General features: G+C 39.8%; 2 non-coding genes and 1 pseudogene across 2 annotated transcripts; 1 reads left to right on the plus strand and 2 right to left on the minus strand.

Moving 5' to 3' along the window:
• Positions 1–14,326: 14,326 nt before the first annotated feature.
• LOC123567838 (U4 spliceosomal RNA) lies at positions 14,327–14,467 on the plus strand. Its single transcript, XR_006690930.1, has one exon. It is a non-coding gene; the product is annotated as a U4 spliceosomal RNA (small nuclear RNA).
• Positions 14,468–16,355: 1,888 nt separating this feature from the next.
• LOC123567839 (U4 spliceosomal RNA) lies at positions 16,356–16,496 on the minus strand. Its single transcript, XR_006690931.2, has one exon. It is a non-coding gene; the product is annotated as a U4 spliceosomal RNA (small nuclear RNA).
• A 26,548-nt stretch (positions 16,497–43,044) lies between these two features.
• LOC102115484 (protein FAM133B pseudogene) lies at positions 43,045–47,378 on the minus strand (annotated as a pseudogene).
• Positions 47,379–72,089: the final 24,711 nt, after the last annotated feature.

Raw genomic sequence — 72,089 nt, forward strand, 5'->3', positions numbered from 1 at the left:
ATCTTTAAAAGGAATTAGTTGTGGCTCCTAAAGAGCTTGCCGAGGAAAGCGTAGGGCGCCAGGGGACAGGGGCCCAGGACACTGAGGCCAAGAGTTCCCAAGTCACACCAGTGCTCGTCCCTTTGCCTAAAATCCTGCAACGCCTCGCTGGGGCAGCACCCAGTGCCAGAGCCTGCGGCCCAGCGAAGCTGCTCCCTGGAAACGCAAAAAAAAAAAAAAAAAAAAAAAAAAAAGGGGAGGGTAGGGAAGAGGGAAACGTTTAGGTTTAGCAGAGGAAGCCAGTCAGCCAGCTCTGCAGATGCAACCGTTGCAATTTGGGTCTCTTCTGTCTTCTGACGTAATGCCAGTTTCCTGCTTTCGCGCCGCAGTGTGCAGTTCGCTGGCTGGGAAGTCAGAAGATCAATCGATTGAACGCCAAGATCATCACTGCCACTATCTTGCGATTTATTTTCCACGAATACACTTTAATTGGCCCAAGAGCCCCGCCCCCAAATTCCACGACTTTTGGCTTTTCAGGAGGCATTGTTCTCCCCTCCCCCCAGGAAGGCCGCCTCTACGCACAGCCAGTATCAGGAAACAGCGCCGCTCCGGGCTCCGATGGAGGGCCGGGGTGGGGTCGGCTCAAACCTTCTGCCCCCAGCTCTTGAGATTCCTGATCCCTGGCTGTGTCTTAAGCAAAAGTACTGTAGAAGGTGCAGCGTTTCCTCCCCCTTTCCAGAAACCGGGCGAGGACGCGGGGAAAAAGCCACGCTGGAACGTGTAAGGACGCTCCCCCACGCCCAACATGCTACAGGGCCGGTATGCGCGGCGGCCGTCCCGCCACCTCACGCGCGCCGCGCTAACTGCAGCCCCACGGCCACCGCTGTCGCCGCCGCCCAGCCGAGCCCGGGGAGACTCCCAAGGGCTCTTTAAATACGAGCTATAAATACTACGGGCGCTCGGCGCGTGCGTCACGACACATCCGGCTCCCGATTGGGTGGCGTAACCTCGCTTATTTGCATAGGCCGATTGCACAACCGGGCGGCGACCTCAGCCCGGTGCTCGCGCCCCGCCTTCTCCACCTCTGCGGGCACGCGGGGCCGCGGGCGGGGACACCGGGGTGGCGGTTGCGGCGTCGAGTCCCCTTGAACTCGGGAACCTTTCAAGTCCTGAGTCAGGCGGCGGTCCTCCGGGACGCCAGTGCCTCTCAGAAGGCTCAGTTTTCGCCAGCCAAGGGCTCACCGTTTAAACTGGGCCTTTTTTATTTCTACAGAAAAGGACAGTTTTCAGAGTGACACCCCAGCAAACGCTCTGGGTGGCTCGCAGCGGCTGAGTTTAAACCACGTGAGACCTGGCTGCGGCGAGAGGCCTGTCCAATGACTTGTGACTTGGGGGTGTTCAAAAAGGGCTTTTTGCATGATCTCTAGTAAGACCTCGTTATCTTGAAAACGAAACAGGGAGGGTTCGAAAATGTAAGATGTGTGATGCCTTCTGGTTTAAACCTAGATTTTTAAAAATGCACCAGTGAGCCAATATGAAAGCAACATGGAGACTTTCCCCCACTGCGGTTCTGGAGGTAGAGAATCTCTTGTAGCAATGGAAAATGTTCAGCTCCTTGACCCAGACCCGAGTGGATTCTCTCCAGGGAGCGAGTGGGATGGCGAACGTGAGAGGGGAAAAAAGACCACGCTTTGGAATTAGGGAAGCACCCCAGTGTTGTGGGGTGTAGAGGCACCGAGGATTCTGTTGCAGGGGGTGCCAGTGATTGCGCTGTAGAAATATGCAGATACGGTTATATATTAATATTAGGTTGTTAACAAAATCGTCTGTGTCTTCGAATGCAAACCGAGAATAGTAGCTGTTTCTGCTATTTGCTCCAAACACCGCTATACTACTATACTATCGTGAACTTTACTTTTGAGTGGGATTAAATATGGTGACTTTTAATGCCTTCGCTTTGTTTTACAATGTTCTTCCCTTAAAGTGCTCGTGGCATATTCTGAAGTTCTAAGCCTTCCTGTAGCGATATCGGGGATGACTGCTTAAGTATATATGTTGATGTCTTACACAATCGGTCCTCAGCAAATATTAGTGGAATGAATCAGACATAAACATTTATTCAGAAGAGCCTAAGGATGTACTAATAACAAAGACCTTATTAAATTATATTTCATAATTGTTCTACTTTGACATGGCCCCCCCCCCCCCACAGCCCCGAATAAAACTTAAAGTTCAAACGGACTCTTGTTATTTTAAGACAATGCTTTTAACAACTGCTGAAGTTTGGATGGCTAGCGAATATGCTGTCTTAACAGCTTTTTAAAAAGAACTGCGGATTTTAACAGAAGAGCTCCCCCTGCTGTCAAATGGTTTATGGACAACGCGCCTGGAACGTCTAGAATACCTGGAATGGGTCCATTGCAAAGCTGGAAAGCTGAACTTTAAGATATTTTTCACTGAGAACATCTCTTACTTTTAATCATTTATTGACAAGCGAGTGTGATCATTCAGTAGGGAATACTACCTGAAATATCTCATATCCATAACAATCGAAACCCGTTTAAAACCAATCTTGATTATATTAAAGTAAAAGATGGATTTGTTTCAGTCATTATTCTCTGCATTAATATACATCAATGTAACAAAGTTTTAGTCATCAAAATAGTTTTTTCCAACAATTTTAGTACTGTACGGGTTGAATCATCAAAATGGACTGATTTGAATGCACACTACTTACACCAGCCTTATACCAGTCTTTCCCTTCTCAGCTTGTTTCCGTGTGCCTTCATTACTGTTTCTAGTATTCCAGACCAAGAATAAGTACGCTTATAACCACTGCCTTCTTGGTAATAGTCTTATTTTTCTTTTTCCTTAAGTGTTTTAAATGTGACATTCCTTTTTACTAATTCGTTTCTTTGTTGTCCTTATTAATATGCCAAGATGAAAAAATATTTTTAAAAAGTCCCAAGTAACTGTGTAAGTTGAAGACTGCACATCTTGGCTGTTAGCTTCCATTGTTTTTCAGAGCTGTTCGTCTTGAGGAGGAAAGATCTACCTTCAGAGGTCGGCTGCTGGTACAGCTTTGAGTCACTGGGAGGTAAGAGGATAACTGGTAAACCACGAATGAAGCGATAAAGGAGGTGTGTCTCTACCATAAATGCTAATGTGGGCAATTCAGCTGCATTTTTCACAATAAGCACTTTACCACACCTTATAGAAGCATACAGATAATGATCACCAATTATTCTGTGGTTCCCCATGCTCTCTCAGTTGCAGAGGCAGCAATGGAAATAAGAGTTGGTCTTTATGCAGGAACATGTATTTAGAAAAAGGTTTGGTATTCTCCAGGGCTGGGAAGAGACTCTGTTCTTTTGTTAGCCGGGGTAAACAGGCCAGCACTCTCACAGAAGGGACAAGTACTCCTGCTGCTCTATGAACTGGGCCCTGTTATAGCCTGAATTATGTCCCCCCAAATTCTTATGTTGAAATCCTAACTCCCATTCCCCCCAAATGTGTATGTTGAAGTTCTAATTCCCAGCAACTGTATTTGGAGATAGGGTCTTTAAAGAGATAATTAAGGTTAAGTGAGGGCATTCGTGTAGGCCCTAATTCAGTATGGCCGGTGTCCTTATAAGAAGAAAAGCTTGGGTAGGGCATGGTGGCTCACACCTGTAATCCCAGCACTTTGGGAGGCTGAGGCCGGTGGATTGCCTGAGCTCAGCAGTTCGAGACCAGCCTGGGTAACACAGTGAAACCCTGTCTCTACTAAAAAATACAAAAAATTAGCTGGGCATGGTGGCGTGCGCCTGTAGTCCCAGCTACTCGGGAGGCTGAGGCAGGAGAATTGCTTGAACCCGGAAGGCAGAGGTTGCAGTGAGCCAAGATGTGCCACTGGGCAACAGAGTGAGACTCTGTCTCCAAAAAAAAAAAAAAAAAAAGAGCTTAGCCGGGTGTGGTGGCTCACGCCTGTAATCCCAGAACTTTGGAAGACTGAGGCAGGTGGACTGCCTGAGGTGAGGAGTTCCAGACCGGCCTGGCCAACATGGTGAAACCCCATCTCTACTAAAAACACAAAAATTAGCCCGGCATGGTGGCATGCACCTGTAATCCCAACTACTTGGGAGGCTGAGGCAGAAGAATTGCTTGCACCCGGGAGGCAGAGGTTGCAGTCACCCAAGATCATGCCATTGCACTCCAGCCCAGGCAACAGAGCGAGACTTTGTCTAAAATAAATAAATATATAAATAATTTTAAAAAATGAAGAGCTTGGGATAGAGACAGGTGCTTGCATAGAGGAAAGACCATGTGCAGACACAGAGAAAAGGCAGCCACCTGCAAGCCAAAAAGAGAGGCCTCAAAAGAAACTCAACCTGCTGACACCCTGATCTTGGACTTCTAGCCTCCAAAACTATGAAAAGATCAATTTCTGTGATTTAAGCCACTGAGTCTGTGGTACTTTGTTATGTCAGCTCTAATAAACTAACACAGGCTCATTTTCCCAGTTAATAGTCCAGGAACCACGTCTTTTTCATATGTATAGTCATGACTTCACCATGCCTCAGGCCAGTTCTAAAATTAGAAAATGGATATTGGATGTTGGTGCCATCAGAATATGCCTGGCAATGTGTTTGCCCTTTTAGTGATAATTTTAAAAATTGTCATATCTATAGAAAGTTCAGATTTCTATTGTGCATGCACAGTAGGTAAAAATATTTCAAGGCTTGGGGATAGATTGGCTGTGTGACAAAAGGCTTATGAATTGGGCCAGCTTCCATGAAGTTAGGGCTGCAAGTACCTGAGGTCAGGGAATGATTAGTCGGTTAATTAATCTGTAGTAGACTGCAATGCTGGCTTCTCACATCTACCAGCTGAGGGATAGCCTCTGAACTGTAAACAAGTGTAAGAAAAGTAAGGCTAATGTCCTTACTTTTCTTTCTGATTGGGAGATTATATTACCCATATGGCATGAATATGGGAGTATATGTGTTCACTTTGGGCAAAAACATGAAGTCCAAACTTGCTAAACATGGGTCTTCTTTCTATATTGACACATGACCTGAGTTTTGTGTATGTTGTCTATTGAAGAACTCAGAAATTCTGGTTAAAATTCAAAACAACTTTTGTTTTTATAAAAATGAAATTACAACAAAATCCAATTGGCTTATGTTTTTTACAATTACTCCTTCAAACTTGTGCTTCCTCATTCAAACATACCTTCTTTTGAGTTATTCTGTTCTATAAATCAGATAGCCTGAAGAACATTATGAGTAGAATAATTACCATTTAATGATATTAGCACACTCAGAGACCATAGCAAGGTCCCTTGCAGTCCTTACAGTCATCTTCTAAGGAAAGTACTATTGCCATCTGCAGTTTTCAAATGAGATAACTGATCCTTAGAGAGGTTGTATAACTCACTCAAAGTTAGTTTCAGAGCTGGATTTCAAATCTAAGTCCATTTGACTCCAGGTTTAGCCCTTAAAGAACAGAGAATAATATTACAAATATGTACAATTGGAATAAAAGTCATAGGCCTGAAACTAACCACTTTACACAGGTAATCTAGAGCAATGCTTCTCAAATTATCTATCAGCAGATGTTGGCTGGGTGTGGTGCCTCACACCTGTAATCCCAGAACTTTGGGAGACTGAGGCGGGCAGATCACTTGAGGTCAGGAGTTTGAAACCAGCCTGGACAACATGGCGAAACCCCATCTCTACTAAAACTACAAAAATTAGCTGGGCATCGTGCCATTGCACTCCAGCCCGGCAGCGGTGGGCGCCTTTAGTCCCAGTTACTCAGGAGGCTGAGGCAGGAGAATTGCTTGAACTTGGGAGGCAGAGGTCGCAGTGAGCGGAGTTCATGCCACTGCACCGCAGCCTGGGTGACAGAGGGAGATTCCATCTCAAAATGATAATAAAATAATAATAAAAATGTTAGTTCCGTGTGATATGTTTAAGTAGCATACAGAAAGTTTCCATGATCAAATAAATTTTGGATATAGTGGGTTGAACAATATTTTTAAACTGTAGAACTGTATAACATTAATGGGAGCCATTCATACTGGTAATCATTGCAGATTTATGTAGTTATTATAACAATTTTCTAGGAGATGGCAAAAAAGTGTGTTGAATAGGGGAACTTTCTGTTTTGCATAATGGTGCCATTTGGGCTATCAATGGGGCTAGAGATGGGAGTAGATGAAAATAATATAAAACTCCTAACACACCTGAATGCTGTCCTGTTCATGAAGAATGATTGCCAACATCATCAGTTTCTAGTGTTTTTGAGTTGACGGTTGTTTGTACCAAGTAGATTTAAAAAATAGCTAATTATTTTTAGGGTTTTTCAATGGCTTGCACAATTACTTATATACCTAAAAGATATGCTTGTAAAGCTGAAAGATTTTCTTACTAGTAAGAGACTTTCCAAATCTAGTATAAGGACGTTGGAATAATAAAATGTAAGATTATTTTTGAAATGAACTAAGAATAGGCAGTTGATTCAAGGAAAAATAGTTGAAATTTGCATGCATGTGCAAATACATATGCATAAATAGATTAAACTTCTTGAGGTTAGAGGTTTTATTTACGTCTCTTTATTCTTGCCTGATGCTTGGCTACAGTAGGCATTCATGCATTTTGTTTGTTTGTTTGTTTATTTATTTATTTATTTATTTATTTATTTATTGAGACAGAGTCTCCCTCTGTTGCCCAGGCTGGAGTGCAATGGTGCAATCTCGGCTCACTGCAACCTCCACCTCCTGGGTTCAAGTGATTCTCCTGCGCCAGTCTCCCAAGTAGCTGGGATTATAGGTGTGCACCACCACACCCGGCTAATTTTGTATTTTTAGTAGAGATGGGGTTTCACCGTGTTAGTCAGGCTGGTCTCAAACTCCTGACCTCAGGTGATCTGCCTGCCTCGGTCTTTCACCGCACCTGGCCTCTCATGCATTTATTTAGTGTTTATTGAGTTCCTTCTATGTATCAGACATGATTCTGGTCCAGGCACTGAGTTAAGAGTGAAAAAGTAGACTTTTGTCTTCGTGGAGCTTACATTTTACTGGGTAGAGATAGAGAGTAAAGTTAAAAAAAAGGTGGTGAGGGCGGGGGCAGAAATGAAGCCTTTCATTAGGTAATGGATATTGAAAAAGTTGTAGGGTTAATAAGTAGGAGTTCCAAGGGTAAATGCACTGGCGGGAGAGGAAAGGCTTGAAACAATCAGTGTCTTAGAAGGTAATCTAATTATTGGTAACAGTAAGGTGAAGTCATGACTAGAAGTAGGAGGCTGAAATGGAGGAAGATAAAAAGATCATTAGAAAGAAGGAGATCCAGAAACTGTGAAGGTGTGATGTTGAATGGGATAGCACATGAATGTCACAGTTGCTGAAAATGGTGACCAAAGCAGAGTGAAGAAGGAGACAGTGAGCCATGTGCTGCAATCTTCAATGAAGGACATGAAGTAATTTAAGAGATCATAGATGACAGCACAAAAAAGGGTAGACTCTTATAAAGCTGGATAGAATAACTTCATAGGAGCTGGAGTTTTTGAGGGCAGAAAAAGAAGAAATGGTTTGCAAATGGCAATTTGTGTAAGTTCAGGTCAAAGGAAAAAGGAAGTTAGGAGACAGCCAGGGAAGCGTGTCCTCAGGAGCAACTTTCTATGAGGCCAAGAATGTGACGGAAACACCTTTTTTTACTGAATGAGTGAATGTTGAATCCTCACTTAGACAGAGTCGTTTAGAATACTTTCAAACTTAATTAGCCTTTTGAATTAAGTTTAAAGTAATGCATTCCAATTTCTTTTGTTCATACACTTTCATATTTTAATATACTCATAAGGATAAAAGTTGGAAGTAGAAGAGAGATTTCTGAATTTAAAAGTATGTGTTGCTAGGGAAACTATCATGTTTTACTTTAGACATTTCATTATTTTTGAGTTTATTACAAGTAAATACTCCTTTGATAATAAAGGGGAAAAGAAAGTATATATCTTTACCATAAATACCTGAAAATCAAGCCATTGGAAAATTAAAAAGGGCATCCTGAACAGCTTCCCTTTTATTCCTGGACTGTGGTAACTTCAGAAAAGGAAAGAAAGCAATATGTTTTCTGTTTTGTTTTGTTGAGATGGAGTCTTGCTCTGTGGCCCAGGTTGGAGTGCAGTGGCAGGATCTCGGCTCACTGCAAGCTCCGCCTCCCGGGTTCAAGCCATTCTCCTGCCTCAGCCTCCCGAGTAGCTGGGACTACAGGTGCCCACCACCACGCCTGGCTAATTTTTTGTATTTTTAGTGGAGACGGGGTTTCACCGCGTTAGCCAGGATGGTCTCGATCTCCTGACCTCGTGATCCGCCCCCCTCGGCCTCCCAAAATGCTGGAATTATAGGCGTGAGCCACCGCGCCCGACTGGTACTGGATATTTATTCTGTAGGGCTTTGGGGAAATGTCTTCAGGATAAGAGAAGCTTCAAATTCCTGTAAAGATCATCTCAAAATCATTATATGGTGATAAATTATATTGCTTTGGAGTAGAGCAAGCTTGTCCAACTTGCAGCCCAGGATGACTTTGAATGCGGCCCAACACAAATTCGTAAACTTTCTTAAGACATTGTGAGATTTTTTGGCCATTTTTATTTAAAGCTCTTCGTTAGTGTGAGTGTATTTTATGTGTGGCCCAATATAAGTCTTCTTCTTCCAGTGTGGCCCAGGGAAGCCAAAAGACTGGACACCCCTGGAGGAGAGTAAGTGTAATTAATGGTGTTATTTTATACCATCTGAATCCAGAAGTGTTGAGAATACTTGTGACACTTAGCTGAGTCCAATGGCTCACGCCTGTAATCCTAGCACTTTGGAGGGCTGAGGTAGGAGGATTGCTTGAGCCCAGGAGTTAGAGACCAGCCTGGGCAACATGGCAAAACCCTGTCTCTAAACACACACACACACACACACACACACACACACACACACACACACACATTAGCCAAGTGTGGTGGTGTACACCTGTAGTCCCAGCTATTTGGGAGGCTGAGATGGGAGAATCACTAGAGCCTGGGAAGTCAAGGCTGCAGTGAAGGGAGATCACGCTACTGGGGGCAACGGCAGTGAGACCCTGTCTCAAGTAAATAAACAAATAAATAAATAATAAATTAATAATACATTTTGTGTGTGTGTGTGTGTATGTGTGTGTGTGTATATATATATATATATAAATCTTTCCTGTAGGAGATTTACAAAAAAGAATACTTGTGACTCTTTACAAAAAAAAAAAAAAAAAAAAAAAGGAAGAAAGAAAGAAAAGGAAACAGCCTATTAAAGAGCCCCAGTGATTCTCAGTAACATGTCTGTATCAGTCAGGGTCCTTACAGTAAAGGGATAGCACACCCAGCTGGGATTTTTAAAAATGATGTGTTTATTAAAAGGATTATTTATAGAGTTGCAGGTGGATTAAGGGATTAAGAGACCCAACAAGGGATGTTGAGGCATCCAGGGATTAGTAACAGTGGGAAGCCATTAGTTTACACATCTAAAGGGCAGGAGAGGAAATGGTATTATCCAAGCCAGTGAGAGTGGTGACTTTGGAAGAGGCCTCCAACAAAAGCTGTGGCTGTCAGAGGACCTAGCTACTGTCAGAACAGTCAGCTGGAGGAAGCCTCAGTGGGAGAAAATGCTCCAACCAGAAGCCCAAGGGCAGTGTGAGTGAGGAGACTCCCACTCCAAGGGTCACCCCTACTAAGAGGCAGAGCAGGGTGGAGAATGGATCTGGGGGCAAACTGAGAAAAATAACCTATTATCTAGCAAGGTCAAATGTAAGGGTGATAATTTAAGAGCCAAGTAAGTCTCCATTACTTAATAGGAACAAAACTACATCTAATAAACAGCAATACCTTAGGAAACAACTGACATAAATATAGTACATTATGTTAGTTTTGAACTAAAACTAATGAAAGGCATTTTAATGTACGTCACTGATTTATAGCTCTCATTCTCTCCTTTTCTATAAAAAAGAGTTAAGAATTTGCTTTTTGTTGCTTCTTTTTCTTTTTTTTTTTTTTTTAAGTTTTTTAATTTAAAAAACAATAGAGACATGGTCTCACTATGTTGCCCAGGCTGGTCTTGAATTCCTGGCCTCAAGTGATCCTCCTGCATGAGCTTCCCAAAGTGCTAGGATTACAGGTGTGAGCCACCACACTCAGTCTCTTTGATGATTCTTTTTAAACTTTTTGTTTAGAAATGATTTTAGACTTATTGAAAAGTTGCAAATCTAAAATAGAGAGTTCCTGCATACTGTTTACCTGGCTTCTCCTTATGTTAATAACTTATATAAGCATAATACAATGATCAAAACCAGCAAGCTACCATTGCAACAACACTATTAACTAAACTTATCCATTTCCCAGTTTTCTCCCTAAAGTCATTTTTTTGTGTGTTTTCTGGCTCCAGTATCCCACGCTGAATTTAGTTGTGTCTCGTTAGTCTTCTCCAACCTGTGACAGTTCCTCATTCTTTCCTTGTCTTCAATGAACTTGACACCTCTGATGAATCAGTTATTTTGTAGAAGGCCTCTCAATTTGGATTTGTCTGATGTTTTCTCAAGATTAGACAGAACTGCATTTTTAGCAAGAATATGCTGGAGTAATGTATCTTTCTCTGTATAAAATTTCAGGGGACCCATGATGGTAAGGTATCTTAGAAACAGAGTCTTACTCGGTTTCCCAGATTGGAGTGCAGTTGCACCATCGTAGCTCATTGTAGCGTCGAACTCCTGGGCTCAAGCGTTCCTCCTACCTCAGCCTCCCAACTAGCTAGGACTATAGGCGTGTACCACCATGCTCTGCTAATTTTCATTTTTATTTATTTATTTATTTTTTGGTAGAGGCAGGGGACTTGCAATGCTGTACGGGCTGGTCTTGAACTTCTGCACTCAACCAATACTACTGCCTTGGCCTCCCAAAGTGCTGGTATTATAGGCATGAGCCACTGTGCCTGGCCTGTTATTCCTATTTTAAAGATAGCAAAACTACATTCCCCCTCCCCCCTTTTTTTTAAATTTGAAGAACTATTGGATTTTCAGAATACTTACAAATATAGTCATATGATTTTTGATAAAGGAATCAAAAATTTAAATTTGTTTAATACTAGAACATTAGATTGATTGTGTCTTTCATTAGTCTTCAAGTGCTGGCAATGTGCTGGAACAGTCTTTCAAAGCACTGTTAGCTTTTAAATGATAGCTCACTCTGAAGTACTAATTTAAGAGCATGGCACGTCTCCAAAACTCATTTAAGAAACCAAGTGGTTAATTAAACCTTCAATCAGATTATTTGAGTGTTTTTTAATAAGTGTGCTGTGGTGCAGGCAAAAATGATGGTGGAATATACTTTGAAAATATGTCATTATTTTGGGGACCAATCCAAAGATTATTTACTACAGATAAATAATGATAACATGAATAACTATAATGATGACAACAATTTTGAGCTAGTTAGGACAAGAATATGTCAATTAAATTTGTTCTGAATACCTTCTGAATAGATGTTAAATTTGAGTGAACATGGAAAATGGCACATTATCTAAATTACATTTTTATTGGCATAGGTAATAGTGTAACATGGCCCCAAATGACTAAGGATCAGAAGGCTAAACAGACCCAAGCGTTAGATATGTGAATACTTAATAATTGCCTCCAATAAAAAGAGGGTTTAAAATAAGTTGTCTTTGAATTGTGACTTTTTATAATAAAAATAAGAATAAAAAAACTAAAGCTAAAGATTTAATAAGTGACAATCTTTTAAAAATAGATTTTAATTCTGTACCCTCTCCATATCTGATTCCAATTTTCCAGAGGCAAACATCTTCAGCTCTTTTTAGCTCTTATAATATTTACTTCCATATATCCAAATACCCTTACACTGTGATATGGTTTAGCTGTGTCCCCACCCAAATCTCATCTTGAATTGTAACTTCCACAATTCCCATGTGTCCTGGGAGGAACCCAGTGGGAGGTAATTGAATCATGGGGGCAGGTCCTTCCTGTGCTGTTCTCATGATAGTGAATAAGTCTCATGAGATCTGATGGTTTTAAAAATGGGAGTTTCCAAGCACAAGCTTTCTCTCTTTGCCTGCTGCCATCCACATAAGATATGACTTGCTCCTCCTTGTCTTCTGCCATGATTGTGAGGCCTCCCCAGCCATGTGGAACTGTAAGTCCAATTAAACCTCTTTCTTTTGTAAATTGCACAGTCTCATGTATCTCTTTATTAACAGCGTGAAAATGGACTAATCCAATAAATTGGTACCAGGAGAGTGGGGTGCTGCTGAAAAGATACCTGAAAATGTGGAAGTGACTTTGGAACTGGGTAACAGGCATAGATTGGAACAGTTTGGGGGACTCAGAAGAAGACAGGAAAATGTGGGAAAGTTTGGAACTTCCTAGAGTCTTGTTGAATGATTTTGAACACAATGCTGATAGTGATATGAAAAATGAAATTCAGGCTGAGTTGGTTTCAGATGGAGATGAGAAACTTGTTGGGAACTGGAGCAAAGGTGACTCTTGCTATGTTTTAGCAAAGAGACTGGTGGCATTTTGCCCCTGCCCTAGAGATTTGTGGAACTTTGAACTTCAGAGAGATGATTTAGGGTATCTGGCAGAAGAAATTTATAAGCAGCAAAGCTTTCAAGAGGTGACTTGGGTGCTGTTAAAAACATTCAGTTTTAAAAGGGAAACAGAGCATAAAAGTTCAGAAAATTTGCAGCCTGACGATGGGATAGAAAAGAAAAACCCATTTTCTGAGGAAAAATTCAATTTGGCTGCAGAAATTTGCATAAATAACAAGGAGCCAAATGTTCATCCCCAAGACAATGGGGAAAATATCTCCAGGGCATGTCAGAGAACTTTGTAGTGGCCCATCCCATTACAGACCCAGAGGCTGAGGAGGAAAAAGTGGTTTCATGGACTGGGCCCAGGGTCCCTCTGCTGTATGCAGTCTAGGGATTTGTTGCCCTGTTTCCCAGCTGCTCCAGTTGTGACTAAAAAAGTCTGACATACAGCTTGGGCCATGGCTTCACAGGGTGCAAGCCCCAAGCCTTGGCTGCTTCCAGATGGTGTTGAGGCTGTGGGTGCACAGAAGTCAAAAACTGAGGTTTGGGAATCTCTGCCTAGATTTCAGAAGATGTGTGGAAACACCTGGATGTCCAGGCAGAAGCTTGCTGTAGGGGCAGGGCCCTCATGGAGAACCTCTGCTAGGGCAGTGCAGAAGGGAAATGTGGGGTTGGAGCCCCCACACAGAGTCACTACTGGGGCACTACCTAGTGCACTGTGAGAAGATGGCCACCATCCTTCACATCCCAGAATGGTAGATCCACTGATAGTTTGCACCATGCTCCTGGAAAAGCTGCAGACACTCAACGCCAGCCCATGAAAGCAGCTGGGAGGGAGGCTGTACCCTGCAAAGCCACAGGGGTGGAGCGGTCCAAGACCAGGGGAACCCACCTCTTGCATCAGCATTACCTGGATGTGAGACATGGAGTCCAAGGAGATCATTTTGGAACTTTAAGATTTGACCGCCCTGCTTGATTTCAGACTTGCATGGGGCCTGTAGACCCTTTGTTTTGGCCAGTTTCTCCCATTTGGAATGGCTGTATTTACCCAATGTCTGTACCCCCCATTGTGTCTGGGAAGTATGTACTTGCTTTTGATTTTACAGGCTCATAGGCATAAAGGGCTTGCCTTGTCTCAGATGAGATTTTGGACTGTGGACTTTTGAGTTAATGCTGAAATGAGTTAAGACTTTGGGGGACTATTGAGAAGGCATGATTGGTTTTGAAATGTAAAAAGCACATGAGATTTGTGCGGGGGCCTGGGGCAGAATAGTATGTTTGCTTGTGTACCCACCCAAGTCTCATCTTGAATTGTAACTCCCATAATTTCCACGTGTTGTGGGAGAAACCTGGTGGGAGGTAATTGAGTTATGGGGGTGGGTCTTTCCCATGCTGTTCTCCTGATAGTCAGTGGGTCTCACGAGATCTGATGGTTTTAAAAATGGGAGTTTCCCTGCACAAGCTCTCTCTTTGCCTGCCACCATCCACGTAAGATGTTACTTGCTCCTCCTTGCCTTCCTCCATGATTGTGAGGCCTCCCCAGCCATGTGGAACTGTATAAGTCCAATAAACCTCTTTCTTTTATAAATTCCCCCAGGTATTATATTTACATGAAAAATCTCATGTAAAGGTATTATATTTACATGAAAAATCTCAGATAACAGGAGGCAAAGATTCTTGTTCAGATTGTTTCATGCAACTGAAAATGTTTCTTATAGTCTCTCATAATCCACATTTAAAATATTACACATAAGCTTTGCACAGTGGCAGTATCATAGCCAATGAGGTTTATCCGAGGCACAATTATTGCTGATTGAAAACATTTCCCAATACCCTGCCATGAAGACTTGCAATATAGTTGGCATTAGCCATTTTTGACAGTCTCTACAGAGACTGAATATAATATTGTGATATATATATAAAAACATATAGCCTTGTAATAATTAAAGACATTTTTACATTTAAAGACATTATTAAAGATATAGTTTCTTTAAACCTGTATTCTCTCTTCTCTCTAAATCATACTCAAATAATAGTAAAGAGTTCAAAAAGTAAAATATTTCAAGGAAAAAATGGCTAACATGGTAAAACCCTGTCTCTACTAAAAATACAAAAAATTAGCCGGGCGTGGTGGCCGGCGCCTGTAGTCCCAGCTACTTGGGAGGCTGAGGCAGGAGAATGGCATGAACTTGGGAGGCGGAGCTTGCAGTGAGCCGAGTTTCAGGTATGTCTTTATTAGCAGTGTGAAAAAGGACTAATATACACTGTTATTTCTTGATTTTTAAACAAAGGTGTTTAATATTAGCTCTTGACTTTTTACTATGGGAGGTGAGGATTTAGCTTACCTATTGTTACATACCATTTCCCCTTTTCTAACACATTATTATGATTTTACCATAATTCTTGGTAAGATAATATTCAGTGTTTATAATACTAGGAGTATGTGAAAATTACTTGTAATTAAGCCATGTAAAGTGATTATGATTCCATTTCCTGCTTTGAGCAACTTTTGGTTTTCTTTGGAATTCATAATTATCTCTGTTGTTTGCTTAGTTTTATATCATTACTCCTAAACCTCTCTGCTAGAAGTGTCACACCATAAAGTGATATAACAATTGCTATCTTTCCTTCTCTTTTCTCTCCTCCTTCCCTCTTTCCTTTTCTCCCTTTCTTTCTTTTCTCCCTTCCCTTCCCTTCCTTCTTTCTTCTCTCTTTTCTTCTTTTTTTCCTTCTCTTTCTCTCTCTGTCAGCACTCCTGGTGCTCTCTCTTACTTCAATCTGGACTGGTTGCTCTCTCAACCAGCCTGCTGTACAGTTCTTTTTCTTTTTACGAGACAGAGTCTTGCTCTGTCACCCAGGCTGGAGTGCAGTTGCGCAATCTTGGCTCACTACAACCTCTGTCTCCTGGGTTCAAGCAAATCTCTTGCCTCCTCCTCCGGACTAGCTGGCATTACAGGTGTCCGCCACCACACCCGGTAAGTTTTGTATTTTTAGTAGAGATGGGCTTTCATCATGTTGGCCAGGCTGGTCTTGAACTCCTGACCTTGTGATCTGCTTGCCTCGGCTCCCCAAAGTGTTGAGATTACAGGTATGAGCTATTGCGCCCAGCCTTCCTGCTGTACAGTTCTTATCCTGGGATCTTCCTTCACTTTCATATTGAGTATTCTATTTGCTTTTCCTTACAATTTATTGGCTTGCTTGTATTGGCGGGACCACTTCCTCTATTATCTTCTTGGAAAAAGTAAATGAGAATTAAATCTTTTGAGACCTCACAAGTTTGAGAATTTCTTATTCTATCATTGCATTTACTTGATAATTTGGCGAAGTATAGAATGCTGGGTTTGAAATAATTTTTCCTTAGTACTGTGAAAGCTGCTATTATTATTATTTTATTTTATTTTATTTTTTGAGATGGAGTCTCGCTCTGTCACCCAGGCTGGAGTGCAGTGGTGTGAACTCGGCTCACTGCAAGCTCCGCCTCCCGGGTTCATGCCATTCTCCTGCCTCAGCCTCCCAAGTAGCTGGGACTACAGGCGCCGGCCACCACGCCCGGCTAATTTTTTGTATTTTTAGTAGAGACAGGGTTTTACCATGTTAGCCATTTTTTCCTTGAAATATTTTACTTTTTGAACTCTTTACTATTATTTGAGTATGATTTAGAGAGAAGAGAGAATACAGGTTTAAAGAAACTATATCTTTAATAATGTCTTTAAATGTAAAAATGTCTTTAATTATTACAAGGCTATATGTTTTTATATATATATCACAATATTATATTCAGTCTCTGTAGAGACTGTCAAAAATGGCTAATGCCAACTATATTGCAAGTCTTCATGGCAGGGTATTGGGAAATGTTTTCAATCAGCAATAATTGTGCCTCGGATAAACCTCATTGGCTATGATACTGCCACTGTGCAAAGCTTATGTGTAATATTTTAAATGTGGATTATGAGAGACTATAAGAAACATTTTCAGTTGCATGAAACAATCTGAACAAGAATCTTTGCCTCCTGCTGTCTGAGATTTTTCATGTAAATATGCATTTTATAGCTGGAAGACTGCATAGCTTTACCACGTAGATTCATTGTTTAGCATATTTGGCAGTAAAAAACACAAAAGGAAAACGTTAAAAGTTACCATTCACACTCCCACCATTTAAAAAGAATAATTTATTATACAAAGTAAAAAGTAAAATTACAATTCCCACTTCCAGGAAGATGGAGTAGATACACTTTTCCCCGTTCTTCCCACTAAGAACAACTAAAAACCCTGAACACTGTATACAAAACAAACGTAAGAGAAGACTCTGCCGGGCGCGGTGGCTCACGCCTGTAATCCCAGCACTTTGGGAGGCCGAGGCGGGCGGATCACGAGGTCAGGAGATTGAGACCACGGTGAAACCCCGTCTCTACTAAAAATACAAAAAACTAGCCGGGCGAGGTGGCGGGCGCCTGTAGTCCCAGCTACTCGGGAGGCTGAGCCAGGAGAATGGCGTAAACCCGGGAGGCGGAGCTTGCAGTGAACCGAGATCGCGCCACTGCACTCCAGCCTGGGGGACAGAGCGAGACTCCGTCTCAAAAAAAAAAAAAAAAAAAAAAAGAGAAGACTCTGAAGCTGGCAGAGAGGAAAGCAGACTGGCTAGTGACCTAGGAACCTGAGGATCAACATGCTGGTGAGTTTCCCAGGCTTTTCTTTTTGGCTTATATATTCCAGTCATGGAGCTTAAAAACCTGACTACCCGGAAACACTAACTGGCGTCGACAAAACAAACAACAACCCCAACAAAAGCCTGCTCTCTCCAGCCAAAGAAGTAGGAAAGAGGCAACCTACAAAACCAGAAATCTTTTAGACAATATGTACCCTACTATAGCCAAACACCACAGAAAACCTGTGGCCCCACCTTCACCTATGCCAGCGAAGGCCACGTGGCAGAGCCCAGCCTTCCCACCTCAAGAGGCTGTCACATTTATTCCTGCGGTAGGTAACAAGGCAGGCCCCCTGCCGTGTCACTGAAGACCACGTGGAGAGTCTGGACATCAACCTCCACCAGGCAGCAAATGGGCTACCTACCCCTTCGCACTGGGTTGGTGTCAAAGCAGGCCTGTTGGAGTCAGGACTTCCACCGTCACCCGGTAGTAATGAGACCACCCCACCATGGAGAGCTGGAACTCCCACTGCTGCCACACTCTTGAAAGTACAACTTATCAAAATGTGTAGGACACAGCTAAAGAAGTGCTGGGGGAGAAATGTATAGCACGAAATGCTTACATTAGAAAAGATAAAAAGTTTCAAATTAGTGACCTACGTTCCCACTTCAAGAGCCTGGGGGGAAAAAAAAGAGCAAAATAAACCCAAAGCAAGCAGAAGGAAGGAAATAATAAAGAGCAGAAATCTGTGAAATTGAAAACAGAAAGCAATAGAGAAAATCAATGAAAGAAATAGCTTTTTTTTTTTTTTTTTTTTTGTAAAGGTCAATAAATTCGACAAACCTAGCAAAACTAACAAAAAGAGAAGACACAAATTACCAATATCAGGAATAAAATGCGGGATATCACTATGGATTCTGCACCTGTCGAAAGGATGAGGAAATACCATAAACAGTTTTCACATGTATGTTTGAAAACTTAAGAAAAATAGAACAATTCCTCCAAAAACACAAATTACCATAACTCACCCCAAATAAAATAGATAATTTGAATATCTCTGACATTTTCAAGAAAATCAGACTCATAATTTTAAAACTACCAACAAAGAAATGTCCAGACCCTGACTGCACTCCTGTCTCTAAAATGAAATAAAGAGAAAAATTGAGTTCTGAATCAATTAGGCAAATCCATAGATCTAGTCATGACTAGTTCACTTCTTCTTGGTTATATAAATATATTTCCTTATTTTAAAAACATTAGTGTGAAAAGAATTTCTGTCATTTGCAACCAAACGTCCAGATCAGTGCTGGGGATAAGAATAGATGCAGGGGGAACCGTTTGGTAGGTTATTAGAATGGCACAGGTGAGAGATGATGGCTTGAACTTGTGTGGTTATGATGGAAATGGAGAGAAGCCAACACATTTGAAGTCTATTTAGGAGATACAAAATAAGATGATTAGGGTGGGCCCTAATCCAATATGACTAATGAGCTGTAAGGACACAGAGGCAGACACGCACACAGGGAAGACTATGAAGACAAGGGATTGGAGTGATGCATCTACAAGCCAAGGAACACAAAGATTGATTGCTGGCAACCACAGAAGCTAGGAAGAGGCAAGGAAGGATTCTCCTTCAGTTTTCAGAGGAAACATGGCCCTGTAGACACCTTGATTTTGGACATCTAGCTTCCAGAACTCTGAGACCATACATTTCTGGGGCTTAAAGTCACCCAATTTGTGGTACTTTGTTACAGAAGCATCTCCAGGAATTGAATACAATGATGTTTTTACTCTTATTAACTGCTGCAATGAAAAATTCTTACACACATAGCTTTACATGCTCATATTATTTCTGTAGGATGGGTGCAATTTTTATAAATCATACTGTATGTATATGATACATGTTAGTATACATATGATACATGATATACTCCCGAATTACCCTGTGAGCACTATTTTAATGTATGAGACCCAGAGAAATTTTATCTGTTATGGGGATTAGGGCTGGAGTTGCAGGTTCCATTGAAAGCCACTTCCCCATATGGTAGTTATTGTACTGCCTAGCTAGACATTGTAATCTCAGTTATGTGTAAATAGGTATTATTGCTTACTAGTTAACACTGACTTAATCTTAGAGAATAGTCATATTTTTGTACTAACCATGTTTGGATTCAATAGCAGTGACCAAAAAGGATTTAACAAATACTTCAGAACCAGCCTTAGGTCTAATTTCAGTCAAAAGTTGGGTTGGTCTTCTCCGCTCTTAGCCTGACTTTTCTAGGCTCTTTCTCTAGGCGCTTCATCAATCTCCCTTCACTCCTTTTTCCTCTTTCCTCATAAATTTGCCAAACTTATATTCTGAAAAAAAAAAAAACTATAGGGACAATCATTTATAGAACTTTACGTATTTAGCCAAATATGCATTTTCTTTTACAAAATTGGCTTTATAAGCCTGGAATTTTATGCATTAATGAGCGGACTAGGGGAGTGTATAGAAAAATGAAGGACCAATCCTAATGCACTAAAAAATCAGACTGCAGGCTGGCATGGTGGCACAGATTGTAATCCCAGCACTTTGGGAGTCCGAGGCAGGCAGATCACTTGAGGCCAGGAGTTCAAGTCCAGCGTGGCCAACATGGCAAAACCCTGTCTCTACCAAAATACAAAAATTAGCCAGGCATTGTGGTGCACGCCTGTAATCCCAGCTACTTGTATGGCTGAGACATAGAGAGTAGCATGAATCCAGGAGGCAGGGGTTGCAGTGAGCCAAGATTGCTCCACTGCATTCCAACCTGGGTGACAGAGTGAGACTCTGTCTCAAGAAGAAAAAAGAAAAAGAAAAAGAAAAAACAAATCATCAGACTGGATAGTCACTGTGGCTCATGCTTGTAATCCTAGCACTTTGGGAGGCCAAGACAGGCAGATCACGAGGTCAGGAGTTCGAGACTAGCCTGGCCAAAATAGTGAAACCCTGTCTCTACTAAAAATACAAAAAATTAGCCGGGTGTGGTGGTGGGTGCCTGTAATCCCAGCTACTTGGGAGGCTGAGGCAGGAGAATGGTTTGAACCCGGGAGGCGGAGGTTGCAGTGAGCCAAGATCACGCCACTGCACTCCAGCCTGGGCAACAGAGTGAGACTCCGTCAAAAAAAAAAAAAAAATCATCTGACTGCAGAGAATCCCTTGACCCATATATGGGCCTGGTTAGCATGTGTTTCCTACCTTCCTTCTATTTCTAAACCTTTAGGCTGTACATATACATGATGTATTTAGGGTGATAGTCCCATCTTCAGCCACCTGTGAACTCTTCCCTTTCCGTGTCCAGCAAAAATGTCAGGAAAGGGGAAGAATCAAGGAGTTTCAACAAGTAGACAAGTGACGGAGCAACTCGCCTATTTCTTGGCTCAGTGAAGTCTTTATTCTCCTGCTGCCCCTTGAAATGCAGTAGGCAACACATGTAGTCTGTGAATGGAAAAAATTCTTGAAGAATAAGCTCTGAGACAATGTTGAAGTTCAAACTCATCTTCAAAGAAGGCCTCACATCGTCCCTTTCTTGCCCTCTCAGCGCGACTCCCCTCTTCTGGGCGTTTCTCACTTGCTTTTCTCTCCTTGTCCTGAGGTTTCTTCTTTTGCTGCTGACAATGTAAACTACTGATTTAGTAAGGGCTGGGTTGAACTTTGGAATAAAGCTCAAGCACAGCTTTTTCTTCCTTTCCATCATCTTTTCCTTTAAGTTGGAGCCTACGATATTTTTAAACATTAGCTAAATATCTATATTTTACAACAAACATTTTGAAAACAAGAGTCTCATTTATTTTTATTAAAGAACTGAAGTACCTGGAGTTTCTAGAACTTTAGCCACTCACGGTTCTTTTAAATATTGTTAAGAAGAAAAATACTAAGAAGAAAAATGATTCACGGACTAAGAAGAAAAATGATTTTGAATAGGAGGATAGCTGTGGTCGTTATTTTTTTCTTTCCTCCTGCACACACCTCAGGAAGGAGAATACAAAAACACCCTTTAGACTACTCTCTTGAGAAGTGCTCCTTAAGCTCAGAATAACCCCAAACAAGCAAAACCTTTATGTTGAGCAGAGAGTGGGTGTGGAGGAGAAAGAACGTTGAAAAAGACACGGAACACTGGGCTCTTCTTAGAAAGACATGCTGCTTTCACTGTCTCTAAATGCTGTTTACCAAGGAAAAGGATGGTAGAAAATCTACCCGTTATACAAGTGGTTTGAATCTCTAAATTTGACTTCAGTTTCTAAGCTGAACAACCTGTGTATATAAAACTAAAATTACTTCAGGCTTCTGTATGCAACATTCCCCGCCACCGCCTTTTTTGGCCCGTGGTCGGCACTCCAGTTTGGGTCAAGCTTGTTAGTAAAACACCAGGTGTGCAGACAGGAAAGAGTTTCTGAATGGGCCCCTAATTTCATCACCTCTCAACCCCTAAGTGGAAATCACTTGTCATTTGGGGAAGTAAAATATTTTTGATATTTGGTCTTCTTTTTGAAAGACGATAGTCCCGTGGAATATTAGACTGTATTCACCTTGATGGCTCCGTATATCCAAATGTCTATTATAAATATTCTAACTTGCTGCCTTGTCATTATTTTAGATTCAACCTATCTAAAATCAGATTTATCATTCCTCTTTTCCTGGTCATTCACCAGATTTATTTATTTATTGGAGGAAAAATTGCATGTGTTATTTGTACCAGGGACAGGGCTAGGTGCCAGGCCTAGAGGCGAATGGGGCAGATATCGTCCCAGCCCTTATGGAGCTTACATTCTAACCAGTGGAATCAGATATTAAACCTTCATTACCTTAATGATCGTATACTTACAACTGAGAGAAATGTGATAGAAGAGATGTACATGGGGAATGAATGTGTTTACATGTGGGGGTGTGACCTAACCTGGAGATACATGAAAATTGCATTGAAGAAGTCGTGGCTGAGCTGTACCCTAAAACGACTAGGTATTTTCTGACGGAGGCACTGTGGAGTGTGTTCAGGGAAACAGCTTGTGAAAAGGAACCGAATTGTGAAGAAACATGACGTGAAAGAAATTGGAAAAGGCTGGGGTGGCTGAAATAGAGAATGAGGAGAGAGTGACAAAATTTAGTTGGGAATGTAGGCAAGTCCTGGAGCATAAAGGACTGTGAGCCATCTGAGAGAGTTTGAATATTATCCTAAAAGCAAGAGAAAGTCACTTAATGATTTGAAGCAGGAGAATGATGTACCATCAAATTTAACTTAAAAAGGATGAAATAAAATAATTCTGGTTTCTGTGAGTAGAATGGAAACAGACTCTGGTAGTTACAATTTTTGTTCATCTAGCCACTTTCCCTTTCTCCCCAGTGCTGGTGACAGAACCCCTCTGCTGTGGGGAGCCCTTGCCATAGGACTTGGGTGGAATTTACTCTCCCTCATTGCCCAGCACAGGAATGAGGATATAATCCAGTTCTAACCAACCACAGTTCCCTATTCTCCTGGCCTTAGTGTTTGGTTCAGGATTGGGCACATGACGCAGGTTAGACTAACCAATGCCCTCTCTAACTTTTGCTCAAACTCTAAGGGAAGAGGTAATCCTTGTTCCTCTGGATTGCTACCTGTAAGGACCAGGTCAGATCAGCAAGGAAAAGATCAACAATTTTTTACATCATTTGCAGAGAGCCATCTGAGAACAAAACCAACATGGGGGAAGTACAATTAAGAGTTAAAGAGAAAAACAGGCAAGGCTCAGTGGCTCACCCTGTAATCCCAGCACTTTGGGAGGCTGAGGCAGCAGATCACTTGAGTCCAGGGGTTTGAGACCAGCCTGGGTGACATGGCAAAACTCCGTCTCTACCCAAAAATAAAAAAAAAAATTAGCCAGGGTGGTGGTGCATGCCTGTAGTCTCAGCTACTCAGGAGTCTGAGGTGGGAGGATTGTTTGAGCCCAGGAGGCAGAGGTTGCAGTGAGCTGAGAATATATCACTGCACTCCTGTCTCTAAAATGAAATAAAGAGAAAAATTGAGTTCTGAATAAATTAGGCAAATCCATAGATCTAGTCATGACTAGTTCACTTCTTCTTGGTTATATAAATATATTTCCTTATTTTAAAAACATTAGTGTGAAAAGAATTTCTGTCATTTGCAACCAAACGTCCAGATCAGTGCTGGGGATAAGAATAGATGCAGGGGGAACCGTTTGGTAGTTTATTAGAATGGCACAGGTGAGAGATGATGGCTTGAACTTGTGTGGTTATGATGGAAATGGAGAGAAGCCAACACATTTGAAGTCTATTTAGGAGATACACATCAGCAGGCCTGATTAGATTTGGGAGTGAAGAGGAATGAGAGTAATGGTGTCAAAAACATCTGCTACTTTTCTGGGTTGCATATCTAAGGATGCCATTCACTGAGACAGAAAACACCCAAGAAAGAGTAGTTTTGGGGGTGGTGATGAAAGGAGATTTTTTTTCCCTTTTTTTTTTTTTTTTTTTTTTGAGATGGAGTCTCGCTCTGTCGCCCAGGCTGGAGTGCAATGGCATGATCTTGGCTCACTGCAACCTCCGCCTCCCGGGTTCAAGCGATTCTCCCACCCTTAGCCTGCTGCGTAACTGGGATTACAGGTGCCCACCATCACGCCCAGCTAATTTTTGTATTTTTAGTAGAGACGGGGTTTCGCCATGTTGGCCAGGCTGGTCTTGAACTCCTGACCTCAGGTGATCTGCCTGTCTTGGCCTCCTAAAGTGCTGGGATTACAGGTGTGAGCCAACACGCCCAGCTGAAAGGAGATCTTTAGTTCAGTTGTGACCATAATGGGTTTGGGATTAGTGAGAGACACATGTCCGTTAATGGCAGTATCATTCTACTAACCACGTAGAATTAAAACCATTATATTCTTTAACTTAACCTCTCTCTATCATCCCTACAAACCCAGAAAAATCTTAAGGTCTGTACTTTTAAAAATTCAACTTCATTGAAGCATAATTTAGAAAACTAAAATGCATACACTTCGTATGTACAGTACAATGAGTTGTAAATATGCACATACCCAGGTAACCATCTACACAATCCAGATATAGAACAGATCCATCATCCGAGAAGTTCCTCTGTGCTTCTTCCCAATCTATCCGCTGCTCCCACAACCCCTGGTCCAAAGCAAACACAAATCTTCCTTTTATCACTGTAGATTGATTTTGCTTTTGCTAGTCTTTTGTATAGATGGAACTATAGAGTATGTACTTTTGTGTGTGTCTGGATTCTTTAGTTCAGTGTAATGTTTTTGAGATTGACCCATTTTATTGCAGAGTTATTCCATTGTATGGATATACCATAATTTGTTAGTTCACTCTACTGTTAATGGATTTTTAAGCTATTTCTAATTTTTGGCTTTTGGGAACAAAGCTGCAATGAACTTCTCACCTGCAAGTAAGTCTTTGTGTGGACGTATTTTTTTTTTTCTTGAGTAAATTCTTAGGAGTCGGATTGCTGAGTCACATGGTAAGAGTGGGTTTGCTTAACTTTATGGGAAATTGCCAGATTATTTTCCAAAGTGGCTGTACCTCCAGCAATGTGTGAGAGAGCCAAGTTGCTTCCACATTCTTGTCAATGCTTGGTCTTGTTATTTTTTAAAATTTTAGCCATCGTAGTGCAAGTATAGTGATATCGCATTGTGGCTTAATTTGCATTTTCCTGATAACTAATGATGTTGAGCATTTTGCAAGGTGCTTATTTGCTATTTGTATGTATTATTTGGAGAAGTGTCTGTTCAAATCCTTAGTTCATTTTTTCCTTTTTAGTTGACACATAATAATTGTACATATTTATCAGATGCAGAGTGATATTTCCACACATGTACGCAATATATAAGAATCAAATCAGGATAATTAGCATATCTATCACCTTAAGCATTTATCATTTCTTTGTGTTGTGAACATTCAAAATACTCTCTTCTAACTTTTTGAAATTGTACACGAAGTCGTTTTAAACTATATTTACTCTACAGTGCTGCAGAACATTAGGATTTACTTCTCCCATCTAGCTGTAACTTTGCATCCATTAATCAACCTCTTCTTGTCTTTCCCTTCCCATTATCCTTCCCAGCTGCTAATGTCCACGTCTATGAGCTCAATTTTTTTTTTAGCTCTTACATGTGACTGAGAATATGTGGTATTTATCTTTCTGTGACTGACTTATTTCACTTATTTTGTTAATTTTTTATAATAGCTTTTCATTTTGAAATAATTATAGGTTCACAGTAAATTACAAAAATAGTACAGAGTGCCACAAACCTGTCACCTTGCTTCCCAATGGTGACAGGTTAAATAGTTGTAGTACAGTATCAAAATCAGCAAATTTATATCAGTATTACTATCAACAAAGTTTATTCAGTTTCACCTTTGATTAAATCTGCATTCATTTGTGTGTGTGTTGTATATTTCCATGTAATTTTATCTCATATACAAATTTGTGTAACCACATCAAGACACAGAGCTGTTCTATCATCACAAAAGAACTCCTTCATTACTTTGTATTCACATACCTCACTCTATCCTTTTTCCTGTCCTCTAGCAAACTCTAATCTCTATCTCTAGAGTTTTGTCCTGTTGAGAATTGTATATATTAATAAATAGAATCATATAGCATGTAACCTTTTGAGACCGGCTTTTTCACTCAGCATAATTCCCTTGAGATTTACTCAAGTTGTGTCTATGAATAATCTATTCCTTTTTATTTCTGTGTAGTATTCTATAGTATGACAGATGTATCACAGTTTTCACATTCACCCATTAAAAGATATTTGAGTTGTTCCTACTTTTTGACTATTTATAAAGCTGCTATGAACATTCATATACAGGTTGTTGTGGGAACATAGGTTTTTATTTCTTTTGCATAAATGCCCAGCAATATTGGGTTATTTATTTTTTCATTATTGAGTTATAAGGGTTTTAAGAATATATTCTGAATAAACTCCCTGATGAAATATTAATTTGAAAGTATTTTCTTTAATTCTGCAGGTTTTAAAAACTTTCTTGATGGTATCATTTGCAGGACAAAAGTGTTTAGTTTTGATGAGGTTCAAATTATCTATTTTTTCTTTGGTTGTTTGTGCTTTGGGTATAATACCTAAGAAACCATTGCCTAATCCAAGGTCACAAACATGATTTACACTTAAATTTTCTTCTAGGAGTTTTAGTTTTAGGACTTGTAAAGTGCTAAACTAATTGTTTAGGTCTTTGATCCATTTTCAGTGAATTTTTGATAGAATGCAGAACAGGAGTGAAACTTCATTCTTCTAACTGTGAATATCTAGTTGTCCCAGATCATTTGAATTGTCTTGGCACCTGCTTCAAAAATTAATTGTCCATAAATGTATGGGTTTACTCTGGTAAAAGTCTGTTTCATTGATCTATATGTCTATTCTTATACTAGTACTGCACAGTCTTGCTTGATGCCTGTAGCTTTGTAGCAAGTTTTGAGAACAGGAAGTATGAATTCTTCAATTTTGCTCTTCTTTTTCAAGGCTGTTATGTTAATCAGAGTCCTTTGCATTTCCATATGAATTTTAGGATCAGCTGCTTAAATGCTACAAAAAAGCCAGCTGGAATTTTGATAGGAATTCTGTTGAATTTGTAGATCAATTTGGGATGTATTGTCATTCTAACAATATTAAGTCTTCAAATACATGAGCATGAAATGTCTGCATTTACTTAGGTCTTCTTCAATGTCTGTTAACCATGCAGTGGTTTATATTTCTTCTATTAAAAAATCTTATATTTCTTTTGTTAAATTTATTTTATTTTATTTTGGAACAGTCTCACTTTGTGACCCAGGCTGGAGTGTAGTGGCGCAATCTCAGCTCACTGCAACCTCTGCCTCTCAAGTTCAAGTGATTCTTGTGCCTCAGCCTCCTGAGTAGCTGGCATTATAGGCATGCGCCACCACACTTGGCTAATATTTGTATTTTGGGGTTTTGCTATGTTGGCCAGGCTGGTCTCAAACTCCTGGGCTCAAGCAATCCACCCACCTTGGCCTCCCAAAGTGCTGGGATTACAGGTGTAAGCCACCATGCCTCACTGTTAAATTTATTCCTCAGTATTTTGACACAATTGTAAATGGAATTTTTTGTTTAAATTTTATTATGACTGTTCATTCATATTGTACAGAAAGTCATTGGTTTTTATATATTACTCTTGTATCCTGCAATTTTTTTGGATTTGCTTATTAGATTCCATAGCATTTTAATGCATTACTTAGGATTTTCTGTATACAGGATTATGTCATCTGCAAATGGAGATTGTTTTACTTCTTACCAATCTGGACATGCTTTATTTACTTTTCCTAACTAATTGTCCTTGTTAAAACCTCAGTGTAATGTTGAATAAAAGTAGGAAGAGCAGAAATTCTTTTCTCCTTCATTGTTCATCATTTTAGGGCTAAAGTTTCCAAACTTTCAACATTAAGTATGATATTGGCTGTGAGTTTTCCATTGATTCCTTCTATCATGTTAAGGGAATTCCCCCAAACTAGTCCTGGTTTGTTGAGTGCTTGCCTGCCTGTCTGCCTGACTGCCTTCCTTCCTCCCTCCCTCCCTCCCTCCCTCCCTCCCTCCCTCCCTCCCTCCCTCCCTCCCTTCCTTCCTTCCTTCCTTCCTTCCTTCCTTCCTTCCTTCCTTCCTTCCTTCCTTCCTTCTCTCCTTTCCTCCTTTCCTCCTTCTCTCCTCCCAACCAAAGTGTTGATTTCTTTGTAAAGAATGCTGTGGAAAGTATTCTTGTACTGATAGATAGGCCCGAGACTTTATGATCTTAGGAATTTTACAGAATCATATTATCTCATTATATTCATGCAAAATAGGTTCTCTTGACAACAAGAACAACTCAGAGTCAGGGTCCAAAATATATTAATTCTTTAGTAAGTTAATCAAAAATCCTTTATGAGTCTCTTCTTTCATCTTAGAGGGCATCTGTCTTTTGCAATTCAAATAATGTAAACTTTTTTTTTTCCAAACAACCTATTTATCCCAATCAGATAATTTTTTTCCCAATCCTTTTGACAGAGATAATTAAAAAAAAGAAAATATTTTTTCTCTCCTTCATTCAGATCCAAGTATTTGTTATCATAATCAATAAAGTCTTTAGAAATAATTTGGATTTACAGTGCTGATTTAGATGCTGTTGAGCAGAGATAATATAACAGACACACCCCGGGGTGACCGTATCTTTAGAATTATTCCTTATTCTCAGCTTTCAAAAATCAGATACTATGGTGGGACTATCGAGTCATATTTCTACCAAGAGACTCTACTTGATTAAAACAGGAATGGTCATCAAACTCAAGGGGGACCAGGCCATTGACTGGGCTAAACAAACTTAGTTCCCTCCCTCAATAATTTACACCCGAAGGCAGAGAAGTGTGATTAGATGCTGTAGGGAATTGGAAATTCGAGGAGATATAGAGCTAGGATTAGGGTTGACACAAGACAAGACAGATTTCTCTTATGGGCAAATGTAACTAAATAATTTGGCAAAGGAAGTCAGTCTTCAGAGAGAAAAATGTGGCAGTGGTGCAGGAAAAAACTGAGATGAGCATCAATGAGAGTTCAGAGAGGGAAGCAGAGGAGGAGCTTCAGAGCTTGTTTATCCAGCTCCAAGCCTCATGTGGAAGCCGAAAGTAATTCCTTCCTATGGATGTACGCATTATTCAGTACACTTGAGACTTACATTTGATTCGGTTTAAAAAAATAAACTTTTAATTTTGAAATAATTTTAACTTTGCAGAAAAGTTGTGACAGTAGTACAGAGAATTCCTGTATATTTCTCATCCAATTTTTCCATTGTTAACATACTACATTTCCACGGGATGTTCGTCAAAACTAGGAAACCAACATCGTGCCATTGCTATCGATAAAATTCCAGACTTTATTTGGATTTCACTAGTTTTTCCATTAACGTCTTCTTTCTGCTTCAGGAGCCATTCCAGACACCATATCTAGTTGCTATGTCTCCTTCATCTCTTTTAGTCAGTGACAGTCTCTCAGACTTTTCTTGTTTTTCATGACCTCGACAGTATTTTGTAGAATATCCCCAATCTAGATTTGTCTGTTGTTTCTCTCATGATTAGATGTGGCTTACGGGTTTTGGAAAAGAATGCCACAGAAGCAAAGTACCCTCCTCATTACATCACAACACATCATCGGGGTACCTGATATCCACATGACATCACTGGTGAGGTTAACTTTCATCACTTGGAGTAAATGGTATTTGCCAGATTTTCTAATTCAGTGTTACTATTTTTCTCTTTTCCGGCTTTATTCTTTGGAAGTGAGTCATCAGTTCAATGTATTATTCATTGTTTTCCAGAGAAACCAAACCAATAGGTTTGTAAAGATACACAAACCCTATATATGTGTGTGTATATATATACACATATATATACACACATATATGTGTATATATACACACACACTATATATATTTATATGTGTGTATATATGTATATATATCTGTATATACACATACATATATACACACACTATATATGTATGTATACATATATATGTATATGTACGTGTGTGTACTATATATATAGTACACCCATATATAGCTATGTAAAAGAGATTTATTGTACGTAATTGGCTCACATAATTATGGAGGCTGATGAGTCCCAATATCTGCAGAGTGAGTCATCAAGCAGGAGACGCTGGAGAGCCCATGGTGTAGTTCCAATCTGAAGGCTGGTAGGCTCAAGACCCAGGAAGAGCCAACATTTTATTTTGAGTCTGAAGGCAGGAAAAAACCAAAGTCCCAGCTCAAAGGCAGTCAGGCAGGAGGAGTTCCCTCTTATTCAAGGGAAGATCAGCCTTTTTATTCTATTCAGGCTCTCAACTGATTGAATGAGGCCCACCCACATTAAGGAAAACAATCTGCTTTACTCAGTCAACTGATTTAATGTTAATATCCTCCAAAAACATTTCACAGAAACACCCAACATAATGTTTGAGTAAATATCTGGGCACCCTGTGGCCCAGTCGACACATAAAATTAATCATCACACTCACCGTCAAAGTAGGGGCAGGAGGATTAAGCTCTATCTCTTGAAGAAGGAAGTATCTCTAGATATTACGTGGAATTCTTCTGTAAAGAAAATTTGTCTCTTTCCCTCACCAAGTAGGTTTTTATTCCTTGTACCCAATCAGGTGTGTCCTAAAATGCAATGCCTAAATGTGTTCAAAGGATAAATAACCCTGCAGTATGGTTTTTTATTTTAAATTTAAGTAGAAGTAGTATACATATTTTCTGTTGAGAGCTTTTCCTCATAGCCTATAAAATTTAATGTCTCTTCTCGTTGACTCTTGGTGAACCAGACTCTCACTATTCTACTTTGATTCTCCCCAGCTCGTCAGATATTTACTGAGTGCCTGTTATGCACAGGGCTGATGCTCAGCCTAGAGACTATGACGTTAAAAGGAAATCCCTGCAGTCAAAGCATTTACCACCCACTGGGGCAAGCAAAGGTATAGTTAGGAGATGTAATTTACCACTTTCTCTGATCTGAGGCAGGTTAATTTAAAATCCTTTGAGCCTCAGCTTCCTCATTTGTCAGGAGAATATAATAACTGTAATAATAATAATACTCAGTTCAACAGTAATAGTAAGTAAATAAAATACTGTTTATGAGGAAAAAGTTAGTTTTTACATTGCCACACAAATGCTAATTGTTGTTCTCAATAACAACTTATTGAGATAGATAAGAATAGATATGTCGTCCAGGCTGGATTGCAGTGGTGTGATCTTGGCTCACTGCAACCTCAGCCTCCTGGGTTCAAGCGATTCTGCTGTCTCAGCCTGCCAAGTAGCTGGGATCACAGGCGTCCACCACCATGCCCGGCTTATGTTTGTAGTTTTAGTAGAGACAGGGTTTCACCACTTTGGCCAGGCTGGTCCTGAACTCCTGACCTCAGGTGATCCATCCACCTTGGCCTCCCAAAGTGCTGGGATTACAGGAGTGAGCCACTGCGCCCAATCAGATAGTCTTATCTCTAAGGTTTATAGCTTCAGAAACCAAAGTCCAAAATGATTAAGTTCCTGGCACAGAATCATGCCAGCAGTTACGTGGCAGGGCTCAGTTCAGAGCACAGATCTTTGTATTCTCTTATTTCTGCACCACTGCACGGTGAGAATCTTACACACTCCTGTTTATAAGAGCAGCCTATTAAAAAATATTCTGGGACACATCTAAAAAGCCATAATATGAGATAAGAAAAAAATAAAAGCTCTGTTTTGGATGTATCCTGGAAGCTGGGAACGAACATGCTCTTTGGACATGTTTGGAAATGTGCCACAGTTTTCAATTCTTATCCTTGTGCTCCAGGCTTTCTTTGGGACACTCGAGAGATTATCTTCGGGATTCAGAAAAGCATCATGTCATTTTATTTTTCAAATCCTCAGAGTGCTAGAAGTTTTGGGTCTGATTTCCTAGTCTGACCTTTCGTTGTAGCTATTATTTTTTGATATATACTATTCATAATTCATTTTGTTGAAGAGGAGATTTTATTTAATGTCAATAAATATGTATGAGTGTTGGGAGGAACATACCTGAGCTGTGAGGGCTGGTGAAAATTGTAGAGGACAGTACAGTTAAATAGGATGTGGGGATAACGTCACTGACTGTAAACCTCATGATTGAGAAAAAGATGGGGATCATCTTCTGCTGAAATACATCGTGGAAAGATTCTCAAAAGCAGTTAGAAACGGATGACAACATTAAAAGGACGCAGTTTATTTTATTTGGAAACTAGTATTCCCTTGTCGGAGATTTGGGATAACAGACTTCAAAATTTTGGCTCTGTTCAAAATTCCCTGACTCGTTGGGTGGCTTGAAAAAATGATTTAAATCCACTATCCTGCAAGATAGAATAATGATAACTTATAACACTGTACTTGGCACTTGGATGTAATTATATTAGTGACTAGTGTGTATGTATGATTACTATGTGTCAAATCATATGCCAAGCACTTTACAAGCTGTAACTCTGCATCCTCTGGGAAGCATGTACCATTCTTGCTCTTCTTTCACATGCAAGAAAATTGTAGGGCTGGGCAAGGTGGCTCATGCCAGTAATTCCAGCACTTTGGGAGGCCAAGGCAGGCGGCAGATCACATGAGGTCAGGAGTTCAAGACCAGCCTGGCCAACATGGTGAAACCCTGCCTCTACTAAAAATAAAAAAATTAGTTGGGCGTGGGACGTGTGCCTGTAATCCCAGCTTCTAGGGAGGCTGAGGCAGGAGAATTGTTTGAATCTGGAAGGAGGAGCTTGCAGTGAGCTGAGATTGTGCCACTGCACTCCAGCCTAGGCGACAGAGTGAGACTCCTTCTCAAAAACAAAAACAAAGAAAGAAAATTGTAGTAGGAGTTTTTCAGGGTATTGTAACAATCTATTTGCATGTTGGTCTTTTCCTGTGGATCTGAATTGGTTACAGTAGGGATTGAATCATCATAGCAAATGTCTCTCATGCTTAGCATAGACTGGTTTGTAGCCACACCAGATCAATAAATCTGATCTATTCTATACTTTAGAAAATCACCATGTGTAGGATGAAAGTGTGGAAAGATGAGGCGAGGAAAGAGCTAAGACTATGTCAATTGTTTAGGCAACATAAAATACACACTTATATTTGGATAAAAGGTACAAAAGAAAGGAGAACATGAAAAGATAAATAATTAGTGATACAAGATTTTAACTAAAAGCAACAAGGTAAGCCATCTCTAATAAGGCTATTAGTATTTAGAACTATGTTGATGAGATAAAGAACATGTATATTTTATTTTAAAAATACCTTCAAGAATATCATAAAATGTATGTTGTGTTAACATTTTGTTATTCTTCACACTCAATTTGATCTCTGTCCTACGTCTGAGCTTGAGAAGTCCCACACTGCTTTACTGAGAAGTCCCCAATAAATAAAAATTTCATTGACTGTTAGAGCTTTAAGCGGTGATTTGAAGAAGAAACAATGTAAACAGTAAGAGGATGATATAAGCTGCATTAGGATATTCCTGGCATACATCCTGCCAGAAACCTGGCCTGCACCTATGAGAAGCATCACTAGTCAGTAATAGAACTCTTCCTCAATAAGCCTGAACTTGGCCTGGGAGTTCTCCTCAACTCAGTACTCCTGGTTCCCACAAAGGATACATTGAGGACTACTGCTATTCCACGGTTATTGTGTGGGACTTCTCAAGCTCAGACACAGGAGAGAGATCGCACTTAATGTGAAGAATAACAAAAAGGCTGACACAGCATATGTGTTATGATATTCTTGAAGATTTTTAAAAAACATATTTTATTGGAAAAGCACTTTTTTATTTTTTATTTTTTTGAGACAGAGTGTCCCTGTGTCACCCAGGCTGGAGTGCAGTGGCACGATCTCGGCTCACTGCAAGCTCCACCTCCCGGGTTCACGCCATTCTCCTGCCTCAGTCTCCGGAGTAGCTGGGACTACAGGGGCCCACTACAGCCCCGCTAATTTTTTGTGTTTTTAGTGGAGACGGGGTTTCACCATGTTAGCCAGGATGGTCTCGATCTCCTGACCTTGTGATCCACCCACCTAGGCCTCCCAAAGTGCTGGGATTACAGGCGTGAGCCACCGCACCCGGGCACTTTTATATTTTTATTTTTATTTTTGGAGACAGGGTCTTGCTCTGCTGCCCAGGCTGCAGTGTAGTGGCGCAATCACGGTTTGCTGCAGCCTCGACTTCCTGGGACCCAGTCCCAGGTGTGAGCTTCACCACACTTGGCTAATTTTTGTATTTATTTTGTAGAGCTGAGGTCTCGTCATGTTGCCCAGGCTGGTTTGGAACTTCCAGGATCAAGTGATCCTCTCAAAGTGCTGGGATTACAGACTTGAGCCACCATGAAGTGCATTTCCAGCTGGGTGCCTGTAATGCCAGCACTTTGGCAGGCCAAGGCGGGTGGATCACCTGAGGTCGTGAGTTCGAGACCAGCCTGACCAACATGGAGAAACCCCGTCTCTACTAAAAATACAAAATTAGCGAGGCATGGTGGCACATGCCTGTAATCCCAGCTACTCGGGAGGCTGGGGCAGGAAAATCACTTGAACCCGGGAGGCGGAGGTTGCAGTGAGCCAAGATCATGCCATTGCACTCCAGCCTGGGCAACAAGAGTGAAACTCCACCTAAAAAAAATTTTTTTTTTTTTTTTAGATGGAAGCTAGCAGAAGGCAAGAAATAACTAAGATCAGAGCAGAACTGAAGGAGATAGAGACACAAAAAACCCTTCAAAAAATCAATGAATCCAGGAGCCAGTTTGTTGAAAAGATCAGCAAAATTGATAGACCACTAGCAAGACTAATAAATAAGAAAAGAGAGAAGAATCAAATAGATGCAATAAAAAATGATAAAGGGGATATCACCACCCACCCCACAGAAATACAAGCTACCATCAGAGAATACTATAAACACCTCTATGCAAATAAACTAGAAAATCTAGAAGAAATGGATAAATTCCTGGACACATACACCCTCCCAAGACTAAACCAGGAAGAAGCTGAATCCCTGAATAGACCAATAACAGGCTCTGAAATTGAGGCAATAATTAATAGCCTACCAATCAAAAAAAGTCCAGGACCAGACGGATTCACAGCTGAAATCTACCAGAGATACAAGGAGGAGCTGGTACCATTCCTTCTGAAACAAAGAGGGAATCCTCCCTAATTCATTTTATGAGGTCAACATCATCCTGATACCAAAGCCTGGCAGAGACACAATAAAAAAAGAGAATTTTAGACCAATATCCCTGATGAACATCAATGCAAAAATCCTCAATAAAATAGTGGCAAACTGAATCCAGCAGCACATCAAAAAGCTTATCCACCATGATCAAGTGGGCTTCATCCCTGGGATGCAAGGCTGGTTCAATATATGCAAATCAATAAACATAATCCAGCATATAAACAGAACTAAAGACAAAAACCATGTGATTATCTCAATAGATGCAGAAAAGGCCTTTGACAAAATTCAACAGCCCTTCATGCTAAAAACTCTCAATAAATTCGGTATTGATGGAACGTATCTCAAAATAATAAGAGCTATTTATGACAAACCCACAGCCAATATCATACTGAATGGGCAAAAACTAGAAGCATTCCTTTTGAAAACTGGCACAAGACAGGGATGCCCTCTCTCACCGCTCCTATTCAACATAGTGTTGGAAGTTCTGGCCAGGGCAATCAGGCAGAAGAAAGAATAAAGGGTATTCAATTAGGAAAAGAGGAAGTAAAATATTTCCAGTTTGCAGATCACATGATTGTATATTTAGAAAACCCCATCGTCTCAGCCCAAAATCTCCTTAAGTTGATAAGCAACTTCAGCAAAGTCTCAGGATACAAAATCAATGTGCAAAAATCACAAGCATTCTTATACACCAGTAACAGACGAACAGACAGGCAAATCATGAGTGAACTCCCATTCACAACTGCTTCAAAGAGAATAAAATACCTAGGAATCCAACTTACCAGGGATGTGAAGGACCTCTTCAAGGAGAACTACAAACCACTGCTCGATGAAATAAAAGAGGACACAAACAAATGGAAGAATATTCCATGCTCATGGATAGGAAGAATCAATATCGTGAAAATGGCCATACTGCCCAAGGTAATTTATAGATTCAATGGCATCCCCATCAAGCTAGCAAGGACTTTCTTCACAGAATTGGAAAAAAACTACTTTAAAGTTCATATGGAACCAAAAAAAAAGCCTGCATTGCCAAGACAATCCTAAGCCAAAAGAACAAAGCTGGAGGCATCACGCTACCTGACTTCAAACTATACTACAAGGCTACAGTAACCAAAACAGCATGGTACTGATACCAAAACAGAGATATAGACCAATGGAACAGAACAGAGTCCTCAGAAATAATACCACACATGTACAACCATTTGATCTTTGACAAACCTGACAAAAACAAGAAATGGGGAAAGGATTCCCTATTTAATAACTGGTGCTGGGAAAACTGGCTAGCCACATGTAGAAAGCTGAAACTGGATCCTTTCCTCACACCTTATACAAAAATTAATTCAAGATGGATTAAAGACTTAAATGTTAGACCTAAAACCATAAAAACTCTAGAAGAAAACCTAGGCAATACCCTTCAGGACATAGGCATGGGCAGGGACTTCATGACTAAAACACCAAAAGCAATGGCAACAAAAGCCAAAATTGACAAATGGGATCTAATTAAACTAAAGAGCTTCTGCACAGCAAAATAAACTCTCATCAGAGTGAACAGGCAACCTACAGAAGGGGAGAACATTTTTGCAATCTACTCATCTGACAAAGGACAAAGGACTAATATCCAAAATCTACAAAGAACTCAAACAAATTTACAAGAAAAAAACAACCCCATCAAAAAGTGGGCAAAGGTTATGAACAAAAGAAGGTTACTTCTCAAAAGAAGACATTTATGTAGCCAACAGACACATGAAAAAATGCTCATCATCACTAGACATCAGAGAAATGCAAACCAAAACCACAATGAGATACCATCTCACACCAGTTAGAATGGCAATCATTAAAAAGTCAGGAAACAACAGGTGCTGGAGAGGATGTGGAGAAATAGGAACACTTTTACACTATTGGTGGGATTGTAAACTAGTTCAACCATTGTGGAAGACAGTATGGCGATTCCTCAAGGATCTACAACTAGAAATACCATTTGATCCAGCCATCCCTTTACTGGGTATATACCCAAAGGATTATAAATCATGCTGCTATAAAGACACATGCACACATATGTTTATTGCGGCACTGTTCACAATAGCAAAGACTTGGAATCAACCCAAATGTCCATCAATGACAGACTGGATTAAGAAAATGTGGCACATATACACCATGGAATACTATGCAGCCATAAAAAAGGATAAGTTCATGTCCTTTGTAGGGACATTGATGAAGCTGGAAACCATCATTCTCAGCAAAGGATCGCAAGGACAGAAAACCAAACACCGCATGTTCTCACTCATAGGTGGGAATTAAATAATGAGAACACTTGGACACAGGGTGGAGAACATCACACACTGGGGTCTGTCATGGGTTGGGGGGAGGGGAAGGGATAGCATTAGGAGATATACCTAATGTAAATGATGAGTTAATGGGTGCAGCACACCAACATGGCACATGTATACATATGTAACAAACCTGCACATTGTGAACATGAACCCTAGAACTTAAAGTGTAATAATAAAAAATAAATAAAGAGGAAATAATAATTAAAAAGTGGAAAGCAAAAAAAAAAAAAAAAAAAAAAAATGCACTTCTGGCTGGGCCTAGTGGCTCATGCTTGTAATCCTAGCACTTTGGGAGGCCGAGGAGGGTGGATCATTTGAAGTTAGGAGTTGGAGACCAGCCTGACCAACATGGTGAAACCCTGTTTCTACTACTTATCTGTGTGTCTACCACTTTGGCAATACCATACTGCATTTACTATTGTAGCTTTATAATAAGTGTTAAAATTGTCTACTGTGAATCCTCTAACTTTATTCTTACTTAAAAAAATTTTCTGACTATTCCAGCTCCTTTACTTTTCTATGTAAATTTTAGAATCAGCTTGTTTACATCTACAAAAAAAAAAAATTATTCTGGGATTTAACTGGAATTGCATTGAATCTACAGATGAATTTGAAGAGAAATGACAAGGTAATTATACAGAATCTTCTAGTCCATGAACATAGTTTGCCACTCCATTTATTTAGGTCTTCTTTGATTTATTCATAAGCTTTTCCACTCTTATTATTTCTCTTCTATCTGAAAAACTTTATCTGGCATTTTTTTTGGGGGGGGGGCAGATCTGCTAATGATGTATTCTCTCAGTCTTCCTTTTTCTGAGAATGTCTTCATTTTGCCTGCATTCCTGAAGGATATTTTAACTGGATATAGAATTCTCAGTTAAAAGCTATTTTATTTCAGCATTTAAAAAATGTTTCACTGCTTACTGGTTTTCATGGTTTCTGATGAGAAATATGAAGTCATGTAAAAATCATCATTGCCACTCAGGGGTGTTGGCTCACACCTGTAATCTCAGCACTTTGGGAGGCTGAGGAGGGCAGATCACAGGGTCAAGAGATCGAGGCCATCATGGCCAACATGGTGAAACCCCGTCTCTACTAAAAATACAAAAAATTAGCTGGGTGTGGTGGTGCGCCCGTAGTCCCAGCTACCAGGGAGGCTGAGGCAGGAGAATCACTTGAACCCAGGAGGCGGAGGTTGCAGTGAGCCAAGATTGCACCACTGCACTCCAGCCTGGTCACAGAGACTCTGTCTCGAAAAAACAAAAACAAAAACAAAAACATCATATCATTTTTCTCTGGCTGTTTTCAAGGTATTTTCTTTTGTCTTTAGTTTTCAGTAGTTTGATTATATTATCTGGGTGTGTATTTCTTCAAATTTGTTCTGTTTGGGGTTTACTAAACCTTTTTAATCTGCAAGTTTATATCTTTTGCAATATTGGGGAATATTTTAGTCCTTTATTTCTTCAAGTATCTTTCTGCATGAATCTCTTTTTCTTTTGAAATTCCAGTAACACAAATGTTAAATCTTTTGGTATTGTCACACAGATGTATTAGGCTCTGCTCATGTTTTAAAAATCTTTTTTATCTCTATAGTACAGATTGGGTAATTTTACTGATCTATCTTCAAGTTCATTTAGTCACCCAATCCAGTAAATTTTCAATTTCAGCTATTATATTTTTTTCAGTTCTAAAATTTTCTTTTGCTTCTTTTTTATATTTCCTATTTCTCTTCTGAGAATTTCTGTCTTTACATTTGTTTCAAGAGTGTTCACACTTATTGGAGAATGATTTTAATAACCGGGAAGCCTTTGTCTAATTTTAACATCTATGTTCAAGGCTGTTGATTATCTTTTTCCCTAAGAGATGTGAAGATTTTTCTGGTTCTTCATATGTTGAATAATTATGTATTTGATTCTGGACATTTTGAATATGATATTTTGGGACTCTGGGTTTTGTTAAATCCTATAGGGCATTTTGCTTGTTTTACCAGGAAACTGACAAATTTAAGTTTAGGTTGTAAATTCCTATCCCACCTTCTGTTGGCTCTGGTTCCAATGTCAGTTCAAGGTTCAAAGGCTTTGCAGTGCTACTTATATCCATCCTGTGTGTGTGTGTGTGTGTGACATTCAGTGGCTATTCTGGGACTTGGGCAGTGGTCCACCCTGTAGATCAGTTCTCATTGTCTTTTGCCTGCTATTTAGGGTCAGATCTAAAGGCACAGCTAAAACATGGGTCCAGTGATTCATGCATCTTAGATCCCATATCACTTTCTAGAGCTTCTTTCTTTCCAAGATTTCCCCAGGGAGATCTTTGCTGCTTCCAGGTAACATCTTCCTGGTATTCCGTATTAGCCACTGCCTTAGTTTCCCTGGTCTGTTATACACTTTCCACAACTGTGTCTGCCTCAGGGACCAAGTGGTGAGAGGACAGACCGAAATAAGTAGCAGGACTGATGTGTCTCACACCCTTGCATCCATGCTTCCTCTGGTCAGACAGAAGGATACCCCTCTCTCATTTTTAAGCATTGGTCCAGCTATTGCTGCTTCTATGCCAGAGTGGGATTGCCTAGGAGCTGGGACAAGAGAGGAAATAAAACCCCAGAACATTTCTTCTACTACCTCTAACCCATAGGAGACCCTTTTCCTGCTCCTCAGACAAGAAAGAGAGAATGCCTCTTAGAACAATTTTTGTCTGCACCTTGTACGTACTTTTGGGTTTCAGGTTGCCTTTGAGTCCAGGCTGGGAGAAATCAGATTTAAAAAAGGAGGACTCACCCCTTACTTTAGTAGCTCTTAGAGCTCAGTTTGCCTTTCCTAACCTGCTTTCTACCATTCTCTTTTTCAAAGTCCTCAGATGGTTTACATGATACATCCTTTCCAAGGTTTCCTGTTACATTCAGGAGGAGAGACAGGGTGGGGTATGCTATCTCCATCTTAATTGGAACCCAGAGAGTGCTCCTTTATTTTTAAATACTTCAGTGTATATTTCCTAAGATGAAGGACTTTCTCTTACATGACCACACCACAATGATCAAAATCAAGAAAATGAACATTTTAATAATACTATTGTATAACCCACAGTCCATTTGATCAATCGTTCCAGTGCTTTCTTTTACGGTTATTCTTTCCCTGGTCAAGATCTAATTAAGGATCATGAATTACATTGAGTTACCATGTCTCTTTAGTCTCCTTTAATCTGGTACAGTTTCTTAGCCTTTCTTTGTCTTTTATGATCTTGACGTTTTATTTTCTTTTAATTAATTAATTTATTTATTTTGAGACAGAGTCTTGCTCTGTTGCCCAGGCTGGAGTGCAGTGGCACCATCTCGGCTCACTGCAACCTCTGCCTCCTGGGTTCAAGCGATTCCCCTGTCTCACCCTCCAAAGTAGCTGGGATTACAGGCGCACATCACTACGTCCAGCTAATTTTTGTATTTTTAGTAGAGACGGGGTTTCACCATGTTGTCCAGGCTGGTCTCAAACTCCTGAGCTCAGGCAATCTGCCAGCCTCGGCCTCCCAAAGTGGTGGGATTACAGGCATGAGCCACTGCGCCCGGCGATCTTGACATTATAAAGAGTACAGGCCAGTTATTTTGTAGAATATCCTTCCCCTTGTGTTTGATGTTTTCTAATGATTAGATTCAGGTTATGTGTTTTTGGCAGAAATATCATACATGAGATGTTGTGTTCTTCCTAGGATGGCATAACAGGAGGTACATAATGTCTATTTGTCCTATTACCAGAAATGTTATCTTTGATACTTGGCTAAGCTGCTGCTTTGCGGTTTTCTCTACTCTAAAGTTACTATTTTTGTGAGTTTCTTAAGGGCTAGAGTTTGAATATAATTACATTGTTATGAGGAGAACTCTAGACTAGTGCTGTCCAATAGACGACCTCTCTGCTTTGATGGGATGTTCAATTCAGCGCTGTCCAATATGGTAGCCATCGCCACGTGTGGCTACTGAGCATTTGAAATGAGGCTAGTGTATCTGAGTGTGGTGGTTCATGCCTGTAACCCCAGCACTTTGGGAAGCCAAGGTAGGAGGATCGCTTGAGGCCAGGAGTTCAAGACCAGTCTGGGCAATATAGCAAGACCCTATCTCTACAAAAAAATAATAAAAAATGAACCAAGCATAGTGGCCTGCATCTGTAGTCCCAGCTGCTCAGGAGGCTGAGGTGGGAGGATCACTTCAGCCTGGGAGGTCGAGGTTACAGTGAACTGTGATTGTGCCACTGCACTTCAGCCTAGGCAACACGATGAGATCGTATCTCAAAATAAAATAAAATATAAATGAGGCTAGTGGGACTGAAGAAATGCAAGGGATATAATTTCAATTTGAAAACTTCCAGAGAACATCCTGTATTAGCATTTTCTAAAGAGTATTTTTTTTTACCCTGCTCTGAGAAAAAAGGGCTCCAGGATCAAATAAGTTAGGGATCATTCTATATAGTATACTTGGGAAACACAGTAGTATTTCCTGCCGTCTTGGCACCTACACATCTTTGTGTTTTCACTTGGCCTAGTGCTAGATGTAGGTAAAATTGTCAGATAATTGCTCTGTGAGTCTCCAAACAGCTCCTTATTTAGCTTGTGTAAATGACTTGCTCAACAGCGCAGCTAAGTCTGGCAATGGTGGGATTTACACCTAGGCCAGCCACCTGACTCCAAAGACTGTTTCCGGTGCAGCAGAAATGGCAATGGAGAAAATGATATTGAAGTTCAGGTTGCCTCATGAGTCTTTGTTTAAGGTTGATACAGGCAAGAGTTATTATTTAGTCTATGAATTCCTTTTCACCAATGCAAAACTAGGAAACATTTCGCATTCACAGAATGTGGTCATTCTGTCTTCCTAAAGGAATTAATGTTAATATTAACAGTCCTTGTCAACTTACAGCATAGTTCTCTGAGGATGTGTTTCTTTCTGTTTAAATAAAAGAATTCCTGGAACAGGCTAGTAAGTTAATACTTTACACAAAGTCATCCAGAGCAAATGTTCTCATACAGATACAGTTGTCATAAGAGGTTCTAAGTGCCTCTCCATACCACACACATATTCAGTCAGTTACTGAAGGCAAGAAAGAACGATTAGAAAGTATGAAGGAAGGAGGCTTGGAGGGGAGAGAAAGGAGAACAATTTGCAAAGACAAAGACATCTTAAGCCAGATTTACATAAGAGCACTAGAGCCAGTTTGAATTAGAGGGGAATAAGCTGTGTAAGTTGCCTCCTTTCTTTTACTTCACCTGCAGTTCCTCTGGGAAGCTCTTTGCTGAGCCACGCTTAGAGAAATGTTATTCCTATAACTGTAACTTGTTTTGGCCGGCTTGCCCCACCAGTTGAGAGCTGCGGTTTGAAGAATTCTGAAGCAAAGGGATTTTATCTGGTTGATGAGTTCAGAATTCAGATCAAATCTTGAAAGTGGGAACAAGACGTTGTTGGTGCCTGATGCTATAATTCTTGAAGGTAATCGAGTTTAAAAGCAGTTTTTTTGGTGAATGATGTCATCCTCCATAAAAGCAGATTTTAATTAATTTTAAGATACCAGTGGAAGTTGTGACCCCAAAATGCCCCAAAGAGACCTTACAGATGGCTCTTCTCCTGTGCTGTTTGGCATACGTTCAGGAAAACCGCAGGGAAAATTGGCTTTGACGTGCTTGTGCTTTAAGGTATATGCTGCAGTACCTTGTAAAGGTTCATTTTATTGCCAAATATAACATTCAGTTGCCAACTGGAAGTGTAAAAGTTCATATTTTCTTTTTTTCTGTTTGGTTTTTAACTTTTAAGACAGTATATTTGCTAAGATTCTGGCGATAGCTTTATGTAACAAGACACAGCATACCACGCTTGCTACTCAACTTGTTTGTGGTAAGTCTCAGCCTCAATATGAAGCTGTGTTTTTTTTTTTTAAATCAAAACCCTGCTTTTTATAGGCTCAATATCTTGGTAAGTGTGCCATTAAACACAGTAGTGAACTTAAGACAGCAAGAGAAAGGAGTTAACAAAAGCTAGACATTGCAGCCTAAACAAAGTTCATACAAAAAACAAAGGAACTATCACTGGTTAATGGAATTTTCCTGACGAATTAAAACTTTACAGTATAAAACGTGCATTTTAGAATATTTAGTTTTCAAGTTCAAAAAGTACCAGTGTACCAGTGTCTATTTGAAACGATTTCTCTCCAAAGCCAAAGTGTCATCAAAATTAATTCATATGACGTAGCATATTCTAATGCCAAAAAATATTCAGTATTATTGAAGTGGAGGTAAATCCCAGGGGTTTTGGGACTTTCTCATGCTGCAAAGGGCTGTTTCTCTGGTTCATTCAAAGAAGAGTATGACAGAATCCGATTACGTCCCTAAGCTCAGTAAAGGGCAGGACTCCTGGCACCCAGCTCTGACCTCTCCATAAAGCCTGGTTACTCTTTCCTCAGATACAGGATGTGTGAGGATCAAGGGCATGTGGTTCTGCTAGCTAAAGAGATAGCAAACCACCTCCTCCCTCCATCCTAAAAAGCACCTTTTCCAGGTAAATAAAAGTCTACACAGGGAAAAATTTAAAACATACTTATCTACAGGGTATGGATTTTGAAATATCAATGTAATCCTTACTTCAAAAATGTTAACCACTTTAAAATTTTTAACATCTGGCCATTTCTGATTCCCTCTTAAAGATGTATTCAGGTTGGATTTCTGTTGATTTATCATTGTACATTTCTAGCCAAAAATATTAATTTTATTCCCAAATATCATAACCACTAGTGCTACTGCAGTGTATTATCTCCCAGAGTTATCAAGCACTGGAAGAGAAAATAATAGATGCTCAAGCAGCAGGCAACATTTATGGCCCTTGCACACAGCAGCATCTGAATGGCTACTGAGCAGTCCAGGGATAATTCTTTTTTTTTTTTTTTTTTTTTTTTGAGATGGAGTCTCACTCTGCTGTCCAGTCTGGAGTGCAGTGGCACCATCTCGGCTCACTGCCTCCCGGGTTCAAGTGATTTTTCTGCCTCAGCCTCCCGAGTAGCTGGGATTACAGGCACGAGCCACCACGCCCAGCTAATTTTTGTATTTTTAGTGGCGACGGGGTTTCACCATGTTAGCCAGGCTGGTCTCAAACTTCTGACCTCAGGTGATCCACCTGCCTTGGCCTCCCAAAGTGCTGGGATTACAGGTGTGAGCCACTGCGCCCCCGGCCAGTCAAAGGATAATTCTAAAAACAAGAAAATTCATGCATTATAGTAAATATGTTGTAATTTTCACAGTTGAAATTTCCTTAGATGTTGTACTTTCTCTATAAGGGAATCCTGGATTTTCTTCATGTTATGATGAGTCAGGACTTGAACTAGCAGCCGTCTTTCTCTTCTTACTGTGCTTCTTATGCTCCTTTTTCCTTGTTTGTGTTGTTTTTTCTTATTCTTCACTGCTTTTCTTCTTTTTTGCTCGTATCTCCTCAATATCCTCTGATCCTGACAAGGACTCATGTGATAAAGATTTATCTTCAGAATATGGGTTTCTTTTTGCTGAGTCCTTTCATAGCCTTTTTCTTTCTCAGTTGGGTCCTTCTTTTTCTTTAAAAAGAAGTCTTTTATCCTTATTGTCTTTCTATCCTTACTGTCTGATTCAGTTTCTGACATGGAGCTTTCAGAAGATTTATGTGAATGGTTCTTTTTCTTTCTCCCTTTTCCTTGTTTCTTATCCTCATCCTCAGAATCAGAAGAACTGCTGGAAGAATCAGAGCATGATGAAGACGATGAATACCTACCAGATTTCTTCTTCTTTTTCTTTTCTTTCTCTTTTTTTTGGATAAGCTCTCACTTCCACTTAATTTCTTCCTGTGTTTTTCTAGTTTTTTCTTCAAATTCACCCAAAGCCTTGACGCCTTTTTCTTTTCTAGTTGCTCTTGCACTTCTTCCCAGATAGGCCTTGGATGACTGAGATAATCCTGGATTGCTGGCCCTTAAGACTGGATTGGACCCCTTGATCTGGCCATTGCTGTTGGATTCACGTAGGCTACCCGATGGTCCTGCTTCCCCTTGGTGCCTGAGTGAGCGTACAGTCACTCATCAAGGGACACAGTCACCCACCAAGGGAAACCTGGCTGGGGAGGCAGCTGAAGTGGGCCTGCCGCAGGTCCTTCTGCACTAAAAGTTCATATTTTCATGAGAATGTTACCAATGTGGTTAGCAGGCTTGTTTCATTTTTTCCTACATTATTCAGTGCCTACTTGGTTTACCACTAGAGGGCATTGTTGGCAGTGATATCAAGAGAAAGCATACTAGAGCATTTTGCTAAACAATTTTGTGCGATCTTTTTCAATTTTCATTTCAGCCAGTAAATAAAAACATACATTTAAAAGCCACTTCATTTGTTATTTTATTTTTATATTTTATGCATCCCAAATACTGAGCTTCTAGGCTTTTTGTGTGTGTTAATTTAATAAAAGAGAAAACATTGTAAACTTTGGTTCCAGTTTTCTAAAAAAATGCTAAATCTAGAATCTGTCAGTTTTCCCCCTGCAATGTAATACATTCGCACACATCCTCTCTTGGAATGTTATCGAGCACTTGGAGACTCATTATTTTTTATTTCCCAAAAGAGTGAAACTATTCTATTTTCCATATCATGCCTTTCCTGATATTTGTCAGAGGATCTCAAACTGGCAAGAGACCTTCAGTTTATGTAGTTCAACTATTTATAATAGACAGATTTTCTTCTACACAGTGATGAAGGGCTGTCTAAACTTCAAAATGATAAGAGAAGCATTTTCCATTTTGGGACAACTGTATTATTTATTGGAAAGTTCACCAGGTGAAGGCAGAAGTTTGCCTCTTTGAAATTGATTGTATTAGATAAGATCTTTTAGTTGCAGATAATAGGAACCAAATCAAGCTTGCTTATGAAAGAGAGGGGTAGATTAATTGTTAGAAAACAGAGGTGTCTGGGGCCTTTTGGTGGGTGGGGGGCAAGGGGAGGGAGAGCATTAGGACAACTACCTAATGCATGTGGGGCTTAAAACCTAGATGACAGGTTGATGGGTACAGCAAACCACCATGGCACATTATGCCTACGTAACAAACCTGCACGTTCTGCACATGTATCCCAGAACTTAAAGAAAGAAAAAAAAGAAAGAAAAAGAAAACGGAGGTGTCTCGTGGGCTGTGGCTACCTGGACATCTGAGATCTGTGGGTACTCAGTCTCTCTCAGTCTGTTGCTTCTGCTTCCCTCTATGTAATTACTTCATTCACTTCTCTCTGCACATCAGGATTTTCCACTTCTTGCATCCCCATGGTGAAATATGGCATTTGAATGATAAAAATGACAAAGAACTTTTGTTACCTAGCTGGAGTAGGCTGTTCCAGCATTCTATGAAGCTGGCCACCTCGGGATGGTGCAGTATGTGATCTGTCTTTCCCAGGGTCACGGGCCCACTTTCACACTGCCTTCACGGTGAAGTAGGTCTCCTGGTTGGATGCTTTGTTGTGTGGGTTTCCAGGTCTGTGGATGAGGTACTTCATAAGCCCTTGGTAAAGTTGCCCGCTAAGGGCAGGCAGGAAAGGAAAACACGTGCCTAGGACAGGTACCTGTCCCTGTGAGGATGAATGGCTGTCTGGTCTTTCCAGGATGGAGGGGTTCCATGTGGTCAACTTGCTACTAAGTGGCTGGTTGATTCCCTCAAGGAATATGCCATATTGAAGATTCAATGTTTATCTCTGTTGGATGTTCAGAGGTAATAGTAGGTAGACAGGCATTGGTAAGTGAGGTTCATGCTGCCAGGCTCACACATAGCCTCCATTTCTGCCACCATGTCCACCCTGTTCATATGTCCATCGTGCCTGCTCCGGGTAACCAATAACAGAGACTAGCTAATGTCAAAAGGCTGAGTCATTTCATTTTACTTGGTTGTTCAGGGCTTTTTCCATGGTAGATACTTTCTGTGGGTATCCACATGTAAGACACAAGTCTTGACACTTTATACGTTTACTCATTTGTCTACCTACATGCCTTTTCCTTAGACTCCTTGTCTCTGATCTTCCAGTCCTTTTCTTTCCAGTTCCCTGCCTGCACAACTAGGCCATTGGCCATTTCCTCGGAATTTATATATATTTTTGCCTTGGGTCATTTCTCCTTCGATCCAAAGTGGATGACCAGTTATACTGCTCATAGGTCTACTAGTGGGAAGATTTCTTCTTTACTCTCTTTCCCTGAATGTGGTTGTAATGAAGCCACTTTCTATTTTTTGGTATTCATCCACATACTGAGCCAATCCATCCATAAACCAAGCTTTGGCTTCTTTCTTTCTTTCATCTGGTCATACAGGACCCCTCTGGCCCACACTCCCTCATTCCTGCCCAAATATGTTCATAAGTGCAAGGGTTGGGGGCACTGATTGGTACAGCTGTGCTTGGTGATATGGGGTCTTGGTTCCCTAGTCATGAAACTTACTCATGCCTTCCAGCCCTGTTCAGGTTTAATCCCACATATATCAGCACTCCCTTACAATGGACTGCTACAAGCAGGACTGGAAGGCATGAGTAAGCATCATGTGGTTTTATGGTTTAGTGGATCCTACAGAATTCAGTGCATAAGCATTTCCAGATGGTCACTTGGTCTCTCATGGTCAATTTTTCCATCACTTCTGGACCCAAACACACCAAAAATAAGAGCTGTTTTTAAGGGCACATACTTTGCTGTTGATGGCATGGTTTTACTCCACAACCTCAGGGATCTGAGTTGTGATTCTTTCACTTGAGCTTGCCAAACACTCTTTACTACATGTTTTCCCACCACATGACACCTCTTAGCATGGGGTCTGTTGAATTATATAGACCAAGTGACAGGGCTGATTGCACAGTGGCCTGGTCCTGCTTTGATACCTTTTTCTGCTCAAGGCCTCACTCAAAGCTGGAAGCTTCCCATGTCACCTGATATGTGGGCTGTAGAAATATTACCACGCATGAAATGTATTACCACCAGAGCTTAAGGAAGCTGACAAGTGGTGTCCTTTCCTTCTTTGTGGTAGGAGATGGAGATGCAAGATACAGCAATTTGTCTTTAGTTTGGAAGAGCTAACCCTACACACCACTCACCTACTGGACTCCCCAAAACTTCACTGAAGTAGCTAGTCATGAATCTTCACAGGTTTTATCTCCCATCTCTTGGAAGACATGTTGGTGATAATAAAATATATAGATTTGATCCTTGTCCCTGGTTTCTGACAGATCTTCTAAAATTCTTGGAATTTCCTGAGTGATAGGGATAATAGAATCATCTTTTGGTATTTGTAACAAATATCTTTCAAACATACCTGAGTTTATGCTAGCAAAGTGACTCTTGGTAGGCTCCTGAATAGCTTCAGGAGGGGAGCTAGTTGCCAGAGGAGTCAACCATTGTAGTTAGTAGGTTGAAATTTTCAGCTTCACCTCTGAACTTCCAGGGAGGAGAAAGACACTAGAGATGGAGTTTAATCACCAATGACCAATGGTTTAATCAATCATGCCTACATAATTGAACCTCCATAATAACCCCTAAATGATGGGATTCAGAGAGCTTCCGGGTTGATGAACACATCGAGCTGCTGGGATAGTGGTCCTCCCAGAGAGGGCATGGAAGCTCTACATTCCTTCTCTCATACCTTGCCCTTTACATCTCTTCCATTTGGCTGTTGCTAAATTGTATCCTTAATAGTAAAGCAGTAAGTAAACTGGTTTCCTAAGTTCTCTGAGGCCTTGTAGCAAATTATCAAACCTGAGGTGGGGATTGTGGGAGCCCCATTTTGTAGCCACGTCAGACAGAAGTATGTGTTCACTGGAGACCCAATACTTACAACTGGAGTCTAAAGTAAGAGCAGCCTTGTGGGACTGAGTCCTTAAATCTGTGGAGCCCAACTCTAATCCCAGATACTTAGTGCCAGAATTGAATTGAATCATAGGACACTCAATTGGTGTCAGAGGATTGGAGAGTGGCAGAATTTTTTGGTTAAGGGAAAGACCCTACACACTGATATCATAAATGTTATAAGTAAAAACAACACAGAATGTCTTACCAAGGCCACCAGTATACTAGCTACCTCCTGCTTGACCTGTCCAAAGCATACGATGTCATGATGTAGTGGATGAGTGTGATATTTTATGGGATGCCCAGGTGGTCCAGACCTTTTTGGACCATATAGTAGTCCCTTATTATCCATGGGAAATATGTTCCAAGATTCTCAGTGTGTACCTGAAACTGTGGATTGTACTGAACCGCATACATACTATGCATGAGTTTCTTTTTGCTTCTCAATTTAACAGATAGAAGATTCATTCTAACCAGAGATCTTTTTTTTTTTTTTTTTTTTTTTGAGACGGAGTCTTGCTCTGTCACCCAGGCTGGAGTGCGGTGGCGCTATCTCGGCTCACTGCAAGCTCTGCCTCCCGGGTTCTCGCGATTCTCCTGCCTCAGCCTCCAGAGTAGCTGGGACTATGGGCGCCCACCACCATGCCCAGCTAATTTTTTGTATTTTTAGTAGAGATGGGGTTTCACCGTGTTATCCAGGATGGTCTCGATCTCCTGACCTTGTTATCCGCCCACCTCGGCCTCCCAAAGTGCTGGGATTACAGGCGTGAGCCACCGCACCCGGTCTCTAACCATAGATCTTAACAACCACAGCATATGAGAACTTTTAGTTTCAACTTAAAGGAAGTAATTTACAGCTTTTCTTTGGCATATCGAATTGCCAGCATCACTACTCTTGCATTATGAGGCCATTATTAAGTGAAATAAGGGTTATTTGAGGAAGCACTGTGATACTGTAACAGTCGGTCTGATAACAGAGATGGTTGCTAAGTGACTAATGGGTGGGTAGTGTACACAGCAGAGAGATGCTGGGCAAAGGGAGGAGTCATGTCCAGGGTGGGCTAGAGCAGAACAGCTTGAGATTTCATTCCGCTACTCAGAATGGCATGCAGTTTAAAACGTTGGGTGAGGGCACCACACTAAACGTGCTCTTGATCCTGTCTGGGCACTCTTCCTGTATCTTGCTGATGAGGAAAGTATCCATCCCAGACCCAGTCCCCCAACCCAAAGAGTGAGCCATCTGGAAACCCTGTCGGCAGTCACAGCTCTCAGCTTGGATTGTTTATTTCCTGAATTTTCCATGTAATACATTCATAGCATGGTTGATCATGGATAACCGAAATTGTGGAAAGTAAAACCGCAGATAAGGTGGGACTACCGTATTGTGAACAAGGGCAGGAGAATTCGCGTAACATAAAGGCAAACATATAGGAGAATATTACTGTCTCTCCCATGTGAATGTGAAAGATTTCTCATCTTGTTTTCTATTAGAGATGAAAAACAGTGCATGTGCCAAGTCAATGAGCACATACCATGTACCTGAGGTTTAATTAATCTAGTAATGATACATCTTCCAGCACCACAGCTATGATTCAAGTACTTCTTGGCTAAATCTACAGTAGTCTATAGTCAGTCTCAAGGATCTATCCGGCTTCTGAAGGAGTAAGATTGCTTGCTTACGTGGAGATATAAGAGGGGTCATTATCCTTGCATTCATTAGGTCTTTAATAGTATCCTAATATCTGTCATTGCTCCTAGGACACAATATTATTTTTGATTCACTGTCTTGGCCAGGGGTATAGAGGGAATTTTCAGAGGTTTCCATATCAACTACCCCACTGTGATTGCTCTTGCTCCACAGAGCAACGACTCTTCAATATAAGGCTTTTTCTAACTGTGAAATCTATTGTTTCCAATTACACACTTGTAGACTGGGGAAATGACCACTGTGTGAGTGGGCAGACTCAGTGGCTCCATTGAGAATCTGATTTTAGATAGGACTCCATTTGCTACCTGTTCCCTGTAGGCCCTCATTCTAACAGGGAAGAGCTGTGATGACATCTCCAGGTATTAACATCATCATCTCAGGTCCTGTGTCTAATAGTCCTTTCCCCGTTGTACAGTCCATTGAGTAAGTGGTTGTATATCCCTTTGAAGAAAGGCCAGAGGAATCATATGGCATATATCTTTCATGGTGTTGTAGGATCCTTTCTCCTAGGAACCTGGATACATCTTTAATCAATGGGTCTAAATATGCAAGTTTGACTCAGCTCTGGGAACTGAGCAAACAATTGTGATTTATATTGGGATGATTGCCCTCATACTCCTGCTCCTTCATTATTGCTTTTTTAAAAAAATTATTTATCTTGAGCAACATCCTTGCTGACTGCCCATCTGTTTTCCCTGAGAGACAGTGTGTACTATTAAGCATCTTCACAACTCCTTGAGCATAAAGTCTCCTTGACTGCTCCCATGGTCTTGTTAGTTCTTATATTAATTGTGGTCTCTTGGCTTCTGGGGGTTAAGTAGAGCCACTGGCCTCTATTACTTCAGAGACTCATCGTCTCCCTGGATATTAATGCACCACACTCCTAGAGTTAGTGTGTGCATGTTACAATTTTACCCATACTTTTACTTTATTTTATATCAGTTTTATTGATGTACATTATAAATAAAAATTGTATGTGTTTATGGGTTCAACATGATGTCTTGACATATGTATAAATTGTGAAATGATTATCACAACCAAGCTACTTAACATACCCATCAGCTCACATAATTATAATTTTGTGTATGTGTGAGAATGTTTAAGACCTACTCTCTTGACAATGTTCAAATACAGAATATATTATTATTGACTATAGTCACCATGCTGTTACAATAGATCTCTAGAACTTATTCCATCCTTTTACTTTCAACATTTCGGTGACCTTATATTTAAAGATTGGTCTCTTATAAATAGCACTTACAAATCTCCTTGATGGGGTTACACCATGATAAACACATCATAAGTTAAAAATATCATAAGTTGAAAGTACATATTTGATTTACAATATTGTCAGTTTACAGTGGGTTTATCTGAAAGGAAGCCCATTGTAAGTCTAAGGAACGAATGCATGTTGCTTTTGCACCATTGTAAAGTCAAAAAATTGTAAGTCAAAGGAATGTAAGTGAGGGACCATCTATATTGGGTCTTTTTTAAAAAGTCCAGTCTTATAATATCTGACTTTCTAATTGAAGCATTTAGTATGTTTACATTTAAAGCAATTACTGATATGGTTGGGTATAAATCTACAAACTTATTAAACTGTTTTTGATCTATTTCTATTTTTATTTCTTCTTTCCTGCTGTCTTTGGGATCAATCAAAATTTTCTATTACTTTAGTTTTAAAAGGAATGTTTAAAAAGAATTAGTGTTTTAGATTTGCCCGTGTATTTATTGTTCCTGGAGCTTTTCATTCTTTTTAAAAAGTTCCACATTTCCCTTTAGCCCAGGAAACTTCTTTTAGAATTTTTATAGAGCATATCTACTGGTGATAAATTTCTTCAATTTCAGTTTGTTTGAAAATGTCTTTATTTCACTGTTGCTGAAAAAAATTTTCATTAGCTCAAAAGTCCTAGGTTGGCAGTTTTCTTTTATATTTTTTTCAGCACTTTAAATATGTCATTTAATTATCTTTTGACTGCCACCATTCTTAGAATCATTTCTTTGAGTATATCTTTTTTTCCCCATCACTTTAAAGATTTTATTTTATTTTTAGTTTGAAGTAGATAACTATGATGTTCTTAGGAATTTTTCCTTGTATTGTCCTATTTGGGGTTCACTGAGCTTCTTAAATATGTGAGTGACGTCTTTCATCAGTTTTGGAAAATTCACAGACATTGTCTTTTCAAATACTGCCTTTTCCTTTTTTATTATCAAAAAAGATTTATTGAAACAATGCCCTACTAAAGGAAGATGAATGTTATTTTTTATTATTTTTAATTTTTTTAATTTTAGTAGCTTTCGGGGTACAAGTGTTTTTGGCTACATGAATGAATTATATAGTGATGAAGCCTGGGATTTTAGTGTACTCATCACCTGAGGTAGGGTACATTGTATCCCAATAAGTAGTTTTTCATCCATCACCCCCCTCCCATCCTTCCCCCTTCTGAGTCTCCAGTGTCCATTATATCACTTTGCATGCCATTGTGTACCCATAGCTTAGCTCCCACTTATATGTGAGAACATGCGGTATGTGCTTTTCCATTTCTGAGTTGCTTCCCTTAGGATAATGGCCTCCATTTCCATACAAGTTTCTGCAAAAAACATTATTTTATTCTTTCATATGGCTGAGTAGTATTCCATGGTATATATATCTTATTTTCTTTATCCATTCATTGGTTGATGGGCACTTCGGTTGGTTCCATATCTTTGCAACTGTGAATTGTGCTGTGATAAACATACATGTGCAGATGTCTTTTTGATACAGTGATATTTTTTCCTTTGGGTAGATATCCAGTTGTGGTAGATCTACTTTTAGTTCTTTCAGAAATCTCCATACTGTTTTCCAAAGAGGCTGTACTCATTACATTTCCACCAGCAACATGTAAGTGCTCACTTTTCACCACATCTATGCCAACATATATTGTTTTTGACTTTTTAATAATGGCTGCCCTGGCTGGGGTAAGGTGGCATCTCCTTGTGGTTTTAATTTGCATCTTTCTGGTGACTTATGATGTTGGGTTTTTTTCTTTTTTTCTTTTTTTGGCCTTTTGTATATCTTTTCTTGAGAAATGTTTATTCATGTCATTTGCCCACTTTCAAAATGGGATGATTTGTTTTTTTCTTGCTGATTTGTTTGAGTTCCTTGTAGATTCTGGATATTAGTTCCTTGTTGGATGCATGGTTTACAAATATTTTCTCCCATTCTATACGTTATCTGTTTACTCTGATGATTATTTCTTTTGGAGTGCAGAAGCTTTTTAGTTTAATTAGGTCCCATTTACTTATTTTTGTTTTTGTTGCATTTGCTTTTGGGTTCTTTGTCATAAATTATTTGTGTACATCAATGTCCAGAACAGTTTTTCCTAGATTTTCTTCCAGAATTTTTATGGTTTAAGTTCTTAGATTGAAATATTTAATACATCTTAGGTTAATTTCTGTATATGGTAAAACAGGAATCCAGTTTCATTCTTCTACATGTGGCTGTCCAATTTTCCCAGCACCATTTATTGAATAGGGTGTCCTTTCCCCTATTTATGTTTTTGTTTGTTTTATTGAAGGTCAGTTGGTTGTAAGTATTTGGCTTTATTTCTGGGTTCTCTATTCTGTATCATTAGTCTATGTGTCTACTTTTATACCAGTATCATGCTGTTTAGGTTCCTATACCTTGCAGTAATATTCAAAGTCGGGTAATGTGATGCCTCCAGGTTTGTTCCTTTTTCTTAGCATTGCTTTGGCTATTTGGGCTCTTTCTTGGGTTCCATCTGAATTTTAGGGTTGTCTTTTTCTAATTCTGTGAAGAACGACATTGGTATTTTGACAAAAAATTGCATTGAGTCTGTAGATTGCTTTGGACAGTATGGTCATTTTCACGGTATTGATTATTCTAATCCGTGAACATGGAATATATTTTCATTTGTTTGTGTCATCTGTGATTTCTTTCAGCAGTGTTTTATAGTTCTCTTTGTAGAGATCTTTCACCTCCTTAGGTTAAGTATTACCATTGTGTTCAATAGCAAAAACCGCAATTACTTTCGGACCAATCTAATATATTCTTGATTTTCTTTTTTCTGTAGTTGTTGTCAAAGGGATTGAGTTCTTAATTTGATTCTCAGCTTGATCATCGCTGGTGTATAGCAGTGATACTGATTTTTGTTCATTGATTTTGTAGCCTGAGACTTTACTGAATTCATTTATCAAATCTCAGAATCTTTTGAAGGAATCATTAGGGATTTTTACATATAAGGCCATATTGTTGGCAAACAGAGATAGTTTGACTTCCTCTTTTCCAATTTGAATGCCCTTTATTATTGTTATTATTATTTTGCCTGATTGCTCTGCCAGGACTTTCTTTCTCATTATTTTTCTTCTCTTTTTCTAGAACTCGAATTACACATATATTAATATTAGATCATTTGACAGTGTCTTCCATGTCTTGTTCTCTTCTTTTTTAAAAAAATTCTCTATGTGCTTCAGTTTAAATCATTTATTTTGAGCTGTCTTTAAATTCACTGACTCATTCCATGACATCTTAATTTCATATACTGTAGAGTTTTAGAAAGTTAATTTGCTTCTTTTAGGAAATTCCACTTATCTGCTTAAATTCTTCATAGTTTTATCCATTTTGTTCATCTTTTCCTCTATTTTACTTACCATATTTATGATAGTAATCTTAGTATGTCTGTGAATTCCAACCTCTAGGTCATCTATAGGTCTGCTTCTATTATTTTCTTGATTACAAGTCACATTTACTGGCTTCTTTGCATAAATTATTTTTTACTTTTTAACTTTATGCTGGGCATTACGTAAAAAGATGTGTAGATACTGAAATACATGTATTTCCCTCTAGGTGGGGCACACTTTTGCCTCTACCAGACAGTATATTTGAAGGCCAATTGCTTAAGTCTCATCAGAAATTGAGTTGGGATGAGGATGGGTTACAGTTTTAGGTGGTTTCAGTTCTCATCTGTTTTCCAATATATTGATAATAAAATATGTTTGCTTTTTATTACAGCTGTTCGCTCCATTTGACTTTGGGATATAATTCTTATGAGACTATGGAGATTCTCCTTTTCCAAGAGTACACCAACTTTACCTACAGCCCAGCATTCATCAAAAGTCTTCTGGGTAAAGGCTGATTGGTGCGGAGGACTGGACATGCTTTTGGGAGATCCTCTGGATTCCAATGTATCGCTCACGCTATTAGAAACTGCTGGATTTTCCTTTCTCTTGGAAGAAGAAACCCTCTTCTTATGACACAATCATTTACCCATCCCACACTCGGCAAATGTCACCAGAGAGGAAAAAGTTCTTCTCTATCTGGAATTTAATTCTTCCAGACTTTCAGACTTCTTCACACCATTAAACTTTTTCTTTTTTTCTTTCTTTCTTTCTTTTTTTTTTTGAGACGGAGTCTAGCTCTGTCGCCCAGGCTGGAGTGCAGTGGCCGGATCTCAGCTCACTGCAAGCTCCGCCTCCCGGGTTCACGCCATTCTCCTGCCTCAGCCTCCCGAGTAGTTGGGACTACAGGCGCCCGCCACCTCGCCCGGCTACATTTTTTTTGTATTTTCAGTAGAGACGGGGTTTCACCATGTTAGCCAGGATGGTCTCGATCTCCTGACCTCGTGATCCGCCCGTCTCGGCCTCCCAAAGTGCTGGGATTACAGGCTTGAGCCACCGCGCCCGACCACCCCTACTACTTGTTACAGTGAGAGCTATGGCCTACCATACTCTTTTATATCATAATCTATAACATAACTCATCTAAATTATTTGTAATCCTTATGAAAACAAGGTAAATTAGATGTTACCATCTTTACTTACAGATTAAAATTAATCTTAACAGAGGGCCACTTGCCTAACAACATCCTACTTGTTAGCCACAGAGTGAGAATTTCAGTGCAAGTTGAACTCTCTATGCCTCTAAAATGTATGCACACCTCTTTTCCTCAACCTGCCCCCTTTACTCTTTCTATTGTAAGTGTGGTGCTACAAGGTGATTCAGAAAATAGGAGGTATTTTGTGGTCAAATCAATCTAAGAAATGTTGTAGGCTATTTCCCCTCCTTAAGATTCACAATAACCATCAGCATGTTAAAAGTCCTACGGTAAACAACTTTAATAGCATGCTTTCCAAACTTATTTGACCTCAGGACTTCCCCAATCTCAGCAAATAAAACCTATTAACAGTACACAGAACTAGAGTTATGTGGAGTACATTTTATAAAAAAGCAGCACTACATTATTCTGTCCCCCAGATACTACTGGTTATAATATTCTAAAAGGTCATCATTGCATTATTTAATAATAATTCACCAAGGCATTTGACAAAAACTTCAGTGCTAAATTTTATTAATTTTATCATTCCCTATGGAAGAAACACATATTTAACTGCATATTTAAAATAAATATATGTTGTCATGACTTAAAAAAAAAAGATAACAGTAAATGTAAGAGAGAATAAACAGTTAGCATAATAAGGTTCATCCTTTTTTCAAATATATTCTCTTACCTAAATTATGAAATGAGTTGCTCTACCCATATCAGTAATGAATCATTTTGCTGCACATACAAATGCTATTTTAAAAGTATTTTCATATCAAAATGGCAAGGAAGTTCAGGAATGGAGAAATTTATAACTGTTCATACAGAATTCATCAAAACAGAAGTATTTTCACCATAGGGTAGATGCATTAGATATCACTACCTTGCACTGAAGTTTTTACCTGGATTTGACTCTCAAGGTTAAAGTAAAACCTGTAAAATATGTATTTTGCAGGAAATGTGTTAGAATATGTTCATTTGGTTGAGACTCATGGAGTGAAGTTTCCTATGAACTAACAATTAAGCTGGCCTCCTCTAGAATTTCTACTTTTTTTTTTTTTTTAAGATGGAGTCTCACTCTGTTGCCCAGGCTGGAGTGCAAGTGGCACCATCTCGCCTCACTGCAAGTTCCGCCTCCCGGATTCATGCCATTCTCCTGCCTCAGCCTCCTGAGTAGCTGGGACTACAGGTGCCCGCCACCACGCCTGGCTGCTTTTGTATTTTTGGTAGAGATGGGGTTTCACCCTGTTAGCCAGGATGGTCTTAATCTCCTGACTTCGTGATCCGCCCGCCTTGGCCTCCCAAAGTGCCGGGATTACAGGCGTGAGCCACTGCGCCCGGCATTTCGACTAAATTTTAAAGTAAATGAAGATCCATGATCTTCTTTGAGGCAGAAGGAGTCTTTTGTGTGGTTTGAAGTCATCATGGCTATAATATGCTTAGTGGTAAAGTTCAGTGTATTGAACACAGATGTACCCAGCAATTGCTATGTCCCATAACATGGTGATATACTTCCTGATTCCAAATACCAGATGTTTTCTGAGGAAAGCGTGACTATCCTTGACTAAGAAGCCTCATTACATTTATCTCCCCCGTGTAAGATCAACAAATGCTGATAAATGGTGCTCGTTATAGGGAATATAAAAACACAACTTCTACCTTAGAAAAATATAGTCATCTCTCACATACCCATAATCTCAATTTAATCATTCATCAAGTCCTGGTCAATCTTGTTTCATCCATACCTCTTCCCACTTTCCATCAGCCCTAGCCCTTCCACCCCAGATGGATTCAGAACAATTCCCTAAAAACTTTTTGTTGCCTATACATCGCTTCTTTTTAATAAACCTTTTATTTTGGAAGCATTTTAGGTTTACAGAAAAATCACAAAGAGCATATAGAGAGTTCCCATATACCCCACAGCCAGTTTCCCCTGTGATTAACATTTTATATTAGTATGGTATATGTGCCACAATTGATGAATGTTAATGTTAATACATTGTTATAATCAGAGTGTATGATTTATACAGATTTTCTTAGTTTTAAAAAAATCTAATATCCATGTTTTGTCCTGGGAACAGATCCAGGATACCACATTCTATCTAGTTGTCAGCTATCCTTAAACTCAACATGGATGTGTGTTTTCTCAGACTTTCCCTGTTTTTTATAATCTTGACAGTTTTGAGGAATACTGGTCAGGTATTTTTGTAAAATATCCCTTAACTGGAACTTTTCTGATGTTTTTCTCATGTTCAGGTTGAGGTTTGGGGGTTTGGAAAGGAAGATTACAGAGGTAAAGTGCCATTCCCCTCACATCATATCAATGGTACATACTATCAGCATGACTTGTCACTGTTGATGTTAACCTTGATCACTTGTCAGTTTCTTCACTGCAAAGCTGTCGTTTCCCCGCTATTTCTATACTGTACTCTTTGGAAGGAAATCATTATGTGCAGTCCACACTAAAAGAGTGAGAAATAAAGCCCCACTTTCTTTAAGGTGAACTCTCAACATAAATTATTTAGAATTCTTCTGCCAGGAAATTTGTCTATTCTCCTGCATTTATCTACTTATTTATTGAATCATTTATTTATATCAGTATGTACTCATGGATAGTTATCTCATATATTGGATTATATATACTTATTTATTTTGTTGCCTAAATTGTTACTTCTTTGGCCACTGGGAGCACTTGCAGTTGATTTCTGTGTCCCTTTGACATACTGCCATCATTGGGAGTTTTTGTTTGTTTATCTTTTGAACATTTCCTTAACTGTGATTCAGGCTCATCTTATATATTACCTCTCATGCAGTTCTGGAATCAGTCATTTCTGGATCCTTTTATTGGAAAATGAAACTGGAAACTATGATCTGGACTCCTCTAGGTATGCTCATTGCTGCTGGGATATCACTACTTCAAGGACCTCTCAGCTGGCAGAGCGAGGAAACATATGCTTATATCCACATATCTGTAAGGATTTCTGCCCTGCTGGATTTTGGACTTGCATGGGCCTGTAACCCCTTTGTTTTGGCCAATTTCTCCCATTTGGAATGGCTATATTTACCTAATACCTGTGCCCGCATTGTATCTAGAAAGTAACTAGCTTGCTTTTGTTTTTACGGTCTTACAGGTGGAAGGGACTTGCCTTGTCTCAGATGAGACTTTGGACTGTGGACTTTTGGGTTAATGTTGAAATGAGTTAAGACTCTGGGGGACTGTTGGGAAGGCATGATTGGTTTTGAAATGTGAGGACATAAGACTTGGAGGGGCTAGGGGCAGAATGATATGGTTTGGTTCTGTGTCCCCACCCAAATCTTATCTTAAATTGTATGCCCACAATTCCTATATATTGTGTGAGGGACCTGGTGGGAGATAATTTGAATCATGGGGTGGTTTCCCCCATACTGTTCTCACCGGAGTGAATAAGTCTCATGAGATCTAATGGTTTTATCAGGAGTTTCTGTTTTTGCCTTTTCCTCATTTTTCTCGTTTTCCTCATTTTTCTCTTGCTGCTGCCATGTAAGAAGTGCATTTCACCTCCCGTCATGATTCTGAGGCCTCCCCAGCCATGTGAAACTTGAAGTCCAATTAAACCTCTTTTCCTTCCCAGTCTCAGGTATGTCTTTATCAGCAGCATGAAAACGGACTAATATACCACGCATCTGAAAAAGGTCTAATATATCCAGCATCTATAAAGAACTTAAATTAACAAGAAAAAAACAAACAACCCCATTAAAAAGTGGGAAAAGGACATAATCAGACACTCTTCAAAAGAAGACATACATGTGGCCAACCAGCATATGAAAAAAGCTCAACATGACTGATCATTAAAGAAATGCAAATCAAAACCATAATGACATATCGTTTCACACCAGTCAGAATGGCTACTATTAAAAAGTCAAAAAATAATAGATGCTGGCGAGGTTGCAGAGAAAAAGAAACACTTATACACTGCTTGTGGGGTGTAAATTAGTTCAACCATTGTGGAAGACAGTGTGGCAATTCCACAAAGACCTAAAAACAGAAATACCATTTAACTCAGCAATCATGTTACTGGGTATATACCCAAAGGAATATAAATCATTCTATTATAAAGACACAAACTCACATATGTTCATTGCAGCACTATTCACAATAGTAAAACATGGAATCAACCTAAATGCTCACCAATGGTAGACTGGATAAAGAAAATATGGTACATATACAGCATAGAATACTATGCAGCCATAAAAAGAATGGCATGGATAGAGCTGCAGGCTGTTATCCTTAGCAAACTAATGCAGGAAGAGGAAACCAAATATGTGGGTGAAGGATCACCCAGGTGCCGAGGCGAGAGACTGAAGGCACGAACTGTTTCAGCATAATAAAAAAAATAGTTAGAATAAGGATAGTTATAATACAAATTAGACATAGAGATGATCATGGACATTACCAATCATTAGTATAAACATTATTAATCATTAGCTTTTAACGTTACTCTTTGTTGTATTACTAACATAATCAAGGAATAACCGGCGGGTATAGGGTCAGGTGCTGAAGGGACATTGTGAGAAGTCACGTAGAAGGCAAGAGGTGAGCCCTCTGTCATGCCCGCATAAGGGCTGCTTGAGGGCTCCTTGGTCAAGTGGTAACGCCAGTGCCTGGGAAGGCACCCGTTACTTAGCAGACCGTGAAAGGGAGTCTTCCTTTCCTTGGAGGAGTCAGGGAACACTCTGCTCCACCAGCTTCTTGTGGGAGGCTGGCTATTATCCAGGCCTGCCTGCAGTCATCCAGAGGCTTAAACCCCTCCCTATGGTGCTGTGCTTCAGGGGTCATGCTCCTTGTCCACTTTCATGCTCCTCCCGCACTCCTGGTTCCTCTTTGAAGTTCTTAGAAGATAGTGGTAGAAGAAATAGTGAAAGTCTTAAAGTCTTTGATTTTTATCACAAGTGCATAGAAGAAAATGCTGATGTATGCTGCCTTCCCTCTCTGCTTCCGCTACCTATAAGGGAAGGGCCCCTTGTCCTATGATCACATGACTTGCTTGATCTTATCGATCACTTGGACGACTCACCCTCCTTACCCTACCCCATTGTCTTATATACAATAAATATCAGCACGCCCAGTCATTTGGGGCCACTACCGGTCTCCGTGTGTCTGTGGTAGTGGTCCCCTGGGCCCAGCTGTTTTCTCTTTATCTCTTTGTCTTGTGTTTTTATTTCTTATGATCTCTCGTCTCCGCACACGGGGAGAACACGGTAGGGCAGTACCCTTCATCGTAGGGTACCGTGAAAAGACCCTCTTCCTGTAGTCCACCGCAGGCTGGACTACACAAATACTTGCAGTTCTCACTTGTACGGGAGCTAAATGATGAGAACATATGAACACGTAGAGGGAACAACAAACACTGGGGCCTATCAGAGGGTGGAGATTGGAGGAGGGAGAGGATCAGGAAAAATAAATAATGGGTGCTAGGCTTAATACCTGGGTGATGAAATAATCTGTACGACAATCCCCCATGACAAAAGCTTACCTATATAACGAACTTGCACATATGCCTCTGAACTTAAAATAAAAGTTAAATTTAAAAAATGGTGATATTTTAATTTTGTTGTTTTTAGGCATTTATGACTTGCAATTCTTTTATAAAGAACTTTACCTATTCAACTATTTGGTTTCCATGAAAAACAATTTGTACAGTTTGTACAGGATTAATGTTTATTAATAATAAACATTATTAATCATTAGCTTTTAATATTACTCTTTGCTGTATTACTAATATAACCAAGGAATAACCTCCTGTGTGCGAGGCACTGGTCTAGGCACAGGGAGTATAGAGATGAGTAAGTTAGGATGTTGCCTGTGAGAAGAGGGCAGTGGAGCTTTAGATGGTAATTCTCATCTAAATCAACCCATACAATGTGGATTGAGGATGCTATGACACATGGTTTTAGAGAATAAAGTGGGGGAAATGAATAATAATTCAGTGAAACATAACAAACACTCTAGCTTTGTTTTGTTTTTTAAATCAGAAGAGGATATTATGCCGGAAATGAAGAGTTCAGAAAAATCTTTGCTGATTTTTAAAGGAAGAGCTGACATTTAAAACCTGTTCCCTACTTTGAACCCTTAAAAAATGAAAAATAGTTAGGATCTGAAGTTCTAGAAAATGAAGAAATACTGTTTGCATATATAGTTCAGTACAGTGTGGAAGGTTCTCTGTGGAGGAAGGCACAATGTGATGTATTCAGTTTACAAGTGCCCAGAATAACTAATATTTAATTATTCATTCTGCATAAGAAAATCTGAATTGAATTTGATCAGTTGAGAATAATGGCTGATAAGAGTGACATTTCGTCTTACTACGATGCTCTCACAGTACAACTTAAATTTGAGAGCTGGGTGGGAATCATGACTTACTTCAACTTTCCAGAAAGATTAAGTGATTTTGATTTTCCTGAAGTCCTACAGCTAGGGAATGATAAGGCCAGAGATAGGATCTATGTCTCTATGCCACTCTGATTGGGCCATGGCTCTGCATTTCTCTGCAGTGGAGCTCCCAGAGGCAACAGGCCCTCTGCCACTGGCTGCCACTGCAGTGCCCTTCCGCTGCTGCCCCCAGGCTGGGGAGGGAACAAAAAGCCTGAGTGCTCTGGGGAGCCTCCAGCAAGCCAGCAGCTTCCCTGCAGAGAGGCCATGAGCCCACTGCGCCCTCCCAACAGGGCTTGCTGCTTTCTGAATTTCAGTGCACCAACATTGCCCATGTATGAACATTGCAGCTGTGAAAACCTTACCTTCACAGGCCTGTGATCTTCCTTCGGGATCCCACCACCTGACCCTATGTGAGAGTTCAGCTGGTGACTCAGGGACCAGCCTGCCCCTTCCTATCACAACCAGCAACTCAGGCCCCATGCAATCCAGCCCCATCAAGACTCATACATGCTGTCCAGCTGGCCATTTAGGGGCCGGGGAGTTGGAGGACCCCATTCCAATTCTGCTGACACCTGACCATTTCTCCCAGGGCCTGAGATTGGACCCACCAAACCAGCCAATGTCACCACAACCAAGATACCCCTGCACAAGCCCAAAGGCGGAGGCCCCCTAACCTCTTTTACACGAAGATGTAGTGCTATTACATTGGAGAACGGTGAGCCACAATGCCAGCTGTATTAATTAGGCTGAGTGATGAAGTTCTGCCTCAAAACCACTGCCACGGAGAGTCGCAAATTAAGCAACCGCTGAGGCTTTCAACTACATTGTGGTTCAGAAAAAGGCTACAGTGTACATCTGATCTAGGAGTCAAAAACTCTGGAACAGATATGTGATAGGGTGACAGTTCAAATTCCTGTCTATCTAGGATGAGGTGGTGCACCCTGTATGTCTGGTAGGTAGAATTCATCAGTGAATCTGCCTGGTCCCAGCCTTTTTTTTTTTTTTTTTTTTTTTGGTTGGTAGGTTTTTTAATTACTGATTCAATTTCAGAACTCGATTTTGGTCTGTTAAGGGTTTCAATTTCTTCCTGGTTCAATCTTGGGAGGTTGCAAGTGTCAATAAATGTATCCATTTCCTCTAGATTTTCTAGTTTGTGTGCACAGAGAAGAGTTGGTACTGAAACTGTTCCAAAAGGTTGAGGAAGAGGAACTTCTCCCTAACTTATTCTACAAAGCCAGTTATCACCCTGATACTAAAATCTGGCAAAGATACAACAAAAAAGAAAACTATAGGCCAATTGTATTTATTTATTTTTTTGAGACAGAGTCTCACTCTGTTGCCCAGGCTGGAGTGCAGTGGCATGATCTCGGCTCACTGTGACTTCCGCCTCCCAGGTTCAAGCAATCTCCTGTCTCAGCCTCCTGAGTTGCTGGGACTACAGGCACCCAACACCAGGCCTGGCTAATATTTGTAGTTTTAGTAGAGAGAGGGTTTCACCATATTGGTCAGGCTGGTCTCGAACTCCTGACCTCAGGTGATCTGCCTACCCTCCCAAAGTGCTAGAATTACAGGCATGAGCTACCACGCCCAGCCAGGCCAATATTTTTGATGAAAATAGATGTAAAAATCCTTGAAAAATACTAGCAAACTGAATTTAGCAGCATATCAAAAAGTTAATTCACTATGATCAAGTAGGCTTTATTCCTGGGATGCAAGGTTGGTTCAACATACCTAAGTCAATAAATGCGATTCACCACATAAACAGAACTAAAAACAAAAACCATATGATTATCTCAATAGATACAGAAAAAGTTTTCAATAAAATCCAACACCCCTTCATAATGAAAATGCTCAACAAACTCAGCATATAAGGAACATACCTGAAAATAATAAAAGCCATCTATGATAAACCCACAGCCAACATCATTCTGAACAGGAAAAAGCTGGAATCATTCCCCTTAAGACCTGAAACAAGACAAGGATGCCCACTTTCACCACTCCTATTCAACACTGTTCTGGAAGTTCTAGCCAGGGCAATCAGGCAAGAGAAAGAAAGAAAAGGCATCCAAAATTAGAAAAGAAGAAGTCAAATTATCTCTTTTCACTGATGATATGATTCTATACCTAGAAAACCCTAAAGACTTCACCAAAAGCCTAAAACTGATAAATGACTTCAGTAAAGTTTCAGGATACAAAATCAATGTGCAAAATCAATAGCATTTCTATAAAGCAATAATGTTCAAGCTAAGGGCCAAATCAAGAACACAATCTTATTTACAATAGCCACGAAAATAAAATAAAATATTTGGGAATACATTGAACCAAGGAGATGAAAGATCTCTGCAAGGGAACTTACAAAACATTGCTGAAAGAAATCATAGATGACACAAACAAATGGAAAAACATTGCATGCTCATGGATTAGAAGAATCAATATTGTTAAAATGGTCATATTGCTCAAAGCAATCTACAGATTCAATGCTATTCTTATCAGACTACAAATGACATTTTTCACAGAATTAGAAGAACGATTTTAAAATTCGTATGCCTAAAAAGCCTAAATAGTGAAGGCAATCTCAAGCAAACGGAAGAAAGCTGGAGGTATCAGATTACTGGATTTCAAACTATACCATAAGGCTACAGTAACAAAAACAGCACAGTACTAGTACAAAAACAGACGCATAGATCAATGGAATGGAATAGAGAACCCAGAAATAAAACCACACACCTACAACCATTTAATCTTTGACAAAATTGACACAACTAAGCAATGGGGAAAGGACTCCTGGTTCAATAAATGATGCTGGGATAACTGGCTTAGCCATATGCAGAAGAATGAAAGTAGACCCCTACCTTTAACCATACACAAAAATTAACTCAAGATGAATCAAGGTTTTAAATGTAAGACCTCAAACTATAAAAATCCTGGAAGAAAACATAGGAAATGCCATTCTGGACATCTGCCTAGGCAAAGAATTTATGACTAAGACCTTAAAAGCAATCATGCCAAAAACAAAAATTGACAAGTCAGACCTAATTAAACTAAAGAGCTTCTGCACAGCGAAAGAAACTATCACAGAGTAAAAAAGATACCCTACAGAATAGGAGAAAATATTCACAAACTATACATGCAACAAAGGGCTAATATCCAGAATCTATAAGGAACTTAAACAAATCAACAAATAAAAACCACCCAATTAAAAAGTGGGCAAATGACATGAGCAGACACTTCTCAAAAGAAGACACAGAAGCAGCCAACAAACATGAAATAATGCAATGTCACTAATCATCAGAGAAATGCAAATTAAAACTGCAGTGAAATACCATCTCACACCTCTCAGAATGTCTGTTATTAAAAAGTCAAAAAAGAGTAGATGCCGGTGAGGCTGTGGAGAAAAGGGAATGCTTATACTCTGTTGGTGGAAATGTAAATTAGTTCGGCCACTGTGGATATCAGTTTGGAAATATCTCAAATAACTTAATACAGAACTAATCATTCAATCCAGCAATCCCATTACTGGGTTTATACCCAAAGGAAAAGAAATAATTCTACCAAATACACACATATACACATATATTCATCACAGGACTATTCACAATACCAAAAACATTAAATCAACCTCGGTGCCCATCCACCATGGATTGGACAAAGAAAATGTGGTGCATAAACATCATGGAATACTACACAGCTCCAAAAAAGAATGAAATCATGTTCTTTGCAGCAACATGTATGTAGCTGGAAGTCATCCTCCTAAGTGAACTAATGTGGGAACAGAAAACCAAATACTGCATATTCTCAGCTATAAGTGGGAACTAAACTTTGTGTACACGTGGACACAAAGATGGGAATAATAGACACTGGGGACTACAAAAGTGGGGAGGAAGGGAAGAGAGCAAGGGCTGAAAAACTACCTATTGGTTACTATGCTCACAACCTGGGTGATGGGATCTGTCATACCTCAAACCTCAGCATCATGCAACATGTAATAAACCTGCACATGTATGCCCTGAATCTAAAATAAAAGTTGAAATTAAACAAAACAGAACAAAAAAAATTGTAAATAGAGTGTCTCTGTCTTAAGTTGAAATGGGAAGACCACTTTAAATCTCTGATGATAAAGAAAATGGGAAGACACAAAACAGTTAGGAAGCAGAAAAAAGAATCCCATTTTTACTTTAAATGCAAAAAGAACAGCAAAATCATAACTCAATATTTTGCTTTGTCTTTTTCTAACCATAAAGATAAAGCTAAGTCTACTTCAATCTTCACCACACCCCCTACACTGTCATCTCTCATTCCCTTCTCCCTTCCCCAGAGTAATCACTAAGATGAATTCGTTTATATTCTTCCAATCCATTTTTTACGTATAAGTAATATGGAGTAATATTTTATATTTTAAAAAATAATATGTGCACATATTTTCTATCTTGCATTTTCCCTTCAACATCAAATTTTGGATCCACGTTAATATACGTGGATTTGGTTTTGTTTCAACTGCTTCACTGTGTTTCCTGATGACTATTCCACATTTCATTAATGTGATCCCCTATTGATGGCATTTAGGTAGTTTACAAATTTTGTGCTGTCATTAAAACAACGGTATAATGAGCTTTTGTTGTCTTCAATGCTGTTTGAGACTTACATTTCAGGGAAGCTAAACATATATTTTAGGGAAGCTTTAGGGAAGATAAACATATATTTTTAAAAGTATCTTCTCACCCCTTGTTTTTTTCTTATAAGACTTTTGCTTAACAATGACATGGTCTTTTACCTAAAAACTAAAAATAGTTTTTTAAATGATCAAACAAAAGAGACAGTTTAGAGAAACAGACCTTTTTTCTCCCCAAACTCTCCATTCCTTTTGATTCTATGAAGTCATGAAGACAGAAGGGAATTATCAGTGTTGCTAATTAATTGCTGACCCTTAGCTTTTAAATTGCATCTTTGTGTATTTGCTTTAATAGTACCTTCTTGGGTCTATATCAAAAAGCAGCTGCATGAAGCTCTTTGCCTCATTTGAATTTTGTTCATCTACACTTTTTGCTTATGCTCAATCCCAGTTTATTACTCCCTGATAATTTCCCTGGCAGTACAGAAATCAATGTTGGAGCACAGTATCTAAAATGTGACAATTATCCTTAGTGACTGTCTGGTATTGTCCTTAACAAGAGTATTTAGTCAATCCACTCGATGGTGTGCTTTGTACAGAGACATGAGTTTATGCGGAGATACAATTCCAATAGGGATGAAAATGAGTCATGGTAATCAATTAGCTTTTGGTGATGATGAATCACAGGAACCAAAACATTTTGCAAAGTGCTTGGCAGATGACCAAATGCTCTAGCTTGAGCTACCGAGATGTGACATTTTAGAAAATGGGAAGAAAATCATCATATCTTAGTATCTCTTCATGGAAGATGTTTGTCAGTTGCCTAGAGGAATATTTTCATTCTTGCACATACTGCTCCCTCGACTTGAAACACCCACTCTAATGCCACCACCTCTGACTGGCAAATTCCTATTATTCAGGATCCATCTCAGATCTGAAGCATTTCCTGAGGCACAATTACTCATTCCCATCACTGAGCCCATTGCTGCTGGTTTCTCATGTTATTAAACCATCTGTCAAGTGATACTGCAATTTACCTGTTCCTATGTTTATCTTTTCTCCCCTTCTCTGGAATAAAAACCTTGTCTTAGTTGTCCCTATGTACTTAGTAAATGATACATAACAGGGCTCAATTCATTTTTGTTTCTTTGTTAAATGGATGTGTTTCTATTTATGTGGGCATTATGAGATATTAACAAGTATAAGAACAGTAATAGTTAACGTTTACTGAGTGCTTCTTACATACTAGGCACTGTCTGACGTGCCTTCAGTGTATTAACTCACTTAACTCTCCCAACATCATCCAGGAGGTAAGTACTACAATCCTCTTCAGAGATAAGAAAACTGAAGCACAGAGAGTTTGAGTAACTTGTCCTAAGTCACACAAGTACTTGGTGATGGAGTTAGGAATTGTACTCAAGCAGTCTGACATCTGAAGCTACATACTTAAGCAATGTGCTATATGGCATCTATTTTTTTCCTTAAGAAAAGAATCTAAAGACAATTTTAATGGGACAGGATAAATAATTTTACATAGAAAAATAAAAATTGCCATCACTAAAAGGCAGTGTCTCAGGATTAACTTGAAGGCTATTTTTGAATGAGGTGGAGCTATACCTTTTTGCCTGAAGGGAAGTCTACGATGTATAGTTAAGAAAACCAAGCTGTAGAGTAATTTTGTAGTGATTCCTTGTGAATAAGAAGAAAATAGTAGAAGGCTTACACAGCTTACACTTTTTCCTTTCACATCTTTCTCCTTGCTTACAAAATATACACCTGTTGATCAGGCTGTAAATATCAGTTATGGTGTGGAAGGGTACTGTGGGTGGGAGGTGTTATTAATTTTTTTTTGCATTATTTCATTGGTTTCAGTGGCAACATGTCACTCTGAGTATTTGAAGAGGAATTTAATAAAGAAAAATTTATTGAAGACTAATAAACCAAAATTCCAGGGAGAAATCCCAGAGAAGGTGACTCTCCAAGTCACACCTGGAGCAAGCAGGCAAAGTCTGCTTCGTTCAAAGCAGTTTCCTTGACACCCTCATACAAGAAGCAGTAGTTTCATTCTTAACAGGAAGCACTGTAGGAAACGAGGAAGTTGCAGCGAAGCCAGAGGACTAGGCCTAGCGGTGTGTTCCATACTCATTTATGCGTCTCCCAGGCTTTCTTTGCCCCACTTGACCCTCAGGCCCAGGCGACTTGCTCACTGCCCCCACAGGCCATCTCAACCTGTCCTGGGTGAGGACCTCCTCAGTCATCCACATCTGATGGAGCTTTTCACGAAGGCTTTGGCTCCTGCCGCCATGTCTGGGTTCAGAGGAAGGACTTACTGTGGGACAGGTGATCTGGCTTCCCCAGCAGCAGCCCCAAGGGACTGGGAACACAATCTGGAAGCACCAGGGAGGTCATGCTCTGTGCCACAGGCTTGGCAGGAAATGGAAAAGAGCCAGAGCAACAAGCTCTCTCTCATCCTCCCTCAAACACGTTTTCTGAGGCCCACTGCTTCCACATGGCCTTTGTAGAGATGTCCATTGACCGGGCAGCAGACTAGGTCTTCTCATGAAGCTATAGCTGCTCTGTAATGTACTTCCTTGTCTTTGCTTTCTATCCTTCACTGCTCCCTTTCCATTTTGCTCTCATCTTACGGTCATGGGAGCCAAGAGTTAGCTGTAGCAGGTTAACTTTCTTTAGGCTTAGTCTTCTAGGGGACCAGGGTGAAGGCATGGTGAGCGATCCAGGTTTTAGAAATCTTAATATCTGATGTTATAAATGGTGCTTTAGGTTGAAAATTGGGAAGCACTGTATGAAGTTCAAGCACATGACTGATAGGCTTTGGAAAGGATACTATGCTCACTATCTGGGTAATGGGATCTGTACCCCAAACCTCAGCATCATGCAATATGCTCATGTAACAAACCTGTACATATACCCTCAAATCTAACATAAAAGTTGAAATTTAAAAAATTTTCTTTGTTTGATATCGGGGGAACCCACCCCAATAATTCAATGTAGGTTCTTTTCTATTTCCCTAAGTGTCGGCTGGTCTGAGAACTAAAGAAAAAGAGTACAAAAGAGAGAAATTTTAAAGCTGGGTGTCCGGGGGAGACATCACATGTCGGCAGGTTCCGCGACGCCCCTCCAGCCACAAAACCAGCAAGTTTTTATTAGTGATTTTCAAAGGGGAGGGAGTGTCTAAATAGGGTGTGGGTCACAGAGATCACAGGCTTCACAAGGCAATAAAATACCACAAGGCAAATGGGCACAGAGCAAGATCACAGGACTGGGGAGAGATTAAAATTGCTAATGAAGTTTTGGGCACGCATTGTCATTGATAACATCTTATCAGGAGACAGGGTTTGAGAGCAGACAAACCCTAAAATTTACGAGGCAGGAATTTCCTCGTCCTAATAGGTCTGGGAGCTCTACGGGAGACTGGGGCTTATTTCATCCCTTATCTGCAACCTTATAAGACAGACATTCCCAGAGCAGCCATTTTAGAGACCTCCCCCTAGGAATGCATTCTATTTCTCAGGGCTGTTCCTTGCTGAGAAAAATAATTCAGCGATATTTCTCCTATTTGCTTTTGTAAGAAGAGAAATATGGCTCTGTTCCACCTGACTCTCAGGCAGTCAGTCCTGATGGTTATCTCCCTTGTTCCCTGAACATTGCTGTTATCCTGTTCTTTTTTCAAGGAGCCCAGATTTCATATTGTTTAAACACACGTGCTTTATGAACAATTTGTGCAGTTAATGCAATCGTCACAGGGTCCTGAGGTGACATACATCCTCAGCTTACGAAGATGAAGGGATTAAGAGGTTAAAGTAAAAACAGGCATAGGAGATCACAAGAGTATTGATTGGGGAAATGATAAATGTCCATGAAATCTTCACAATTTATGTTCAGAGACTGCAGTAAAGACAGGCATGAGAAATTATAAAAGCGTTAATTTGGGAAACTAATAAATATCCATGAAATCTTCACAATTTATGTTCTTCTGCCATGGCTTCAGCTGGTCCCTCCGTTCGGGGTCCCTGACTTCCCGCAACAGTTTGATACAAGAAAATGTAGGCTAGATGTAATTATTCTGGAAAATAAATTTTATTTAAATGACATAGAAAAGAATTAACTTGGGATATTTTGCAGAGCAGGATGTAGTGAATGTTTAAATACCTTGTTTTTGAAAATTGTATTTTGTGTCTTCACTAATAGTGTTATATCTTTTGAATTAACAACCTATTATGTCCAAGTAAAAAATGGTAGCTTTATCCGACAAATATTTTGTATTTTGACCACTAAATATACAGTTAAAATAAATCCAAATAAAAGTATATATGCTTATTTAGAAGTTTGATAAATAAATGAATGTATGAAAATTAACAACACCTATAATCTTACCATCCAAATACAGCCAC

This window comes from Macaca fascicularis, chromosome 11 (genome assembly GCF_037993035.2).
Source record: "Macaca fascicularis isolate 582-1 chromosome 11, T2T-MFA8v1.1".
NCBI classification, from domain to species: Eukaryota; Metazoa; Chordata; class Mammalia; order Primates; family Cercopithecidae; genus Macaca; species Macaca fascicularis.